We start from the raw sequence: 72089 nt of genomic DNA on the forward strand, positions 1-72089 counted from the left end.
GGTTACCCAGTGATTGCGGGAACCAGGTACTTGCTCTCGCGCCATTACTAGTGGCCTTCCCGGGCTCCTGATGTCAAGTCCTTTGTGTACGCATGTGAGACCTGTGCTAGGTCCAAGGTCCCTCGTAGGCCAGCTGAGGGTTGATTACATCCTCTACCAGTGCCTACAAGACCATGGACACACATCTCAATGGACTTTCGATTGACATATTCCTCTGTCTGTCTGGAACCTTGAGGATCAGAGCGCCGGTCCAATGGGGATCTGGACTGGGCTCTTGATCCTCATAAAAGAAAGCTGAGCCAGTCCTTCTCTGCTGGCTGTTAAGGTTCATACCCTGACCCCAGCTCCCCCTGTCTATTCCTGCGATTCCCGTTCCCAATTCCTCTGCTTGCTCGACCTTTTACCTGACCTCCCGCCTGACCTTTGACTATCCAATTGTTCCCTAATTTTAAACTGCGTTGCCCGTTTTGTTCTGACTTTGGCTTGTTGAAAATTTTACCGGTCCTTAAAGCCATTTTGGGCTCTGTCCTTAAGAGGTTAAGAGACAGCTGACGTCGTATCAGTGTGATAGTCTCCAATATAGCAACATCAAAGAGGCCCTTATCCCAAAAGGCTCCTATCTAGAGATAGATTGACTTGCTATTAGTGATGGATTTGGATACCAAGCTAAAAGACACTCTATTGTCTTGGAGGGTTGCTTTTCAAATGAGGTAAGAATGTTATCAACAGATCTTTATTCTCTACAAACAAGGATAGAGGCACCCTAAAAGTTTTATAGAAAAAGTCTGTGAATGAGACAGGGACTTCATCTTCACCCCCAGCTTATCTTAACCCCTTCGTGCTGCAGCTAGTTTGGGCCTTAATGACCAGGCTAATTTTTCAAAATCTGACCTGTCTCACTTTATGCTCTTATACCTCAGTGATGCTTTAACGTATGCTAGCGATTCTGAGATTGTTTTTTCGTGACATATGGCACTTTATGTTAGTGGCAAAATTTGGTCACTATTTTGTGTGTTTTTTGTGAAAATCATCAAAATATCATGAAAAATTTAAAAAATTAGCATTTTATGAACTTTGAAATTCTCTGCTTCTAAAAAAAGAAAGTCGTAGCACATAAATTAGTTACTAAGTCACATTACCAATATGTCTTCTTTATTCTGGCATAATTTGGTAAACATATTTTACTTTTTTAGGGTGTTATGGGGCTTAGAAATTTATCAGTAAATTATCACATTTTCGTGAAACTGATTTTTTTAGGGACCAGTTCTTTTTTTAAATGGATTTAGAAGTCTGGTATCCTGAAAACCCCCATAAGTGACCCCATTTTGGAAACTACACACCTTAAAGAATTAATCTAGGGGTATAATGAGCATTTTAACCCTACAGGGGCTAGAGGAAAGTATTCACAATTAGGCAGTAAAAAAATTGAAAATTTTAATTTTCCAATAATATATACGTTTAGATTAAAGTTTCTCATTTTCAAAAGGAATATGAGACAAAAAGCACCCCAAAATTTGTAATGCAGGTTCTCTTGAGTACAACGGTACCCCATATGTGGGCGTAAACCACTGTATGGGCACACAGCAGGGCTCAGAAGGAAGGGAGCGCCAATTAGCTTTTCCAATGCAAATTTTGCTGAAGAAGTTTCTGAGCGCCAGGTGCGTTTGCAGTGCCCCTGTAGTGTCAGCAGAGAGAAAACCCCCCATAAGTCACCCCATTTTGGAAAGTACACCCCTCAAAGAATTCATCTTGGTGTGTGGTGACCATTTTGACCCCACAGGTATTACAGGAAAGTATTTAAAAGAAGACAGTAAAAATGAAAAACTCGAATTCTTCCAATAATATGTTCGTTTAGTTTGAAATTTCTCAATTTCACAAAGAACAAGAGGAAAAAAGTACCCCAAAATTTGTAACGCAGGTTCTCCTGAGTACAATGGTACCCCATATGTGGGCATAAACCACTGTATGGGCACACAGGAGGGCTCAGAAGGGAAGGAGCGCCAATTAGCTTTTTCAATGCAGATTTTGCTGCAGAAGTTTCCGAGCGCCAGGTGCGTTTGCAGAGCCCCTGTAGTGCCAGCGGAGTAAAATCTCGCCATAAGTCACTCCATTTTGGAAAGTACACCCCTCAAAGTATTCATCTTTGTGTGTGGTGACCATTTTGACCCCACAGGTATTAAAGGAAAGTATTCAAAAGTAGACAGTAAAAATGAAAAACTCAAATTTTTCCAATATTATGTTCTTTTAGTTTGAAATTTCTCAATTTTATGAGGAACAAGAGGAAAAAAGTACCCCAAAATTTGTAACGCAGGTTCTCCTAAGTGAAAAGGTACCTCATATGTGGGCATAAACCACTGCATGGGCACACAGGAGGGCTCAGAAGGAAAGGAGCGCCAATTAGCTTTTTCAATGCAGATTTTGCTGAAGAAGTTTCCGAGCGCCAGGTGCGTTTGCAGAGCCCCTGTAGTGTCCGCAGAGTAAAATCTCCCAATAAGTCACCCCATTTTAAAAAGTGCACCCCTCAAAGAATTTATTTTGGGGTGTGGTGAGCATTTTGACCCCACAGGCATTTGAGGAAAGTATTCAAAAGTAGACAGTAAAAATGAAAAACTCAATTTTTTCCAATAATATGTTCCTTTAGTTTGAAATTTCTCAATTTCTCGAGGAACACGAGAGAAATGTCACCCCAATATATGTAAAGCAGGTTCTCCTGAGTAGAACGGTACCCCATATGTGGGCATAAACCACTGCATGGGCACACAGCCGGGCTCAGAAGGGAAGGAGCGCCAATTAGCATTTTCAGTGCAGATTTTTCTGAAGAAGTTTCTGAGCGCCAGGTGCGTTTGCAGAGCCCCTGTAGTGTCAGCAGAATAGATTCCCCCCAAAAGTCACCCCATTTTGGAAAGTGCACCCCTCAAAGAATTCATCTTGGGGTGTGGTGACCATTTTTACCCCACAGGTATTAGAGGAAAGTATTCAAAATTGGCCAGTAAAAATGAAAAACTCGAATTTTTCCATTAATATGTTGGTTTAGTTTGAAATTTCTCAATTTGACGAGGAACAGGAGAGAAAACGTACCCCAAAATCTGTAACGCAGGTTCTCCTGAGTACAACGGTACCCCATATGTGGGCATAAACCACTGTATGGGCACACAGCAGGGCTCAGAAGGGAAGGAGTGCCAATTTACAGGAGCAAAACCGCAGCTAGTAATGGTTATTAGAATAGCGCAGTTACTAAAATAAAATAAAAAAAATGAGATTACAGGTAATGTGGGGTGGTTACGGGCAACCAGGGGTGGTTATGGGCAACCTGAGGCGGTTACAGGTAATCTGGTGTGGTTACGGACAACATGGGGTGGTCACGGGCAACCTGCTGTGGTTACGGCAACCTGGGGTGGTTATAGGCAACGTGGGGTGGTTACGGGCAACGAGGGGTGGTTATGGGCAATGTGTGGTGGTCACGGGCAACCTGCTGTGGTTACGGCAACGTGGGGTGGTTACAGTCAACGTGGGCTGGTTACAGGCAACGTGGGCTGGTTACAGGCAACGTGGGCTGGTTACAGGCAACGTGGGCTGGTTACAGGCAATCTGCTGTGCTTACAATCTGGGATGGTTACAGGAAACGTGGGGTGGTTACGGGCAACCTGCAGTGCTTACAGACAATCTGGGGTGGATACGGGCAATGTGGGGTGGTTACGGGCAACCTGCAGTGCTTACAGACAATCTGGGGTGGTTACGGGCAACGTGGGGTGGTTACGGGCAACCTGCAGTGCTTACAGACAATCTGGGGTGGTTACGGGGAACGTGGGGTGGTTACGGGCAACCTGCAACCTGGATCCGGTGAGTATATGGGGAAGGGGGGGTGACTGGGGGACGGGGGTGACAGGGGGGGGTGGGGGGCGACTTGGGGGTTGGGGGGACATCACTTTTTATCCCCTGTCACCAATCATTCATGGTGACAGGGGATAAAAAGTGCCTGGAGCACATGGCACAAGCGATCAGCGGTATATAGTATATACCGCTGATCGCTTGTACCGGGACCCAACAGGGGGGTCCCCGATGACTGCCTCATGCTCTCCGCTACCTCCGGTGGCGGAGAGCATGGGGCTTTCATTCATTTTAACTTCTCCATCGCTGTGAACCGACATTAGTCGGTTCACAGCGATGGCGGCGGCCATCTTGGAAATGATGGCCGCCGGGGGAGGGGAGTTAGTGATCACCCTACTAGGGGGGGCTGATCTGAGGTCTGGGGGACACTTATTTCATCTCCCCCCGCCGTAGATTCACGGCGGGGGGAGATGAAAGGCGGCGGCAGCACCGGTAATCTCCTTTACCGACGGCCGCCGCTATAACGTTAATAGCGGCGATCGTCGGTAAGGGGGGGGCCGGGACGGACCCCACACACTGCCCCAACCCCTCAGCTACCTCCGGTAGCCGGGGGGATGGGGTGGGGGCCGTCCCAGCCCCGCAGCCTTATTCTCTGCCATCGCCGTAAAAAGCTGATGGCAGCAGAATAAGGACCATTAGTGACCGCCGTAAAAAGCCGTATCGGCGGTCACTAAGGGGTTAACCCACCCACTGTATCACACATAACATTCCTTCACACCAAGATATCATTATTTTTAAGTAATCCCTTTCGTCATGCAAAGAATTTCAGACTTCTTTGGAAGTACTATGAATTGTAAAAAAAAAATTTAGTTTCTAAGAAATTGCTGTTAAGAAAGCAACCTACGTTCCGGCATGAAAACATTTCAGATTACAGATGGATTGTATACTCTAAGTAATTGATTCAAATGTTTTCTGTGTAGAGTGTCTGAGGTATTGTTGATTCATCAGAGGAATTAAATTTAGGGGCCACATCCGCAAGAGCAATGCTAGGGTATATGATTGCACCCACAAATCTCCCAAAAAAGAAAATAATATGGTTATAATGCTATCAAATAATACCAGTAAACAAGGAAGAAATCATATTACCATGTATATTACCGTATATACCTTTATTGAACAAAACCCAGTATCATCAAAATGACTAATGATATAACTATAGGGCTATGCTCACACAGTCTTCTTCTGGGCCATTTGACGCCTGTCTTTCATGACATAAGGAAAAAATTCTTACAGCAGCACAAACCCAATGTGGTTGAGGTGGGTGCCCGTCTCTCCACCCTGGCCCAGGGTGGTAGAAGATCCAGCAATGAAGTAGGAGACAGCACGTCCAAGAGTAAAGTTGAAAAATGTGTTTTAATGACAGACCAGTGTGCGACGTTTCGGCTGAATAAGCCTTTCTCAAGCAGGGATGTCTTTCATGACAGCCATTGTTATGAAATGACAACCATTATTTGGACTCAAAATGACGGCCATAGAATGGAGTAAAAAAATTAAGGCCAAATAATTTCAGTGTGTGTTCACAGCCTAAAAAGGAATAATAAAACTGCCGGACCATGACCACATAGTGAAAAGACAATACAGTACACTGTCTTGAATGAAGTCAATGAAATGACGGACGTCCAATGCATATAGGGGGACATTTATCATCCCAAAAAGATGTATTTTTCGGCAGAAATGGCCCTTTTGCGAATAAATTTTTGCATCTGGCCTTTTTCCGCAATCTTCGCCAGGGGGGCGGGGAGGGGGTGTGGATGGCGCAGACTCTGGGTACACTTAATTTATCATTTTTCTCGCCGAAAAATGATAAGCTGAGATGGCGTAGGTTTCCTCAGCTCACACACTGGTGAGCACAGGATTTATGTAGAGGCAGTGCGCCTCTACATAAATCAGAGAACTGTCAGCACTGCAGGGACATTTTTAAGCCCGGCACAGAAAATGCCGGACTTAATAAATGTCCCCAATAGTGTATAAAATGATGGATGTTGTCTGTGCGGATGTCAAAATAATCACCATGACAGTTATTTTTGGAATGTCTTTTGCAAACACCAAACGTTATTTTTTAGTTGTTCATACACAGTCTTTCTTTTTTCACCGTCCTTTCACCGTTTTTACCATAAATTCAATGGACTTTCAAATAAAGACCCACCCAAAGGCTAATTAGTCCACCTAAACTAGAAAAATGTACCAACAGCTGTCATTGCACTGACGGGCGGCCAAACAGCAAAAAGACAGACGTAATTTTTTCTTTTCTAAAACGGAGAGTAAAAAATGTTGTATGAACATAGCCCATAAGTGATTACATTTTACTTACAACCAGTGGTTCACAGGTCATGTTCGATAGAAATTGTTCTCTTCTTTTTTTATTTTTCTGCACCCCCTTCACTATTCTTTCTCTTGTAGAGATTTAGTTACTGGCCCAATGGAGGACCAATGTGATCTTTGTTATGAATACAGCCACGGGTAAGGCATTTGACCCGCATCTCTGTACTTTCTTAATGGAGCTGCTCTTTCTATTGACTCCATTCATTCTCTCTGGAGTACAGCACTTGGCTCTTTCCAGCAGCTCTATAGAAAATAAATTGAGCGGTGAGTGACATGCCTTACCCGTGGCTCCGGGGGAAAAGAGAGGTTGGACCCCCTGCGATCTCTTACTTATCCCCTATCCCGTGGATAGGGGAATACCGCTTTAAGCTTGCCATGTCCCTTGGCTGTGTTTGCACTATAGTGTCAGTAACAGCAAGAATGCATATTTTGGGGTTCAATCTTATGCTAGGGTTGATAAAAGCCACAGTTTTCTCCACTGGCATGGTGTCTCAGTTCTCAATTATTGATTCCCTTCAAGAGGTTATGGTGGCATACTTAATTTTTTTTATTTTTTTTACTTTTTTTCATTTTTTCTACACACTTTTTTAGTTCCCCTAGGGAATTCTATGAGCAATACCTTGATTTCTCATAGAGATCAATACAGTACATATGTACCACAGCAGCAACTGAGTCCTAGCAAAAGCCTTGTGCTGTCATTACAACGGATTGGCTTTCTGTGATGGCATTGTGGGTAGCTAATCTAATCACTAGACCACCACTGGCATTTAGAATGTTTAAATGCTACTGTCAGAATTGACAGTGGCATTTAAACAGTTAAACAGTTTAACAGTCTGCAAAAGAGATTGCTCCATGCCAGGTATTAGCTAATAGCAGCTGGGAGCCGCTTCGCATAGAGAGGGCAGGAGTTGGGAGCCCTTTCTATACTCCGCTTCCGGCACCACAACCGTAACTTTACATCATGGTGTGGGTAAGGGTAATTCGGACAGTTTCAACAATAAGTTAGTGGTGGAAAATAAATGGATACATTTCAAGAAAATCTTATAAAAATACTTAGACCTCTAATTTATAGAATACAACTGAGTATTGAATACCATTTATATACATAGCCGCAGTTGTAAATGTTTGCTTAAAAGTGAGCTTTATTCTTTTTTCTATACCAATACAGACAAAACAAACAAAAAACAAACAAACAAAGTAAAAAAAAAACCAAATACAACAACTATTGTACAAATACAACCATTGTAGTCACTACATATAGTTGTATATTAAACAGCTGGAAAGTCTACAGATTAACTGTGCACACACAGTAATAATAATGTAATCTGGAAATCAGGTAAATAAAAAGACCCCGCCATATAACTAAACCAAGAATAATACAAGGGCAAGTTTCTCAGGAGAAAGAATTTTCTCAATGTTTACTTTGCACTGAGTTTAAATACGGCTCCTTACAGAGGTTCAACAATTGCAGAGAACATCTCACAATGGTAAGTACAACATTGTTATATGTCCTTCAGGTTACAAAAGGCAGTTTATGATGTTTTATTTTCAACAAAACTTCTTCATACCTAATTTTTACAATACGTTTTTAGTTTTTTCCTTTTTTTTCAAAATAGTGTGTAAAAGTAAGTTAATTTTTGTGGTGTTTTTTCAGCTCATTAGAAGTCATGTCAGCCTTTGATCATACCATTTAAAGTGACTCTGTACCCACAATCTGACCCCCCAAACTGCTTGTACCTTCGGATAGCTGCTTTTAATCCAAGATTAGTCCTGGGGTCCGTTCGGCAGATGATGCAGTTATTGTCCTAAAAAACAACTTTTAAACTAGCCACCCTGTGCCCAATGGCCGGGGCTTAGATTGTGTATGCATTAGGCTGGAACAACCTCTCTGTCCCTCCTCCCTGCCCTCCTCATCATTAGGAATGCTCCAGGCAGATTGTCTACTATTCCCCACCTGTGTGAATACTTAACATGGGCTGGATCGTTAAGGCACCTGTGCAATGTTCATAAAGGAGAAAATGTTCCAGTGGCATTCCTAATGATGAAGAGGGTGGGGAGGAGGGACAGAGAGGTGGTACCAGCCTAATGCATACACAATCTAAGCCCCGGCCATTGGGCACAGGGCGGCCAGTTTAAAAGTTGTTTTTTAGGACAACAACTGAATCACCTGCCAAACGGACCCCAGGATAGATGTTGGATTAAAAGCAGCTATCCAAAGTTACAAGTGGTTTGGGGGGGGGCAGATTGTAAGTACAGAGTCGCTTTAAGGATTTCTATTAAAGAATAAGAGGAAAAAATGACACAAAATTTACAAGATTCCGAGCATGCTATTTAACTGCCACTGGTCCAAAATAGGCCACTAAAGGGAAAAATAAATGCCATAAACAAAAAAAGGTTGCTATGGTATGGCATGTAATATTTCCTTCTGGAATCCCAGCTAACATCTGGCCATGGCATTTAAAAAAAAAAAAAATTAAAATCCTAAGGGTACATTTACACAGACAAAAGAAGCACTTTCGCAGAGGTGTTGTTATTTTGGGAAGGGAATTGACCACATGGAAAAGAAGCGACATGTTACTTTGTATGTTTTCCCAACTGCAACTGAAGGCAGTGGGAGCTCATTTTTGAACATTTTTTCTTTGGCTTGTGTGAACATATCTTAAAGCATAACTGTCATGGTTCAGCCTTCTAAACTTTCATGTGCAGATGCACATGCCAACGAACATTTGGGTTGCAACGGAAACATCCTAGGCGTCTGTGAATTCTGTGCACGAGCCCAATTAAAAGTAGGGCTTGTGCACAGAATACCCAAACTTCCGTCTGCTCATGGAACCATGACAGGTACACTTTAAAGTTTATGTTTATGTTTTAGTTTATGTTCCCAATCCCTTTTTAATCAACTCCTGCCACCCAGCTGCCACCAGTTTTCAATTTTTATGTCAGGAGCCAGCGGCAGCTGGAGCGCTGGTCCTGAGCCATTAATCACCTCTGTTTTTTTCTGCCAGTCAGATTTGGTTCTGGAGGAGGGTCTGGAGTCCCTGCTCCAATCTCTTTCTTGGTAAAGGACTTCAGCCCCTATGTAACTACTAACCCCACCATGTTCTAGTTGCCTGCTATAGCCTTTATTTGGAGGGACTAAGCTAGCTATCTCTTGCTATTTACTTTGTCTGATACCTTGTTACTAGACCTTGGCTCTCGTTCTCCTGACTGTCCCTCTGACCACTGACTTTGTACTTCATTGCCTGATAGTTATTGACCTGGCTTGCTGACCTCTCTGTGTATTTCATTTGTCTTGTCCATATCTTGTGTTTGCACTAATTTCAGAGCAGTTGCAGTTTTTAGGTTGGAACCGGCCTGTTAGGGAGTCGGGTTCACCAAAAGGCAGGGACAGTTGGTGGGAGCAGGGTCAGGGCTTTACCTAGTCTGTGTATTCTGTGTGTCCCTGACCTGTTCCTCACAGTTTATGAAAAAAAAAATTCTCTGTGTGACACCAGCTAAGGCTAAAAAAAAGGCCACAAAAAAGCCATTACTTTTCCCATCTCTTTTTTGTATTTTTTTGGTATTTTCTCATTTTATTTTTAATTACTATAGATTTATATGATTCCAGGTTTTCTATTGAAGAAATGGAGTTAAAACTCCCTTATAGAAAAACATCAAAGTTTCTGTGGAAAACTGCATTTCACAAACATAACTGCAAACATACTACAAATGTCAAACTGCCTGTGAGATGGGTGCAGGTGATCTTCTTCCCACTCTTCTGATTCCATGGGGGAAGAGAAAGGCTCCAATTGCAACACACCCAGCTGGGTGATTGCGGAAGCTCACCATCCACACAGCCCTTGCATAGGGGTGTTTTCCACCTTCTCACGGGTTGTAGCTTATGCATGAATTCCGGGAGGTAGTCTGTTTATACAGAACTTCTGCCAACAAATAGGGTATGGTCACAATGGAGATCCTTTAACCCCTTAAGGACAGAGCCAATTTCGATTTTTGCGTTTTCGTTTTTTCCTCCTTGTGCTTAAAAGGCCATAGCACTTGCATTTTTCCACCTAGAAACCCGCATGAGCCCTTATTTTTTGCGTCACTAATTGTACTTTGCAATGACAGGCTGAATTTTTGCATAAAGTACACTGCGAAACCAGAAAAAAATTCAAAGTGTGGTGAAATTGAAAAAAAAAAAGCATTTTGTTTATTTGGGGAAAATGTGTTTCTACGCCATTCTCCCTGGGGTAAAACTGACTTGTTATGCATGTTCCTCAAGTCGTTACGATTAAAACGATATGTAACATGTATAACTTATATTGTATCGGATGGCCTGTAAAAAAATTAAACCATTGTCAACAAATATACGTCACTTAAAATCGCTCCATTCCCAGGCTTATAGTGCTTTTATCCTTTGGTCTATGGGGCTGTGTCAGGTGTCATTTTTTGCGCCATGATGTGTTCTTTCTATCGGTACCTTGATTGCGCATATACGACTTTTTGATCGCTTTTTATTACAATTTTTCTGGATTTGATGCGACCAAAAATGCGCAATTTTGCACTTTGGGATTTTATTTGCGCTGACGCCGTTTACCGTGCGAGATCAGGAATGTGATTAATTAATAGTTCAGGCAATTACGCACGCGGCGATAGCAAACATGTTTATTTATTTATTTATTTGTTTACTTTTATTAATAACCTGGGAAAAGGGGGGTGATTCAGACTTTTATTAGGGGAGGGGGCTTTTTACTATTAACAACACTTTTTTTTTCTTTTACACTTATACTAGAAGCCCCCCTGGGGGACTTCTAGTATATACACTTTGATCTCTCATAGAGATCTCTGCAGCATAGATATGCTGCAGAGATCCATGAGATAGGCACTCGTTTACTTCCAGCTGCTGCAGCCGGAAGTAAACGAGTGCAGAGCCGGGGACGGCGCCATCTTGGAGCAGTCCCCGGCCGGCTTCAGTTACGGAGATCGCTCCTCCGGGATAACATCCCGGAGGAGCGATCTCCCCACTAGACACCAAGGATGACGCTGCGTCCGGTAATCGGATGCAGCTGTCAACTTTGACAGCTGCATCTGATTACTGTATTAGCGGGCAAGGCGATTGGACTGTGCCCGCTAACACCTGCGGTCCCAGGCTACAAGCGGCACCCGGGACCGCCGCGGTTGAGAGCGCGGCCGCCACGCGGCCCCGCTCTGAACGTCCCTAACGGCAACAGGGCGTAAATATACGCCCTATGTCGTTAAGGGGTTAAAGGAGAAGTCCGGCAAAAAATGTTATTAAAGTATTTTATTTCCCCCCAAAAGTTATAAAAATCACCAATATACAGTTATTATGGGAAATGTACATAAAGTGCTTTTTTCCCTGCACTTACTACTGCATCAAGGCTTCACTTCCTGAACAAAATGGTGATGTCACGATCCGACTCTCACAGCTGTGCGGGCTGTGGCTGCTGGAGAAGATGATGGCAGGAGGATACTAAGGGACACGGCACTGGAAGGACACTGAGCATCCCCCTGCCATCATCCTCTCCAGTAACCACGGCCCACACAGCTCTGGGAGTCGGGTAGTGACATCACCATATTATCCAGGAAGTGAAGCCTTGATGCAATAGTAAGTGCAGGGAAAAAAGCACTTTATGTGTATTTCTCGTAAAAAGTGTATATTGGTGATTTGTATAACTTTTGGGGGACAATACAGTACTTTAATAAAAAAAAATTGCCGGACTTCTAACATCCTATTCCTAATCCTGCTCCTTCTTCTCTTCAAACCATCTCCAAAAAGGTAGGGGTGGAGAAGGGGATGGTGCTGGTGTAGGAGGTGACCTCTGTCTTCCTAGTCCAACTGAGGATCTGCTTCTAAGGGATCTTAGAGGGGGCTTAGGAAAGCATGACAGCCTCAGTGGAACTGCTGCTTGCTCAGAGCATGACAGCCTGGAATGGCTTGACGCTAAGGCATCCCACCCTGACTGTGTTGCCTTCCAGTATGCTGATGGTGGTGGATCATATAGCACTGGCTTTTCACCCCAGCCAGACTCCATAGCTACCCTGTAGCTTGGCGGTGGTGATGAGTGTGCCGCTTGCCATGACTCTCTCATGGTTTAAAGAATGCACTGATGTAATAGTGCTGTCAGATTGCAGACAGACCTACGGGGGAATGCATCTTGCAGTATTCTCTAGTCCAGCCTGTCCGATGGCTGTTTTTTTTTCCCAAAAAAAAAAAAAAAGGATGAAAAGTCTGATGACAACTGATACCTTTTTTGGCATCAGTTGTGAATAGTTTCTGACAAAAAAAAAATGAAAAAGATGCAACTGATCAATGTAAACCCAGCCTTAGAAAGCACAGTTAGCCCCACAAAAAACAAGTCTCCATATAGTCATGTCTAGGCAAAATATAAAAGTTATAGCTGTTGGAAGGCAAGTATAGAAAACCCCCAAAAGACCACTATTAAAAATCATTGTGTCAGGAAAGTGTTAAAGTGACACAGTGCCGCCGTTCGCCCCGCCCCCTTGACGCCCATTGGTCGGCCAATCTAGAGGGGGTAGGGCCTAGACATTTAGGCCAGCCTGTTCCAATGGCCGGTGAGGGGGCGGTGAGGCCAACGTTGGCGCTGTGGGCAGGGCTAAGTGGCGCAAAAACCGCAAGGCCCCGCCCACTTAACACAATCTGCAGTTGATAAAAGATCACTTTTTACTTGAACAAGCACCATGACGTATGATATAAAATAAGGTATGAAAACCGCTAAATTTACCCTTTATACCTGTGTAGAGGAGTCAGAATGCACAAAGGGGGTGACAGTGTCACTTTAAGTCTTTCTATGTGATATTTTTACATCTGTCCACAGCCAAATACATAGAACTTGCTTTACACAGGATATAGCAAGAATATCCTTCTTTGTGTCTGGACCTGTAAGGATTATAAAGTTTTTCATGGTTTCCACAAGAAAATCTTTGAAACAATATGAGTTTTATAAACAGCTATTTTATGCCCTTTAGGGATGCGAAATTATCCACCACACTCACTGTTGTAAAACTTTTGCTTTTTATTTCAGAAATACCTTTTGGTGATTGCTTTGTTTGGCACTGCAGTTTTTGTGGGTGACTGTAATGCCGCCTGCTTTTACCAAAACGCCAAGGGATCTGTGAATGGAAATTCTAAAGGTAAGTTTGTGCAAAGTAAGGCAATGTTAGAAATATGTGGTCCTATACCTATAATCAATCATTGTTAAATTCTTCTTGAGGGTGTTTCATGAAAATACTGTCTAATATATTGGCATCATGTTATCGAGCAGTAACAGCTGAACTGCCTGATATATATTTTTGTGGGATAAGATTCAGCATAACTTGTCAATTAATCTATGCTAAGGAGTCCAGTGAGGGAATCTCTCTCTCTCTCTTTCTCTCTCTCTCTCTTCAGTCTATATTACTCTGTTGATTTTACTCTCTTTCTCTCTCTCTCTTCAGTCCATTTTACTCCGTGTGAACTGGCCCTAAGGCTATGTTCCCAGACAGTATTTTTGCTCAGTATTTTGCTACCAAAACCAGGAGTGGGTTGATAATACAGAAAGGCTATGTTCACACACTGTTGAAATTTAGTGGATGGTCGTCATTTAATGGCAAATAATTGCCCTTATTTAAAACAATGGCCGTTACTTTGAAATAACAGCTGTTATTTGCCATTAAATAGTGGCGATCCAATTTAAACTGTGTGTGAAACAGTCTGTGTTTTCAATCCACTCCTGGTTTTGGTTGCAAAACACTGAGCAAAATGCTGAGCAAAAATACTGTGTGGGAACATAGCCTAAGGCTAAGTTCACACCATGTAAAAACAATGGCTGTATTTCATAACAACGGCTGTTATTTCACAAATAACCGCAGTTATTTGCACAACAGCGGCTGTTCTTATGAAATACAGCCATTGTTTTTACATTGCGTGAACATAGCTTAAATTTATATTTCACACTCTGTCATGTAAAATAGTTACACATTTGCATTGTGCTTATGCAGAATTTAACCCCTTAACGACATCGGGCGTACCCATACGCCCCCGCAGGGTGGGCTTTAACGCAAACGGGCGTATAGGTACGCCCAATGTTTCCCCGATCGCTGCGTGTTCACACACAGCGGTCGGGGAAGATGGCCTGCTATAAATCATAGCAGGCCATCATAGCTCCTCGGCACGGGGGGTGGTTAACCCCCCCCGTGCTTACGATCGCCGCTATAGGCTGATCAATTCAGATCAGCCAATAGCGGCGATCGGAACCTTTCCGGGTCATCGGTGACCCGATGACCCGGAAAAAAATGGCGGTCGGTGCTGTCCGAGGACGGCACCGACCGCCATTACTGTAAAAAGTAATGGTGATCGCCGTGCCACCGGCCCGATCGCCGTGAACGGTCAGCCGGCCGTTCACGGCGATAGGGCCGGTGGCACGGCGATCAGAGTCCCCCAAAATAGTAAATACCTGCCCTGGACCCCTCAGCTAGGTAGCCGAGGGGTCCAGAGCAGGTATTTGTACATTACTCACCTGTCCCGGGCTCCTGATCGGCGTCTTCCGGGTTCAGTGTATGTAGGAAGGGACACCCGAATCCAGCCCCCAGATGCCCCCCCCCATCCTCGGAGTTAGTGGGAAGATCGTCCGGGAACTGATCTTCCCACTGCTGGATAAAGGTCACCACCTGTACGGGGATAACTTTTATACCAGCACCCCCTCTTCCGGTCCCTCGCTGCCCGAGCTACTGTAGCTTGCGGCACGATCCGAAAATATCAGAAGCAGTAATAGAGCCCTAATGTTTAGCAGCCATGGAGCGGACCCAGCGCTTCTGGATGTGAAGGACCCCGTATCGCACCAGGACAACATTTTCCAGGTGACATCCCGCACACAGGAGAACGGGAGACCCCAGAAGAAGTGTAGAGTGTGGGGTAACAGGGGGATCAGGAAGGACACCATTTTCCAGTGTGACGCCTGTCCTGATCACCCCGGCCTCTGCATACTGGATCGCTTCAAGGCGTACTACACGTCATTGGGGTTCTACATTATCTAAATTCTGTCCCTTATTCCTATTTCAGGGGTCACGTTGGTCCAGGGATTATTCTGATCGCCATTATGGAGTCGGGAAGGAATTTTCCGCTGTGATGAGGCTACTGTCGTCTGCCTCACGAGGGGTTTTTGCCTTCCTCTGGATCAACACAGGTTGAGTTTGATGGACACCTGTCATTTCCAACCTTATAAACTAATAATTGGCCTAATACCCCCAAATAAATTAGAATTGTCCCTTTTCCCCAGCTAAGTAGGTATGGCCGCCATTCCCATTAGAGGATGCCATGATGCAATTACAAAGCCTCTGTGCGGCCAGGACAGTAGAAACCCCCCACAAGTGACCCCATTCTGGAAACTACACCCCATAAGGAATCTAACAAGGGGGGCAGCGGGGATATGGCCCCCTGGTGACGGCCATATTTGGGACGTGAAAATGAAAAAAATGGTATTTTTTATTTTCTCGGCACATGTTCTACGTAAGTGACTGTCACCAGTGGGGTCCATATCCTCACTGCACCCCTTGTTAGATTCCTTATGGGGTGTAGTTTCCAGAATGGGGTCACTTGTCAGGGGTTTCTACTGTCCTGGCAGCACAGGAGCTTTGTAATTGCGACATGGCCTCCATCCTCCATTCCAGCCTCTAAATGGCGCTCTGTCCCTTTGGTGACTTGCCCTGTGCCCATATGGCACATTATGCCCACATGTGGGGTATTTTCGTACTCAGGGGAAACTACCCTACACGTTTTGTGTTCATTTTCTTTTTTAACCCCTTGTGGAAATGGAAAAAAATCAAGGCTAGACCAACATTTAGTGTAATTTTTGTAAAATTTTTACTCTAAATCATTAATCTTGTCATGATTTTTTCATTTTCACAAGGGGTTAAAAGATAAAAAAAAACATTTAATGTGTAGCGCAATTTCCCCTGAGTACGGAAATACCCCACATGTGTACATAAAGCGCCATTCGGGTGCAGGGTAAGCCTCCGAAGGGACGGAGCGCCATTTGGTTTTTGAAGGCTGGATTTGGATGGAATGGATTTCGAGGGGCCATGTTGCATTCAAAAGGCCCCTGTGTTGCCAAGACAGTTGAAACCCCCCACAAGTGACCCCATTATGGAAACTGCACCCCTCAGGGAATGTAACAAGGGGTGTAGTGAGCATATGGACCCCACTGGTGACGGGCACAAATGTGGAACAATGTGGCGTGAAAATGAAATATTACATTTTTTACACTATAATGTTGGTTTAGCCTTGAATTTATCATTTTCACAAGGGGTTAAAAGAGGAAAAAAAAACAAAATGTGTAGAGCAATTTCCCCCGAGTCCGTAAATACCCCACATGTGGACATAAAGCGCCATGTGGGCGCAGGGCAAGCCTCCCAAGGGAAGGAGCGCCATTTGGATTTTGGAGGTTGGATTTGGCTAGAATGGATGATGAAAGCCATGTCGCATTTACAGAGCCCTCGTGCTGCCAAAACACTGGAAACCCCCCACAAGTGACCCCATTCTGGAAACTGCACCCCTCAAGGAATCTAACAAGGGGTGCAGTGAGGATATGGTCCCCTTGATGAAGGGCACATTTGTGCCATGAAAGTGAAAAAATGAAATTTTTTACTTTTACGTCACATTGTTCCACATTTGTGCCCGTCACCAGTGGGGTCCATATGCTCACTGCACCCCTTGTTAGATTCCTTGAGGGGTGTAGTTTCCAGAATGGAATCACTTGTGGGGGGTTTCCAGTGTCTTGGCAGCACGAGGGCTCTGTAAATGCGATATGGCGCTTGAAATCCTTTTCAGTGAAATTCAGCTTCCAAAAGCCAATTGGCGCTCCTTCCCTTTGGAGGCTCGTCCTGCGCCCCCTTGGCACTTTATCGCCACATGTGGGGTATTTCCGTACTCGGGAGAAACTGCGCTACACATTTTGTGTCTTTTTTTGCCTCTTATCCCTTTAAGAAAATAAAAAATTGAAGACTAGAACAACGTTTTAGTGTAAAAAATAAATTTTTCTTTTTTCACGCCATATTGTTCGAAAAATCTGTGAAGCACCTATGGGGTCCAGATGCTCACCGCACCCCTTGTTACATTCCTTGAGGGGTGTAGTTTTCTAAATGGTGTCCCTTTAGGGGTGTTTTTTAGGTTTTGGCACCCCAGAGCCTCTGCCAACCTGAAGTGGTACAGTCAGAAATGACCAAATATAACGGAGCCATTGAAATTCACTAGGCGCTCCTTTGTATCTGAGGCTTGTGGTTGCGTCAAATAGCGCAATAGGGCCACATATGAGGTATTTCTATAAACTGCAGAAACAGGGCAATAATTATTGGGGTGCATTTCTCTGGTAATAGGTTTATAATTATGAAAAATATTGGATTAGAATAAAATCTCTGCACAGAAAATTAAAAATTTCAAATTCCTTACACACTTAGCTTTTATTTCTGTGACTCCCCTAAAGGGTTAAAACACTTTCTGGATATGCTTTTGCAGAGTTTGGGGGATGCAGTTTCTGAAATTGGGTGCTTTGTGGGGCTTTCTAACATACAGGCCCCTCAAATACACTTGGGAACCTGAACAGGTCCCTAAAGATATCTGATTTTGAAATTTTACTGAAAATTTGGAAATTTGCTGCTAATGTTTTAAGCTTCCTATCGTCTAAAAAAAAAATGAAAGATAGTTTAATAAATGCCGCCAACATAAAGTAGACATGTTGCTAATGCTATTTAATATATAATTTATGTGGTATAACCACTTTCTGTATACGCAAAAAAGTTTAAAAGTTGGAAAAATGCATTTTTTCACATTTTTTCACATTATTTGGGATTTTTTCATAAAGATTTGTTATGAGTATCGACTCCAATTTACCAGAAATGTAAAGTACAATATGTCACGAGAAAACAATCTCAGAATCAGCCGGATAGGTAAAAGCATCCCGAAGTTATTAATGACTAAAGTGACACAGGTCATATTCATAAAATTTGTCTCTGTCATTAAGGCCATTTCAGGCTCTGTCCTTAAGGGGTTAATGAGTAATTTATTTTTTCAGGCTGCTTTTTCAATGGAGTAATGCATGCATTTGGCTCATCTTGGAGAACGTGGAACTGTCTAAATTGTGACTGTTTACCCAATGGATTTATAGGATGCTGCACTATGTAAGATGTTTCATTTTGAATGGGGTCAATATATTAGGATTTGTTTATACTGGGGAAAGGGCACAAATGGCTGATATCTTGTGATATATTTAATGGTGTGTTTACACAGAGAGATTTATCTGGCAGATTTTTGAAGCCAAACCCAGGAATGGATGTGAAAAGAGGAGAAATCGCAATCTTTCCTTTATGACCTGTTCTATGTTTATAGTCTGTTCCTGGCTTTGGCTTCAAAACTTGTCAGATAAATCTCTCTGTGTAAACGCACCATTAGAATTCCCATGTGATCATAATTTGCAGACATTTTCGCTATGGATTCTTACTGCATGCTGACATCTCTAAATTACAGGTTATTGTATGTTTATTATAAATCAACAGGATGCAAACAAGCCATCATTTTAAATGGGTTTGGCATCATACTCGCAATAAAGGCAGGACATAAGATTATTCTATAATTAGCATCACATGGATAAGTTATTACTATAGTGCACATATAAATACAAAATTTATTTTAGTTTTAGAATATATTATTGTTTTTTTTATTTTTTTATTTAGTGGTGGAGACTACACTTACAATAAAGAGGAGTGCGTCGCCTTATATGACACATATAACTGTCTGCTAAAAGTGGTTAGAAGAGATAATCCGGATGTGATATGTAAACCAACACTGTTGGGCTAAATTAATTTCTCAATTTCTCCATACAAGCAATACAAATTTAAATAAACATGCCATTTGTATTCTCTTGCCTGCTATTTCTGAAAAGAAGACGGTCATGCTTTTCTAGTCCTGGATAACCCCTGTAACCATCTATGTAGCCACAAAATGGCAATCAAAATAAAATTATTATTGCCTATCGCAATCAGTTGGACTTTAGTTCAGAATGTGCCAAATGAACACCAAGGCCCGACCCTTACCTGCTAGTTTCTTGGTTGGAAATACATCAGGAGACAGAGAATAAATGACAGTAATACCCAGTTCTATGTTATTGTGTGATAAGGAAAACAGTTAATTTTACTGCTGTTGGTTCCTTTACCGCTGTCTGTGTTTGGTGTCTAAAAATTCCAAAATGTAACTATTAGTGTCCCTCAATCAAGATCAAAGCTGTCTTTTTTTTTTTTTAATCACCTACATTATAGAAATATGCTTAAAATAATAATAAACAAGGGCACCAAGGGAACAAGATGACTATGCCAATATAGTATAAAACAGTCTTACCATCTGGTGTTTATATATAAGCAGGGGCGTAGCTAATGTCTCCTGGGCCCTGGTGCGAGAGGCCAACTTGGGCCCCCCCCCCCCCTCCTTTCACGACCAAGTGATGCTATTGTTGTGTGTGTGTGTGTATATATATTATATATATACACAGTGGTGCCTTGGATTATGAGCATAATTCGTTCCAGGACAGTGCTTGTAATCCAAATCCACTCTTAAACCAAAGCAAATTTTCCTATAAGAAATCATGTAAATGCAGACAATTGGTTCCACACCCCAAATATATTTATTATTCTGTACTGTACAGTAATGAAGAGGATGGGAAACACAAGGGTGGACAGAGACTGCAGGGAGTATGAAGGAATGAGCAGGGCAGATGTGGGCACATACATGCAGCACTCTCTGTCCGGGGAGAGAGGGGTTACAGCTATGGAGAGATTACCCCCCCACACACAGTCCTGTCCCCTGATGTAAGCCCCAGCCTGAAGGGGATCTGCTATGATTTGGAAGGTGTTTAGAGTACAGTGCTGTAGACCCCGCTATGCAGGCCATGCCCCTTCTCCACTCGCGCTCCCACCCAATACAGGAAGTTCTTAAACCAAAGCAATGCTCTTAAACCAAGTCACAATTTTGAAAAACTGTGAGCTCTTCAACCAAAACGCTCTTAAACGAAGTTACTCTTAAACCAAGGTACCACTGTATATATATATATATATATATATATATATATATATATATATATATACACACATACACACACACACACACACACACCAAGACAGATATTACCTATTACTGCCATACTGTTACCGACCAAATCCTGTATACTGAGACCAATATTACCAGTAATACCAGTATATAGGGAGGAAACATTACCGCCACACCACAACCACTACCATCACCACCATATTGTTACTGACCAAATCCAGTACACTAAATCACCTCATCCAGTCATATAGAGGTGGCCCCAGCTCTACACAGGCTCTATACACCATATACATTACACTGCAGTTATATCAGGTGACTCACAGGAGACGTCTTTTCTGATCGGAGTTCTTTCCTTTTCATCATCTTCTCCATCCGTCCTGGGCCGTTATGAGAACTTCTCCGAGCCACGAATCCACAGAATCTGCCAGACAGACATATTAGTCTCCTCACTCTGACACCATCCTCATCTCTCTACACACTGCACATCTGTACTGTCCCCTTTACACCCTCATTTAGTGGGTAGCCCTGACTCTATGTGACCTCCTAATAATATATGCCCCCCTCTGTGTATTCCCTCTCCCCCTATGTTGCCCCCCCAAATAGATGGCCCCCTCTACCCCCTCCCTTATAGATGGCCCCCTCTACCCCCTCCCTTATAGATGGCCCCCTCTACCCCCTCCCTTATAGATGGCCCCCTCTCTCCTCACCCTCCCTTATGGATGGTCCCCTCTCCCCCCACCCTCCCTTATGAATGGCCCCCTCTCCCCCCACCCTCCCTTATAGATGGTCCCCTTCTCCCCCCCCTCCCTTATAGATGGTCCCCTTCACCCCCCCTCCCTTATCGATGGTCCCCTTCCCCCCCCCTCCCTTATAGATGGTCCCCTTTCCCCCCCTCCCTTATAGATGGTCCCCTTTCCCCCCCTTTATAGATGGTCCCCTTCCTCCCTCCCTTTATAGATGGTCCCCTTCCTCCCTCCCTTATAGATGGTCCCCTTCCTCCCTCCCTTATAGATGGTCCCCTTTCCCCCCCTTTATAGATGGTCCCCTTTCCCCCCCTTTATAGATGGTCCCCTTCCTCCCTCCCTTTATAGATGGTCCCCTTCCTCCCTCCCTTTATAGATGGTCCCCTTCCTCCCTTTATAGATGGTCCCCTTCCTCCCTCCCTTATAGATGGTCCCCTTTCCCCCCCCCACCCTCATAGATGGCCCCCTCCTTTCCCCCCACCCTCATAAATGCCCCCCTCCTTCCCCCCCACCCTCATAAATGCCCCCCTCCTTCCCCCCCACCCTCATAAATGCCCCCCTCCTTCCCCCCCACCCTCATAGATGCCCCCCTCCTTTCCCCCACCCTCATAGATGGCCCCCTCTTTTCCCCCCACCCTCATAGATGGCCCCCTCCTTTCCCCCCACCCTCATAGATGGCCCCCTCCTTTCCCCCCACCCTCATAGATGGCCCCCTCCTTTCCCCCCACCCTCATAGATGGCCCCCTCCTTTCCCCCCACCCTCATAGATGGCCCCCTCCTTTCCCCCCACCCTCATAGATGGCCCCCTCCTTTCCCCCCACCCTCATAGATGGCCCCCTCCTTTCCCCCCACCCTCATAGATGGCCCCCTCCTTTCCCCCCACCCTCATAGATGGCCCCCTCCTTTCCCCCCCCCCTCATAGATGGCCCCCTCCTTTCCCCCCACCCTCATAGATGGCCCCCTCCTTTCCCCCCACCCTCATAGATGGCCCCCTCCTTTCCCCCCACCCTCATAGATGCCCCCCTCCTTTCCCCCCACCCTCATAGATGTCCCCCTCTTTCCCCCCACCCTCATAGATGCCCCCCTCCTTTCCCCCCACCCTCATAGATGGCCCCCTCCTTTCCCCCCACCCTCATAGATGGCCCCCTCCTTTCCCCCCACCCTCATAGATGTCCCCCTCTTTCCCCCCACCCTCATAGATGTCCCCCTCTTTCCCCCCACCCTCATAGATGTCCCCCTCTTTCCCCCCACCCGTACAGGCTGATAAAAAAACAAAACTTAACTCACCTGACATCGCGCTCCCACGTTGATCCTCACTCCTTCGCCTTCGGTCTGTCCCCGACTGCTGCGCGGCTGCCGGGGGTGTCGCGTCTTATCCCCGGCAGCGCGCGCATCCCAGAACTCCCTGCGCGCCGGAAACCGGAAGTCAGGGCCCAAGGCGCGCAGGGAGTTCTGGGATGCGCGCGCTGCCGGGGGTAAGACGCGACACCCCCGGCAGCCGCGCAGAAGCCGGGGAAAGACGGAGCCAGTCTCTTGTGACCGCAAGCAAAACAATGCTTGCGGTCACAAGAGTGATTGATCGGGGGGCCCCGCGGGCCCCCCTTGTGGCGGGCCCGGTCGCGGCGGCGACCCCCGCGACCACGGTGGCTACGCCACTGTATATAAGGTCCTCCAGAGTAATGAGAGTGTCCTCCAGAGTAAAGAGAGTGTCACAGAGGTCTCAAATTGGGGGTAAGGCTATGTTCACACAACGTCTTTTCATCTCCGTTTAAAATGATGTCCGTTATTTTAGACTCAAAAAATATTTAGCAGCCTGACCTCCCCTTAGTGCACTGACGGGTGTTTGTACATTATTCTAGTTTGGGGTTACTAATTGACCTTTGGATGAGGCTTAATTGAAAAGTCCATTGAATTTAATAGTAAAAATGGAGACAGAACGGTGACAAAAGGAAAACTGTGTGTGAACTACAAACAAAAAAAAGTCAGCTGTTTGCAAAAGACGTCCGAAAATAATGATCATGTTCATTATTTTGACGCCCGCGGCAAAAACGTCCGTTATTCAATACGCTGTGTGCATTGGACGTCTGTCTTCCCATTTACTTCAATGTATTGCCACTGCAGTCAAGTTAAATCTCGGCAAAAACGGACGTTATTTTAAATATGTAAATTTAATATTTTTGACGTTATGTGAACATAGCCTAAGACTATCTTTATATACTGTATGCCTGCGGTGGGCGCACCAGTCTATCCCTACTCGCTTAGCAATAAGTTGGGGTACTCACCATAAAAAGGATGATGCTTGGTCCGTATTACCCTCTTACAAAGGCCCTAGTTGCACCACAAGCATTGATTTTATAGAGCTGCATCCCAGGGGGGAAGGGGGGTTCTCCCACTGGGAGCGGGCAAGCCCACCTGCAGTGCTTCAGCAACGGCCAGTGCTCGGTAATAAAGCAGTGCCCCCGCATCGGCGGCACTGTTTTATTCATGTGTAAAATTTAAAGCGATTGTACATTCACTTTAAACAGAAAGCACACACTTTTTTTCTTAGGGTGGGTTCACACTGTGTTTTTGCAGTCTGTTTAACTTATGCGTTTTTAAATGGTTACGTTTAATGTACCCAATAACATGGTCAACCACTTTTTTGTGATTGAACCGTTTTTATTTATAATGGAAGTCAATTGAAAAACAGATTCAAACGGATTGCACACAATCCATTTTTTCATGCTTTCCCCTCCCATAAAACGTATATGTTGAACAGACTAAAACCATGCAGTGTGATCCCAGCCTAAGGGTATGTGCACACTATGGAACTCATGTGGATAACTTGCCATGGATTCCGCTGCTCATCCAATGACCCCCCCCCCTCCCCCCCTCTGACTTTCTGCTGGTCCCATAGGCTCCATTCTATGGTTAGGTCGATTCTGCTGTCCACCCAAAGAATGGATAGGTTCATTCTTTGGGCGGACAGCGGAATCTGCCTGACCATGACCAAGTGGGAGCGAACAGGGACAAGCAGCGAAATCTGTGGGGAGCTCTCTGTGTGATTTCCGTAGTGTGGACATACCCTTAGTAAGAACATAGCCTTAAAATGAGCCACCAGTGCAGCCAGGCAGTAGGGAAAGCTAATTGTATGCTGGGCTGTACAGCTAGAGGTATAACCAGTAGGAAGAGGGAGATTGTGGTGCCGCCGTATAGAGCTCTAGTGAGAACACATCTGGAATACTGGGTCCAGTTCCGGAGACCTCACCTACAAACAAGATATTAATTTAAAAAAAAAACATTCCAAAGATGGGCTACCAAAATGGTGGAAAGACTGAACCATAAAACCAAACACTTAAAGGGGAACTTCACCAAAAAAATGTTTTTTTTCAAATCAAATAGTGATTTGAAGAGATTTTTAATTTATTTCTATGTAAAAATCTCCAGTCTTTAAGCAGTTATCAGCCGGTGTATGTCCTACAGGAAGTGGTGTATTCTTTCCAGTCTGGATAGCAGGAGAGGTTTTCTGGGGGATTTGCTACTGCTCTGGACAGTATCTGTCTGGGCAGTATGTATCTGGACAGTGTCAGTCTGGAATGAATACACTACTTCTTGCAGGACATACAGCAGCTGATAAGTACTGGAAGACTGGAGATTTTTTAATAGAAGTAAAATACAAATCTCTGGCACTTTCTAGCACCAGTTAATTTGAGAAAAAAAACATTTTATCTGGAGTAGCCATTTAAAGTAAATCTGTTAGATGTGATAAAGATGACTGTCTAACAAAAGGATCTTATTGGGGATGAAAGCAGATATAAGTTTATTTAGAAGTGAACGTTACAAGGTAAAAGTTTAAGAAGTGTAAGGAGATAAAAGATGTCATGATAGAGGCCCATCTATAGCAAGCAGGGAGAGTCTGACTACATACAAATGCTAAAGACATTTATGGCCAAATTCAGGCTACCTGCTGTCTGTGTGTGCGCTTACAGATTACTCCATAGACGCAAAGAAATTAGCACAAATGATTCACTTGGTTGTGTAATAAAAAATCATGGCATGTGATGCAGGGCCGTCTTATCTATTGGGCAGGGTAGGCGGCTGCCCGGGGGCCCTTGCGTCCTAGGGGGCCCCTGCCCTCTGTGACCTGTATTTTTAGCTTTATAAGACGCACTTATAAAACTAAGTGCGTCCTATAAAGCAAAGACGGCTCCCAAGCAGTGCTGAGCACCGCAAGGAAGCCGTCCCGCCCGCCCCCTGTATTGCCGCTCACTATGCTTATGCATAGTGAGCGGCCCTGAGCCACCCCCTCCGCCCGCCCCTTCTATCGCTTCTCAGCTGACAGCCTATCAGAAGCCCAGGAAAGTGCAATGAGTAGCACTTTCCTGGGCTTCTGATCGACTCAGCTAAGCGGCGATAGAAGGGGCGGGCAGTCCAGTTACTCACCCCTCCGGCGGCCCCAGCAGCTCCTCTCCCGGCAGCGCGCCACTCCCGTCATCCTCCGGGCACAGGCAGCGGGGTACAGAGACGCTGCCTGTGTCCTGGATGTGTCATGCAGCAGGTCACTTCGGCACAGGCAGTCTCTCTGTACCCCGCTGCCTGTGCCGGAGGATGTTGGGAGTGCGCGCTGACGGGAGACATCAGCTGCTGGGGCCCCCGGACGGGTGAGTAACTGGTTTGTTGTTTTGGGGGGCACTGGCTACTATGGGGGCACTGGCTACTATGGGGGCACTGGCTACTATGGGGGGGGACTGGCTACTATGGGGGAACTGGCTACTATGGGGGCACTGGCTACTATGGGGGGCACTGGCTACTATGGGGGAACTGGCTACTATGGGAGGCACTGGCTACTATGGGGGCACTGGCTACTATGGGGGGCACTGGCTACTATGGGGGGGGACTGGCTACTATGGGGGGCACTGGCTACTATGGGGGCACTGGCTACTATGGGGGGCACTGGCTACTATGGGGGCACTGGCTACTATGGGGGGCACTGGCTACTATGGGGGCACTGGCTACTATGGGGGGCACTGGCTACTATGGGGGCACTGGCTACTATGCGGGGCACTGGCTACTATGGAGGCACTGGCTACTATGGGGGGCACTGGCTATTATGAGGGGCACTGGCTACTATGGGGGGCACTGACTACTATGGGGGGCACTGGCTACTATGGGGGGCACTATATGGGGGGATTGGCTACTATGGGGGGCACTATATGGGGGGATTGGCTACTATGGGGGGATTGGCTACTATGGGGGGCACTATATGCAAAGATGTGGGGGATTTGATGGTGGCGGTTGGGGGGGGGGGGGGGCAATTCGCACCTCTGCCCAGGGGCCCATAATACTGTTAAGACGGCCCTGATGTGATGTCTATAGCTGCTCATGCCCCTCTCTCTGTCCTCATCAGGAACGCATCCCCTAGGCATAGGAAAAGAAAGAAATTCCTGTCTAGGAAAGAAGCACAGGGCAACATTTTCTCATACCAAGGACCCTATCACACAGAGTGATTATCTTATGGGTGATTATCTTATTATATGGGCAGATTTCACTCAGTGTAATGAAGACAATGATCAGCCGAGTTTAGAAAAAGTTTAAAAATTATAGGCCACCGACGGCGCATCATATTTAATTTCCCATAATCAAAACTCTGTCCTTCTTGTCCACAAAGAAAAATCCAGCCCCCATGAAAGACACATGTCAAATTGTTTAGGATCAGAAAGGTTGTATATTTTACCCTTAGAATACCCTTACACACACTTTTTGTCTGGCATTTTTCGGGCAGGCCCCCAAAAAACCTAATGCGGCGCATGGTGGTTTTTTCCATGCGGATGCGTTTTTTTTTTTTTTTCTGGCATATTTGATCTTATGTGTGAATAATGTTTTGTATGTTTGTGCTGTTTTTTTGGGTCTGCATTTTGACCTGAACATAGACCCTCTGTGAGCCAGACTGTGCTCAATTGGGGTGGGCAAGGGGTGACAGTCTGGTCCCCAGGAAATTAACTTGTACAGTGTCAGCTCAGCCAATAAGCATCTGCAGCGATGTCCCACCTCAGCTGCTGATTGACTGATGGCAAATTTGAAGAGCCACACTGAGTTAAAAGCTCTGGTGAAGTAGGAAGATGTAATTTGGAGTTAGAATACCCCCCTTCCCCCCACCCCCATGCACTGCACCCATCCCAGCAAGGAAGGGGGAGCACTTATCCCCATTCCTTGCTGACAAAGCTACAGTGTGAGATCAGTCTGACCCCTGGGGGTTCTTCACTTAACCCCCTGGGGGCCAAATCCTCATTTAACCCTTTGTGTGCCATACTGCAAGCAGCATCTGGAAATATGCTGCATACTGTATGGTGCAGAACACCTGTCAAAATGATGAGTGTTCTGCTTGTGCCTTTTTTGTGCCTTCCCCTTTGTCTTTTAGATATTTGTATCCAAAGGATTGCGTCAAATTCAGTGAACTGTGATAGACCCAGGACTTACGTGAATTTGGAAGCCTAAATCAATGAAAGCAGTTCTCACTTTACTGATGAAAAGGTAATGGTTACCGGAAACAATTTCAGGGAATACCTGCTGCCCACGCTCCAGGGCTGCTCCTGCGGTCCGCTTCTCCATGGGTCCCGCGCGCTCTAGCTTCAGAGCGGCCTGTCAGCTGACAGGCCGCCTGGCCAATCACAGGCCTGTGATTGGCTGAGCGGCCTGTCAGCTGAAAGGCCACTCTGAAGCTAGAGCGCGCAGGACCCGTGGAGAAGCGGACTGCAGGGGCAGCCCTGGAGCGTGGATAGGTAATGTATATAGTTTAAAGCGACTCTGTACCCACAATCTGACCCCCCAAACCACTTCCCCTCAGATAGCTGCTTTTAATCCAAGATCTGTCCTGGGGTCCGTTCGGCAGGTGATGCAGTTATTGTCATAAAAACAACTTTTAATCCTGAAGCGCTGTGTCTATCGGCCGGGGCTTACATTTGTATATGCATTAGGCGGGCACAACCTCTCTGTCCTTCCTCCCTACCCTCCTCATCATTAGGAATGATCCAGGCAGATTGCTTCCTATTCCCCACCTGTGTGCATAATGAACATGGGCTGGATCGTTAATACACCAGTGCAAAGCTCAAACAGCAGTAAATGTTCCTGGATCATTCCTAATGATGAGGAGGGTGGGGAGGAAGGACGGATAGGTGATGCAAGCCTAATGCATATACAAATGTAAGCCCCGGCCGTTAGACACAGCGCTGCCGGATTAAAAGTTGTTTTTATGACAATAACTGCATCCCCTGCCGAACTGACCCCAGAACAGATCTTAGATTAAAAGCAGCTATCTGAAGGTACAAGTGGTTTGGGGGGGACAGATTGTGGGTACAGAGTCGCTTTAAGCAAGGGCTGCAAGGACATCGGTAACGATGTCCCTGCAGCCCTTGTTTAATGATTATTGGGCCGTGTAATGGTGCGTTTACCCAGGCAGATTTATCTGACAGATCTTTGAAGCCAAAACCAGGAACAGACTATAAACAGGGAACAGGTCATAAAGGAAAGACTGAGATTTCTCCTGTTTTCAAATCCATTCCTGGCTTTGGCTTCCAAAATCTATCAGATAAATCTGCCTGTGTAAACACACCATAATAGGCCCAGTAAACGAGCGACGATTTAGCAGATCAGCGCTCGTTTACAGGTAGGGGTTATTGATGCCAGACACCACGATGGGTAAGCGTCTTATTTGATCATTCTAGGTATTTGTCGGATTGGGTTGATATTGTGTGTAGCAATCCTGCGAGGCACTGTGGATACACTGCATGGTCATATGTATTGACTTAGATGCTTACATGACATAGTGGTATATAATAATGTTTTGTAAGACCGAGGTGTCTTGGCTGTCATTTATTACTGGATTCCTTTTGCACTAAAAAGATTTTTTATGTGATTTTTAATCATGCTAATAAAAATTGTTAAAGCGTAACTATAATTTCAGTAGCCAAAAAATGAAATTCCTCAAATAAAAAGCCCTCGTGTTACCCTTTAAAAAGAGCCCTAAACTGTGTTGACAGTGTGTACGCTCGCTGAGATATCACCAGTTGTTTGGCTCAGAGGAATAAATGAATTTTTCTTCTGGCTGAGAGAATGTAGGCGTGGCCTATCCCTCATCTCCCTGGCTGCCTCCCTCCATTCACTGACCAGCACCTTAGCAGATGTATCACACAAAGTGGGATTAGATACAGCCCCAGCATACAGTATCACAATGTAAGATTAGATTCAGAGCCCCCATCGGCCCATGTAATACCACCCTAAACCGGAGTGTCTGTTCACACATGGTGAGTGCCGTCTGTATTCCTCCTTGTTATGCTGTGGCTTCAAAAGACTGAGCACCACTAGTGACTGGCTCGGCTCATGAAGCATGTCTGGTATCCAGAAGTGGAAAGCCAGGCTGTGCCATCTTCTGTTATGTGCATATCACATTGTTTCAAGATATAATATCATTGTGGCCCGACCTTTTCACAATGTTCATAAATTTCACCTGTAAGCTAAATATCACGAACTTTTTCTGAGTAGTGTATATTAATTAATATACACTAATATACTATATTAATGCATTTCAAGATACAGTACAATCCTATACAATCCGATACAATCCTATAAAGATACTCAGACCTCTATTTTAGTAAGCACAACTGAGGAATAAATACCATTTAAATACATATCCATAAATGTTTGCTTAAAGGTGTTTCATTCTTTATCTGTAAGTACATAACTCATGCATATAATTACCTATACAGACATGTAAAAAAAACTGCTAAAGTGGAAAAAACAAATACAATTGCACAAATACAACCACCATACTAGCTATTATATGCAATTCAATGTTGATCAACTAGAAATTCTTCAAATAACAGCACACACAAAAATCTTGTGGACTGGAAATCAGATAAAAAAAGATCTTGCGGGGGGCGTGGCCTGGCGATGGCGGCGTGAAGACGTGTTCCGGCAGAGCTCCCGCTGTAAGGAGGCCGCATTAGCTGTTCTCCTCGCTCTTCCCCCTCTCACCCCCGGCCATATGTTTGGGAAAAGGACCGGGAGGCAGCCCAGCACCCGCCGCACCCGCTCTCAGCAGGGACAACATAGCCTGGACGGCTTTCTCTGTCCGAACGCCGGACACTCCACAGCGCGCGCGGCAGCAGAGCCCCGGCACGTGGCTCCAGAGAGGCAGACGCCGGGAGATAAGCCGCAGGGCACCGGCATCCTCCGGTCAGCAGCGGGCACGATAGGTGCCGACCCGATTTCTCCTCCGGTCTGCTCTATGCCCACTGTCACCTCGGGCCCGGTCGGCGCCGCCGCCGCACCACGTGAGGAGAGCCTGCAGGCGCCATCTTCATCTCCCCCTCCTGTGCTGGCTGGCTCACCTCAGGCTGCAGGAATGGAGCAGATCCCACAGCCTCATGTTTCCCCCCCTACTCAATGGGATTGGCAGGAATATGTCAAACAGCTGCCCACCAGGGCAGAAATGGAGGGTTTTGTGCAGAGACTGGAAAGGTCCTACAGGCAGGAGCTGAGCTCCATTAAAGCTGCCATCCAGATGACTGAAGAAAGGGTTGAGGAGCTGGCAGCAGACCAAAAGCAGTTATCCACACAAGTGGCTGATATCTCTGACAAAGTAGAGACTCATGACTATCATATTGCTCAGCTCTATAAGTTACATGACGATAATGAAAACCGCAGCAGGCGGAACAATATTCGAATCAGGGGTCTGCCCGAGGCAACTAAAACACCTGACCTCATCCCTACCCTACAGGGGATTTTCAGCTCACTGCTCAACCGCCCAGTAACAGATGACTTTGAAATCGACAGGGCGCATAGGGCACTGGGGCCAATCAGCAAAGATCCTACCAGACCACGGGATGTCATATGCCGCCTGCATCACTATGCCATAAAGGAAGAGATAATGCGCAAAGCGCAGGATTTAGACACAGTGGACTTTGATGGTGCTTCTCTGATTCTGCTTCAAGACCTCTCCAGACACACGTTGTCCCAGAGGAGGGCATTAAGACCATTGTTGGAATTGCTGCGTGAAAAGGAAATACCATATGCATGGGGCTTCCCGTTCCAGCTTGTTGTTCGCCTCCATGGCCGCCGCTATGTCCTTAAAGATCCAGCTGATCTGCCTGATTTTCTCACTGCCCTTAATCTGCCTATGGTGCGGCTGCCGGATTGGTCCAGTGTGCCTCAGTTCCAGGAAAGGCGGGGTCCTCCTGCACGTTCCAGGGACTTAGAGGACGAGGGATGATGCCCAGCACGCGGGTTTCTGCTTTATAAGGATTGAGCAAGATTGTTAAGTTTTAGCCATGGACTTGCCGTTGGTTCTCCTTTTGCCTGCTGTCCGTTTTTCACTATGTAGCGGGGGGTGGTTAATGTGCCTTTCCTACCTTTCAGATTGAGAACTCAGTTATGTTGCCCTATGTGTTACTAAGGGGGGGGGGGCCTAGGGCTCCATTAGTCTCGTTCTCTCTGGTTGAAATTAGTTTGCCTGTGTTCTCGGTTACCATATGTGCCCATTTCAGATGTGTTGTGGTGGTATGCGCTCTTTTGTTGGGTTTGGTTCTGGCCGGGGGGTGGGGGTGGGGAACCCAGTTTACATTTAGTATAAGCTGTCCTCCTTCTGGGGAGTTTTGTGTCTGTTATTGTTAGTCAAGCTTCCATATAGTGTTGGCGCCTTTGACGCTGTGCCTTTTGGTCTACCTGTGGAGCCTAGGTCTCCATAGTGCAGGGGATCTCCTTTAGGTTCCTTGTTGTACGTGTTTTCTTTGTGTTCCTGTTATTTGGCTGCTTCAGTAAGTGGCCTTTGGTGTCGTAATTCTTCTGCTTTGTTTTCTGTCCCTCTTTACGTGTCTACCTTTCCTTTCCCTTCCCTCCCTCTCCTCCCTCATCCGGGTGCTCAGATGTCTACGCTTAAAGTCGCCTCTTATAATGCCAGGGGTCTCAATGAGCCAGCTAAGAGATCTCGTGTATTATACTCTGTGCATAAACAACGTGTACATATTTTATTCCTACAGGAGACTCACTTCCGCACGGGTCATGTGCCTCGGCTGCAGTCCCGCCATTTTCCCTACTTCCTCCACACCACCAATCCGGATTCGAAATCCAAGGGTGTCTCCATTGGTATCCACAAGTCTCTTCAGCACGTCCTTCTTGACACACTCATAGACCCGAGGGGTAGGTACGCTTTTCTCAAATTGACGATTGCTTCCACATTGTACACTGTGGGTACTGTGTACCTCTCCAATTCTGATCAGGGCAGGGCGCTTAGGGATATCCTCCTCGAGACAGACCATTTTATTGACGGTATATTCATTCTGGGGGGAGACTTTAACATGACAATGGAGCCTCCGCTAGATTCCTCCTCCGGGAAATCGGTGGTCCCTAAATCATCCTTGACCATGGCAAAGAGAGCTTTAGACACACAGAGATTGGTCGATGCATGGAGGGTTTTGCACCCTCAGGATAGGGACTACACATATTTCTCCCCAGCGCACCAATCATACAGCCGGTTGGACATGATCTTTCTTTCACAACATGCTCTCATGCACACCCCATACGCTTCAATCGGCACGGGCTTATGGTCTGACCATTCCCCTGTTTTCCTTTCCCTCGCTATGCCTGACGGCGCACCCAGAGAATGGTCTTGGCGCCTCAATGAAACCCTCCTCCAGGATGTGGTGTGCAGGACAGCAATAGAATCTGCCATTTCAGACTTTCTCCTAATACATGCCGGAGACCCCACGTCCCTCCCTATGCAGTGGGAAACCTTAAAATGTGTCCTCCATGGAGTTCTTATACAAAATGGGGCCCGATTGAAAAAAGAGAGAAGCGCTAAGCTCCGTAAACTTCTGGCTACCCTGTCTGACCTCACGGCCACACATAAACGCACCTTAGACATTGCCACTCTCCAGGCCATGACTGTGGTCAGGGAACAAATTAAGGACCTAGTTCTGAAAACTGAAGCAGCCAACAAATTGAGATTCAAAGGGTATCTGTATGCTCAAGCTAATAAATGCGGTCGAGCCCTGGCGAGGTACATCCATCCACGAAACGCTCCTACTTATGTTCCCCTCATTCAAGACACAAATGGTGTAGTTCATCATAATCCGAAGCTTATTGCCAACACATTTAAGGACTACTACAGTTCCTTGTACTCTATCTCTGGACATTATGATGATGCCTCGAAGGAGGTTCTTGACAATAAATTATCGGATTATATGAGAGAGACGGCCCTGCCCATGGTGGATGATGACACTAGAGAAAGCCTTGACGTGCCTTTTACGGAAGAGGAAGTGGGGACAGCTATTGCAGCCTCCAAGAACGGCAAAAGTCCTGGGCCTGATGGCTTTACGGCAACATTCTACAAAAAGTTTAAGGGCTGCCTACTTCCTTTCCTGACAAAGGTCTTTAATGCTGTTTCAGCGGGTGTGCAATTTCCGAAACAGGAGTTGGAAGCTCATGTGGTGGTCCTGCCCAAGCCAGGGAAAGATGAGGCCCAATGTAGCAGTTACCGCCCAATATCTCTCATCAACTGTGATATTAAATTGTACTCAAAGATGCTGGCAACTCGCCTAAACCCTGTAGTCTCGAAGGTGATACATTTAGACCAAGTGGGTTTTGTTCCGGGACGGGAGGCAAGGGACAATACCATACGCACCATTTCTCTTGTAGCTCATGCTCACGGCACTAAGACCCCGTTGTGTCTGATCTCAGTCGACGCGGAAAAGGCCTTCAACAGGGTCCATTGGAAATTCCTGGCGGCATCCCTGACGCAGATAGGCCTGAGTACTGCCTTTGTCAGCAAAGTCATGGCACTTTACACTCATCCTTCTGCCCGTGTCAGAGCCAATGGAGTCCTGTCGGAGGTCTTCCGCATCAAGAATGGTACACGTCAGGGGTGCCCCTTGTCTCATCTCCTGTATGTGCTGACCATGGAACACTTGGCGGTCTCCCTTCGCAGCGACCCGAATGTTAAGGGAATGGTGATTGGGCAGGATCACCATAAGTTAGCCTTATATGCGGACGACCTGCTCCTTTACACGACATCCCCACATACATCTTTGCCCTCAATTTTAAAGATATTTGAGACTTTCGGGAGGCTTAGCAACTTTAAGGTGAACCTGTCTAAGACGGAAGGCCTCAATATCTCTTTACCAGCATCTGATTTGGCCCGGTTGAAGTCTAACTTTAACTTTCGCTGGCAAACTGATAGCATCACCTACTTGGGCATACAGATACCGAATAGGCTGGATCTGCTGTTCTCCCTGAACTATGTTCCCTTGCAAAAAAAGACGTTAGACCGTTTACAATCCTATCACAGACATTTTCTATCGTGGTTTGGCAGGATGAGCGTCCTCAAGATGGACCTCCTTCCCCGCTTTCTCTATGTATTCCAAACAGTCCCTATCAGTGTCCCTGTGGCTTACTTCCGTACATTACAAAAAGCCTTCACCTTGTATGTCTGGGGGGGCAGCAGATCCCGCTTGAGCCGATTAGTCCTGACAAAACCCAAAATTGATGGAGGGGTGGGTCTTCTGGACCTACGCCTTTACCACGAGGCCGCGATGCTGACCAGGACATTGGACTGGGCTCACAAGGGGGCTGTCAAACGGTGGGTGGGTCTGGAACAGAAGATCGCTCCGAGCAATCTACTTGCATCTTTATGGATACTCCCACTAGACAGGGAAGCATTGGTGGGATGGCCATTCCTTGCTAAACATACCTTTCACATATGGGATAGGTGGGTGAGACAGTTCAGAATTTCGTTTTGGCCGAGCCCCATGACGCCCCTGTTTGGGAATCCGGCTTTCCCGGCGGGGCTGGGCGTGGGGATCTTCCTAATCTGGCACCAAGACACTGACCCCCGCCTCCACCAGATCGTACCTGACAAGAGTCTTCCTTCATTGCAGACTTTACGGGAGGCCAATCCGGCAAGAGCTTTGTCTTGGATGGTGCATAATCAATTACAATCCTTTCTCCAAACCCCTAGCATGCGTGAGGCATCGGACCTTTCCCTGACAGACTTTGACCACTGGGTGTTAGCCTCGGATGGAGGTACTCAGGTGCTATCTAAACTCTATAGTATGTTCATGTCTCTCAGCAACCTTGGCATAGCTTCTTACTTTTCCTTATGGGAAAGAGATCTAGCAGTTTCTTTCACTGCGGAGGAGATTACTAAGATGTGCACTTTTGCTCATGGCATGTCTATGGCATCCCATGCAAAAGAGAAAAATTTTAAAATCCTGTCACGTTGGTATCGTTGCCCGACTTTGCTACATCGCATGTACCCTGAGGTGTCTGATTTATGTTGGAGGTGCAACCAAGAGGAGGGGACCTTGCTGCACGTATGGTGGGGTTGTGCCCGTATTAAACCTTTCTGGGAGGGGGTCTTCAGAATTTATGAGACGTTCTCTGGGAAACGTGTTGTTAACTCCCCCCAAATCGCTCTATTGTCCCTGCTGCCCGGTACCCTGTCTGCTCTCAAGAAGGACGTGCTGAGACACTTTCTTACAGCTGCTAGAATTGTAATACCTCGCCACTGGAGAACGGGAGTCTCGCCTGCCCTATAAGAATGGTTTGCAGAGCTGTGTGCCATACAACGTGCGGAGGAGCTGGTAGCCGAGGCACAGGGCCGATCGGACGCTTTCAAGAAGGTCTGGACAGCGTGGACGTTCCACGTAGAGGCCCCAGGCTTTGCAGATACCCTAAGGTGAACTGATGGTGGATTTCTGGATTTCCCGGTTATGTCCCTCTTGTGCTTTCCCTTGTTTCTCTTTCTTTTCTTCTCTTTTGTGGTGTTTGTTCGTCCTTCTTTTGTGTCTTGTAGTTCATATATGGTGTATTTTTTGGCTTCAGATATAGCCAGATGAGGATCAGCGGAATGTGTAACGCTAGGGCTTATTATATATTGTGCTGACCATAATGTTATGGTTTTTTTTTTTTTTATTGTGCCTTACTGCTCATTTTGAGGTCACTATTCGTGGCGCAAGCTTTATTTTGTATTGGCCTTCTGTTTCCTTGAATGTAAATTTTGTTGTTGTAATTTCTCTGCTATTCTAAAACAAAATCTTAATAAAATCAGAGTAAACATAAAAAAAGATCTTGCCTAATAACTGTGAAAAATGTTGCAATGAAAACACACATTTCCCAGGAAAAAGACATTTCACAATATTTACTCAGTGGGGAGTTTAAATTACACTCCGAATTTTACCAACTGCAAAGAACGTCTCACAATGGTAAGTGCAACTTTGTTATGGGTCTATCAGTTAACAAAAGGTTGTTTTTTTTGTTTTTTTTCAATAGGGGACTTTAAGACTTTCTTCAAACTTAGGGGAACATTTACTATTGAGTCAAAAACATGCAATTTTTTGGGTATTTGTTTTTTACCCAGCCGAATAGGACTAATTTACTAAACATTCTTAAATTTGTGAATAAAAATAATCGGAGAATGGGGGAGGGGGGGTTTAGATTAGATTCTTTAGTACCACATTGGCAAAGGGATAGGGGGAGTCGGTACTGATCTGTTTCTTGTTTTATTTTTGTTTATTGAAGTTACGATATTAATGTGCATGGAATGGGGTCACTGGCACTAGTATGAATGTGGAATTAAGAAGGTGGAGCTGGTTGGTCTGAACGTTCTCAGGTTGGGAGAAGGAGGACCATGGACTTACACAGTTTGTAGGATGGAGGAGTTGGTTCAGTTTAGTTTTGATTTTGGATAAAAGATTCTTGAGCAACCAAAACAATGCTACTGAATGGAGAAAATAAGGCCAAAAAGCAATGTATGCGTGACATTTTATATTTGCCTATTGACTGCCAGCTAACATCTAACTGTGGCATTTTTGTCATGTCTCATGCATCATTGTTTCTGAGCTGCTGGCATTGTAGTGGTAGTGGGTGGGATGGTGGTCTGCCTTGAAGCTTCCATTGACTTTAATAGGAGTTTTAGTGCTGAACCATTGGGGAAAAAAAGTGACATGTCACTTCGAGCTCCCTTTAAAGCCAATGTGACTAGGTTTTTGGGCAGTGACATCTGCATCAGATACATTACTTCTTTTTCCTGTGTGAACATGGCTTAAGCCCTTCCTTTATGTTTTCTATTTCTTTTGAAACTACTCTTGGGTTTGGAACAAAAAATTAATAAAAAATTTCTGTAAAGCTTCCCTCACACAAACTTTTACTGATCTGAAAACGCCACCAAAAGACACCCAGAAACTGCCTACAGTTTTTCCAGTTTTTTTAACCCTTTTTGGGCATTTTTTTCTGGAATTTTCTTATTTCACTGTAAATTACTATTGGTGGTTTTATCTCCATTTTGATAAATCTCCCCCATAGTGTATCAAATAAACGAACGTTGTTTGCACGGATGTCAAATTATTGTTTATGACATTTATTTTCAAACCCTATTTTGCAAACAACGGAAGTTAGTCTTAGTTCACACACATTTTTTTTCACCATCCTTTCACCACCTTTACTACTAAATTCAATTGACCCTTAAAAATAAACCAAACCCAAAAGGGCCTGAATTAAAATAATGTACCAATGTCCGTCATTGTAATGATGGGTGCCAAAAACACAAAATGATGTACGTTATTTTAAGAAACTAAAAACTGACAAAAAGGTCATGTGAACATAGCCATAGGCTGTATTCATGTTTTCCTCACAGCCCTAGGGCGGCATCCCACTTCTCCAACTGCCAGGAGTCAAATAACAATCATTTGGGTTCTGAGAACATTGCCAAACCTATACAGTACAGCAAGTCTACACAACACTAGTCATAGTGAAGTCTGCTAACTTTTCACAAAACTGCAAATGTCCTGAAAAATGGCAAACTACCCTGAAAAACACATTTTTTTTGGAAGTCCAGTCTGAGGGAAGCAAAATTCTCCTCCTCACTTATTCACCTTCTGTAAAACTTTCTTATTTCAGAACTATCTTTTGGTGATTGCATTGTTTGGTGCTGGGATCCTTGTGGGTGTCAGTAATGCTGCCTGCATGCGCACCCTACCCACGCTGCATCTAGATGGAGATCCTGGAGGTATGTTTGGGGTCACATAGTGAGGCAATGACAGGAATATATGCCCTTATACTCATTGATTGCTATTTTTTTCATTCAGAAACATTCAGATGCATTCAGAAACTGGACAAACTAAGCCAGTATATACTTATTAAGGAAAAATCTAGCATTACATGCAGGGCCGGTTCCAGGATTTTGTGGGCCCTTGGTCGAGAGAGCCTTTGTGGGCCCCTTTGAATAGCAATTTACGTGGCATGGTTATTAGAAGGTCTCTAGCTCTCGATTCTGTGTAGGGGATCAGCTGTGTTATATACGTATTATCCCCTCCTGTATGAGTGTGTATATATCTATCTCTCGGGCACACATATATACACACTCATACAAGGGGAGGATAATAAGTATATAATACACTGCTGATCACTTTTTTTTACCTCGGGGCACACCTACCAAATAAAGTTTGACAAAATAACGAGAAAAAAAAAAATGTAATTCGGTAACTCACAGGTGACGTCTTCTTTAATCTGAGGCGATCACTCTTTGTTTCCTCTTCATCTTGCCTGGACCACCATGATGATTCCTTCAAGCTACAACTCTTCCCTTCAGAACCTGTCAGACAAACATCTTAGGCTCGGCACATTTCCAGCAATTTCCTTCCCTTTTCCCACCCATAGGCTTCCATACAGTGATAATTTTGCTACTTGGTGTCATGTGCAGTAAAGTAAGGAGGTATGTGGGCCCCGTATGTAAGATCCCGTGCTGTGCCCCCCATATAGTAATAATGTCCTCATGCTGTGCCCTCCATATAGTAAAAATGCCCTCTACCCCCATAGTAATAGCCCATATTAATGTCCCCTGCCCTGCCCCTATAGTAATACCCTCTGTCCCCATAGTAATGTCCCCTGCCCCTATAGTAATGCACCCTGCTCTGCCCCCATAGTAATGTCCCCTGCTTTTCCCCACAGTAATGCCCCCATAGTAGATGCCCCCTCCTCTGCCCCATAGTACTGTAGATGCCCCCTGCTCTGCCCGCATAGTAGATGCCCCCTGCTCTGCCCCCATAGCAGATGCCCCTTCCTATGCCCCATAGTAGATGCCCCCTGCTCTGTCCCATAGTACTGCCCTCTGCTCTTACTGTCCCCATAGTAATGCCCCCATAGTAGATGCCCCCTGCTCTGCCCCCATAGTAGATGCCCCCTGCTCTGCCCCCATAGTAGATTCCCCCTGCTGCCCCATAGTACATGCCCCCTGCTCTGCCCCCAAAGTACATGCCCCTTCCTCTGCCCCATAGTACATGCCCCCTGCTCTGCCCCCATAGTACATGCCCCTTCCTCTGCCCCAAAGTAGATGCCCCCTGCTCAGCCCCAACACAAAGCAAAACAAAAAAATCATAATCACCTAATCCAGGGGATGTGTCCTCTTCTCCCTGGCTTCTCCCTTCTGTGCGCCGCGGGGACGGATCCTCTAGCAGGCGCGATGATGCAATCGCTATGCGCCTGCTGGGGAGATCCCATCAATCCAGCGCTGCAGAGAGAGGCCGAGGCCAGGACGTCATGGAGGCGGAGAGTGACATCCCGTCCCGTCGCATCCGCCCAGCACTCGCGTCCCGCCCCCCTCACTGCCTCCCGGATGTCAGCGGTGTTGACAGTGAGTCCGGGGGATGCAGCGGGCGGCATTGCTGGTGGTGACCTGTGGCTATTGCTCGGGCAAGTGCCGGGGGGCCCCTTGAGCAGCTGTGGGCCCCGGCACTTGCCCGAGTACGTCGGGTGCTGACACCGGCCCTGATTACATGCAAAGCAGACTAACCAATTGGATTCCATTCTATCTAAGGGAAAGTTATATTACCAAAACTTGACACTACATTTTGCCCTACATTAATGAATCTATATAGGATACAAACATAATGTTTGGTATTGCATAACATTGAGGACCTTTGTAAGCAAATTTTGTTTTTTACACTCCATGTTGTAAAATGGTAACAAATTTATATTCGGCAAATACATTCTGTATCTAATGAGTACTTTAATTTCTAGGATGCGAATTCAAAGGAGAATTACATGCATATCGTACAACTTGGAGAACAGATGACTGTTTAAAGTGCACCTGTTATAGCAATGGATCTATGAGATGTTGCACCATGTAAGATGCTTCAGTTTTAATAGGTTCAATATATTGGATCTGTTCACACTGGGAAATAATGAACATGAACCCCCGGGGGCGGACACAGACTGCAGAGGGCCCTTGTGCAAAAAATGTGCATGGGCCCCCCATAAGCAAACCACACCACCACATACCTCAACATACTCACCTGGCCTAGCGCAGTCCCCCGGCATGTCACTCGTGCACCAGGGAGCTGGGAGAACGCACAAACGCTGCACTGGGCAAGGTGAGTATGTGTATGGAGAAGGCTCTTGTGGCTGGAAGAACAATAGTGCCTCTAGCTGCAAGAGAGCTATATGTATGCATATATGCATCTGATGTTACTCAGACAGTATCCCTTACATGCAACACTTCTGCCGTCCTTGTGGGGGTTGGCATTGCAGACCACTCTGATTTGCTGTCCTGGTGGTGCAGGTGTTTTTTTTGGTCCTCCTCTGATCCTCTGGGGGGGATGGGGCGATAGGGTGTTGTGTGGGCCGCTGTAATGCATCTTACAGGGGGAAGGGGGTTGATACGGAGGGGGGGTTGTAGTCCGCTCTGATCCACCGTCACCTATATCATACACTCCTTACCTTATCACACATAGCACGGCACACTTACCTCATCAGTCATCACACATCATACACTCCTTACATCATCACACATAGCAAAGCACACTCCTTACCACATCACACATAGCACAGCACACTCCTTACCTCATCACACATATCATACACTCCTTACATCATCACACATAGCACAGCACACTCCTTACCACATCACACATACAGTAGCACAGCACACTCCTTACATCCCACTTACCCCATTACACATAGCACAGCACACTTACCCCATTACACAGCACACTTTCCTCATCACACAGCACACTTACCTCATCACACATAGCACATCATACTTACCCCATTACACAGAACACTTACCCCATCACACAGCACACTTACCTCATCACACATAGCACAGCACACTTACCCCATTACACAGCACACTTACCCCATTACACAGCACACTTACCTCATCACACATAGCACAGCACACTTACACCATTACACAGCACACTTACCTCATCACACATAGCACAGCACACTTACCCTATTGCACATAGCACAGGACACTCCTTACCACATCACACATAGCACAGCACACTTACCCCACACTTACCTTATCACATGCGATGCCCTGGCCCCTGGGGGCCACTTCCGCAGTGCTGGTGTTATGAGCGGGCAATGACCGGGGCAGCTGCAGGGGTTATACTTGTCACGGTATAGGCCTGAGGGCGGCACAGCTGTAGGGCCAGTCTGTGGAATCTGCGGGTGATGATGGGCATGCGATTCTTCGCTGCACCTAGTCAGGGCAGCAGTTAGTAGACACCAATGCCAGGGTTCAGTAACAGCGGTTTTATTATAGATGAGGTAACTAGTAGTAACGAGTTCCTCCGGTTGCAACTGGGTATATAGCAGGCTTAGACAGTTAGTGCAGGAGTGATGCTGCATAGGCTGCGGAGATACGTGCCGGATGTTGGGAGTAGTAGTATGAGAAGAAACTAGCGTTGCTGGGTGGACGAACTTGGGAGTAATACTTGCTGTGGGTACTTGTAGAGATGAGAGAGATATCCGCACGACACCCAGATGAGAGAGAAGATGACACTTGTATAGGCAGGCAGCCGGTTACTGGAACGCAGCAGCAGAATCAGTCACTCTTCTTATGGTGAAAAGGCTGCAGAGACGCTTCTGTCCCCTTCTGAGGGAGAGGACAGAGCAACACAACCTCCTTGCTTGAAAGCAGGGGCTGAACTCACTTGTCAGCAGGAAGTGGGAAGTCACATGGTTGCTCCTGGCCAGAGCTAGTCGGCCATTGGAGGAACCATGGTTACAGGGCACTGGCACGTGATCCACAGCCTTGCATACCACTGTACAAGGTAATAATAATACACAGGAGTATATATATATATATACCAAGATATACCTGAGAATACACATTACCAGGGAATATCAGGGGGAAAACTAGCAGCAGTTGCAGTGTGCACAGTTACCAGAACCAGCATGGACTAAATGATAGAAATGAGCACGATAGGAGTAGTAGTCCTTGCGTTCTGGGACACTGCATACACATAGCACAGCACACTCCTTACCACATCACACATAGCACAGCCCACTTACCCCATTGCACATAGCACAGCACACTTACCCCATTACACATAGCACAGCACACTTACCTTATCACACATAACATAGCACACTTACCTTATCACACATAGCATAGCACACTACTTACCTCACACATACTCAAGAACACCCCCACTCTGATGCTCCATCCCAGGTGAGGGGTTTGGGGGGCTGCTCTACTGCGTGGTCAGACAGGAAGGGGGGTTTCTCTGATGAGTGGGGATGTGAAGACCTCTCTACTGCCGGAGGAGGGGAACAGAGCAGAGTGAGGCAGCTGTACACAGCACAGTTGCTGGGGAGGGAGGGGGGTATGGGCGGCCCCCTCTGAGATGCTATGCTCTGGGGGATGGGAGTGGCAGTACCACTTGTAGAGCGTGCGTGCCTATGTACAAGCCAGCCCCAGCCGTACTTGCTTCCCTTTACCTGATCTAGCTAACTGATCAGGGGACACAAGTTCGGCTGCAGGGATGTGTTACCTCTATGTGCAGCCCTGGGCCCCCTGCTTTTAAATCTTGTCTGGCAGGTGGCAGGGGACAGCAGCCCCAGCAGGCCCCCTCTCCCCCTCGGGGCCCCTGGGCAGCCGCACCCGCTGAACATGTGATAGGACCGCCACTATGAACCCCTATAGATCCAGAGTTTACCAAATGACCCATTTTTGAACAGGGCCTAACTATGCTAGTTTACTGCTGCAAAAACAGAAGAACTATAGCAGCTCCTTCTGCAGGCAGTAGCCTCACTGCCAGACATGGGATGGAAAAAAGGAAGAGGGTTAAAGTGACTGTACCACCAGGCCCAGGCTGAAGCACTGGAGGCGGGCCGACCCACCCTTAGTGGGAGGAAACCCCAGCCCCTCTATGATAGGGTTCCATTGATTCTAATGGAGTTACGTCATGGAGGGGCTGGGGTTTCTTCCCACTAAGGGTGGGTCGGCCCGCCTCCAGTGCTTCAGCCTGGGCCTGGTGGTACAGTCACTTTAAAATAGCTGATAACATGAAATGCATATAAGAATTCTTCATATTGTTCCTTGCAATTTTGTTTCCAATATAAACCAGGATATAATGGTCGTTTTTCTGTGTATATTTTAATTATTTTTGTTTTTTTGTGTGTGTGTGCTCTGCAGCCGGACAGATCATCCGGCCGGTACTTAAGTACCGGCCGCGATGATCCAATCACAGACCGGTTGTTCCGTGACCCAGCGGGTCTGATACGTTGTGTGAACATAGCCTTATACTGTAATACAATGTAATTTTATTATTTGGGGGATGGAGGATTTATTTTATTATGTTTTATTTTGCCCTTTTTTCACTAGTGTACACTATCCAGTCATCTGCTGATCACTGTTACAATACACTGCCAAATCCAAGGCTTTAGCTGTCAGGGCATGAATTGTGGTTTCGGAACAACTGCACCCATATCTAGGCTATGTTCACATACAGTAAAATAAAAGCAAAATACGGCAGTAAAATAGGTTTAAAATGCAGCCGTATTTTGAACCTAATAATGTGCTCCATTAAAGTATATGGAAAATGTCAGTCTGTGCATATATTGTAAAAAAGGCTATTAAGTTAGGATATAAAGGATATCAAGTGTTTGTATGGTGTTTGGTACTTTCTAATTGCATCCATTAAAGGCAGAATATACAATGATTCTGTTAACAGCATCACATGGATACATGCTTTACGTGTGACTATGTTATTTAATATATTACTATTTTTTTATTTTATTTAGTGGTGGCAGACCTGTCAGCTACGACAAAGAACAGTGCGTAGTCATCTTTGACAAGGAGACCTGCATGCACAACGTGGTTAGAAAAGATAATCCAAATGAGACATGTGAACACGCCGCGGTGGGCTAAACCCATATCTCAATACGTGCAAGACAAGTCGACATTAATACAACCTTAACATTCTTAACAGCAGCTTTTTTTGCCATATACTTTCCTTCCAGTGGTATCTGTATTGCTGCAAAATAAACTACACAGCTTATTGTTTATATTATAGTAGAAATGGGCAACAGAGGACATTGCAACTGTATGACTGCTTGATTATTCTCCCAGAGTGTCTATACACCACAGAAAACCTTATGTGGCCATAAAATTAAGATAAAAAAATAGAAATAAAACGTCTGCTTTGTCTGCAGCAATCTGTTTAACTTTCATTCTAGGTTTACTGTTACTGTTTCCATATATGTGTTTAAAATACAAAGCAGAACAGGGGACCCTGTGCATCCATACATTCACTAAAATGCTACATTGTTGCAGCTTCAGCGGAACTGTATAGCCAAAAGTGACTTACCTTTGACAAGGTCTTAACTAGGGATGAGCAAATTGACAGTACAAATGAAGCAAATTGCTCTGTTAGCTCGGCAACCTGCTTATCAGCCTGCTGCCTTTTAAGTCCATGCTGCTCTGTGCCCCTCTACCCTGGGTGGCTGTAAAAGCTTTATCCAGTTCAGGAAAACTTCTCCCAGGACTGGATCAAAAATGAATAAATCACGTAGAGGGACTGTGATAGGATTGCTATAATAAGTCTTATAGCATTTATTAATCGTAATAATAGAGAAATTACACAGAGAAAATATTAAATAAAACCCCCTAAAAAATTGTAAACAGGTTTTAGTGATATAGTAGTGTTCCCTGTCTGACCCTGCCTCATGCTAGGAGGAAACCCCCTGGTTTAGGTGTCACTATAGTGTGTGTAGGTCTGTCGGTCAATGGATTATCTGTGCCAACGCGTTTCCCTTGTACAGTAGCGACAAGTTCCTCAGGGAGTAGGAAGAAAGTTGAAGTAGAATCTTGGGGATAGACCTCATTTATTTGGAAATTCAGGCCATATCCAATAGAAAACAATGGTTGTCCCCATCACAAGTTCTGTCGAGGTGGCTCAGGTTTCAGATGTAAAGTTCCTTGCATTCTGAGAGGGAGTTTGATTTCATCTCTGATGCGCGTGCACCAGGCTTCCAACGGCGATATCCCGGTGGCAGGATCGGCTCCAGGAGCTGGACTTCGTGCATGTGGTAAGTATATGGGTCTCTACCGGTGGGGGGGCGGGCGGGGGTTGGGCCGCCGGGCTCTGCCCTGGCACGGGGGGGTGACAGGTTCCCTTTAATGGCACTGTATTAATGTTTAACCAATCACCACCAGCTCGCCCTGTTCATCAGGACACATTTCAAAATTGTTTTATTTTCAACTTCCTCTCAGGGGTGAATCATGCAAGTGCACACCTAAGCCAGTACTATCAATGGTAACACTCTATTAATAAGCTATATATCTTGGGTTGATTTCATCTCTTAACACAAATGCATGTTCATGTACGTCTGGGGTTGCTGAAAGTAAGTGCACCACTCTTGTCTCCAGCTTGGGCGGGGTTTTGCTGTTCAGTTCCATTGAAGTGAATGAAGCTTGATTGCAAACCGCACCTGAGCTGGAGACAAGAGTCGTGCGTGTTGTCTCTGAAAGAAAGTGGCCATTTTTTTGTAGCACTGGATAACCCCTTTAAGTTTCACAAAGTTATTAGCACATAAAAAAAGACCAGTCAGATTTCAAAATTTGGTCTTGGTCCTAAGGGTGCGTTCACACCTACAGGATCTGCAGCTTATTTTCTGCAGCAGATTTCAGTTAATTAACTGAACACAGCATCAAATCTGATGCTGTGTTCAGTTATTTAACAGAAATCTGCTGCAGAAAATCAGCTGCAGATCCTGTAGGTGTGAACGCACCATTAATGTCAAAAGTGGCTGCGGAAATAAGGGATTAAAGACAATTTTCTGATAATGGAATATTACTTTAGGTTATGTTCACACAACGTTTTTTCTTGTCTGTTTATAATTTTTAAAATGAAGTCCGTCATTTTGAGTCCAAAAGTGTGTCTTTAATTGAAAAGTCCATTGAATTTAATAGTAAAAACAGAGAAAGGACGGTGAAAAAAGAAAAACTATGTGTGAAACGTCCGAAAAGAATTGTGGCAATAATGGACGTCTTTTTAAATGGAAAAAGCGGACGCCTTTTCTCCTTTTTTGACTTTGTGTGAACATAGCCATAAGGTGCCTTCACACATCACGATACTCGGTACCATTATAGCCTATGGCCCTGCATTTTTGCAGCGGATTTTCATTCTACTGAGAGAATGTATTAACCATCTTGTTTGACTAATTAATAAACTATTAAACAGCAGAAAATTACTGGCCCACATGCTCTCATCGCACTCCTGCTTGAGTCTCCAGGTCCATGCTCACTAACAGCTCTCTTACGGATATAACTTAGAGACTTACAGAGTGAAATCCTCTGCAAATTTGCTTCGTGTGAAGGCATCCTTAAAGGGGGACTCCAGGTAGAGGTTAAAAAAATGAAACTTCTGCAGAAGCAAGTAGCATTACTTACCTATCTATCCCAGTTTTGAAACAACCAAAAATGTTTTGGGGGGTTTTGTTTTGTATTGTGTGGCTGTACTTCCTGTTTGAGCAGTTCCCAGAAGGCAGTACTGGTTCCAGAGTGTATTGTTTTTTCTCAGTTGTTCATCACAGCCCCCCACCCTGCCTATTCCCCGCCCAATTCTGTTGCAGAACATCTAGGCTGTGTTCACACATTGCAGTTTTATTGTGTTGCTGAATTATTTTCAGTACTTTTCATTGTGTTCCCATCTAGGGATGAGCGAACTGAACCGTAAAGAACCAGATTCGTTACGAACTTCGCAAAAAGTTCGGTTCATCACCGAACCGAACTTTGAGATATCTCCTGATATTCGAATATTCGATAAGCGTACGCATATCTCCTGATATTCGAATATTCGATCCCATTAAAGTCTATGGGAACAAGTATTTGATTATTGAAAAACATGTATTCGACCACTTGGAGGTCATCAAGTCCACAATGACACCTCAGGAAATGATGCCAACACCACTGGAATGCAACTGGGACAGCAGGGGAAGCATCTAGCACCCCAAAATCGCAGGTAATAAAGTCACAAGTCGATGTTATACAGGTAAATTACCTGGTTATTAAAGGGTGTATGAATATTTTATAGGTACAGCTGGTCGGCTGTATTATGTAGCAAATAGCACTTGGTAAACAGAGTGCCTTATTGTAGCACAGCAGCCTGCTTGTACCACCCTGTGTATTAATGTATGATGTAGCAGCACGTAGCACTGGATGAACACACATACTACTCTTTTTTAAATCGAGACGTCTAGCACGTATCAGCAGCACAAAGCACTTGGTCAGCAGAGTGCTTGCACTACCATTTGTAAATTTGCTACTACATATTTGAATGGAAACACCCAGTAGCCTTGTTTGCTGTCACTGAATGGAAACACCCAGTAACCTTGTTTGCTGTCAAAGAATGGGAACAGCCAGTACTCTGGTTTGCTGTCAATGAATGGAAACACCCAGTGTCCTTGTTTGCTGCAATGAATGGAAACACCCAGTACTCTTGTTTACTTTCAATGAATGGAAACACCCAGTAGCCTTGTTTGCTGTCAATAAATGGAAACACCCAGCGACCTTGTAGGCTGTCACTGAGCGGAAACACCCAGTGACCTTGTTTGCTGTCACTGATTGAAAACACCCAGTAGCCTTGTTTGCTGTCACTGAATGGAAACACCCAGTAACCTTGTTTGCTGTCAATGAATGAAAACACCCAGTAACCTAGTTTGCTGTTACTGAATGCAAACACCCTGTTTCCTGTCTTCTGCTGTGCACACTGCAATGGTCGCATGACTATCATGTATGCGTCGCACGAACTTCGTATGCATCGCTAGACGTACACATATCGTACGTATATACGCACGCGTAACTAACTGTTAGTAGCTGGTTTATACTGCGATTTTGGGGTGTCAGATGCTTCCTCTGCTTTCCTAGTTGCATTCCAGTGGTGTTGGCATCATCTCCTGAAGTGTCATTGTGGACTTGGTGACCTCCAAGTGGTCGAATAGATGTTTTTCAATAATCGAATACTTGTTCCCATAGACTTTAATGGGATCGAATATTCGAATATCAGGAGATATGCGTACGCTTATCGAATATTCGAATATCAGGAGATATGCGTATGCTTATCGAATATTCGAATATTTCACTTAGCAAGGTTCGTTTTAGGTTCGGTTCGTACAAATCCGAACTTCATGAAAGTTTGCCGAATCGAACCGAATCAAACTTTTCAAATGTTCGCTCATCCCTATTCCCATCCACACAGCACACTGCATTCTCTACCTGTAACACCACACAGCACACTATTCTCTACCTGTAACACCACACAGAACACTGCATTCTCTACCTGTAACACCACACAGCACGCTGTATTCTCTACCTGTAACTCCACACAGCACACTGTATTCTCTACTTGTAACACCACACAGCACACAGTTACTACCTGTAACACCACACAGCACGCTGTATTTCTCTACCTGTGACACCACACAGCACACTGTATTCTCTACCTTTAACACCACGCAGCACACTGTATTCTCTACCTGTAACACCACACAGCACTGTATTCTCTACCTGTAACACCACACAGCACACTGTATTCTCTACCTGTAACACCACACAGCACACTGTATTCTCTACCTGTAACACCACACAGCACGCTGTATTCTCTACCTGTAACACCACACAGCACACTGTATTCTCTACCTGTAACACCAGACAGCACACTGTATTCTCTACCTGTAACACCACACAGCACGCTGTATTCTCTACCTGTAACACCACACAGCGCACTGTATTCTCTACCTGTAACACCACACAGCACTGTATTCTCTACCTGTAACACCACACAGCGCTGTATTCTCTGCTTGTAACACTACACAGCACGCTGTATTCTCTACCTGTAACATCAAACAGCACTGTATTCTCTACCTGTAACACTACACAGCACGCTGTATTCTCTACCTGTAACACCACACACCACACTGTATTCTCTACCTGTAACACCACACAGCACTCTGTATTCTCTACCTGTAACACCACACAGCACACTGTATTCTCTACCTGTAACACCAGACAGCACACTGTATTCTCTACCTGTAACACCACACAGCACACTGTATTCTCTACCTGTAACACCACACAGCACTCTGTATTCTCTACCTGTAACACCACACAGCACACTGTATTCTCTACCTGTAACACCACACAGCGCTCTGCATTCTCTACCTGTAACACCACACAGCGCACTGCATTCTCTACCTGTAACATCACACAGCACCCTGTATTCTCTACCTGTAACACCACACTGCACGCTGTATTCTCTACCTGTAACACAATACAGTGCACTCTATTCTCTACCTGTAACACTACACAGCACGCTGTATTCTCTACCTGTAACACCACACAGCATGCTGTATTCTCTACCTGTAACACATATTGGAATAAAATAAAGAACCTTTTGAGTTTAATTTAAATGGCTCTTATCCTCTGTGCCATTTAGCATGATCTAATTGTGTTACTGCATCATTTTTGTCAATAGGGTGCAATACTGCAATGAATCTCCAGCATGTGTGAACATAGCCCTAATTTCACTGCAGGCTTTTGCACAATCAGCGAAGTTGCAGCAGCTGCTTCTGGCCGGTCAGATATGGTGAATCACTCACGGGATTGGGGGATCCAGCCAAGCCTCCTGTGACATCACGCCCTGCTCCCTGTCTGCATCAACATTCTGTGCTCAGCAAACACACACAATGTGAGACAGAGGCATGGAATATTTGTCTCCTAAGGTTGGAGAGCAGTGGGAGCAGGAGACAATGTGAATTGGCACAGAGACCATTTTTCTTCACTTTCTGGACTTCCTGAACCGTACAGATATGGTAATACATTATATGGTTATATAGACACATCTATATAACTTTTAATTTACTTTTAATAGAAAACAAGTTTTCCTTATCTGGAGTTCCCCTTTAAGTTGACTCTGGAATATGAGAGGTTATTAGCCGCTTGAAAAGTCTTTAAAAAGAACACTGAAGGGATAGTGCAAATTCATCCATGAATGATACAAATACCTGTGTCCTTAATTCTACATTATTATTACAATTATAATAATAATAATTATTATTATTATTATTATTATTATTATTATTATTATTTTATCTGGGTCATTGTGATTACATTATGTAAATGTATATACTGTAGCTTTTATATGTTTTCCTTCTATAAAAAAAAAAGCACATTAGATCCATTTAATGTAAAAATATGCCAAATTGCCATAGCCTGGGATGATAGGGTGTTATGCAGCTGTGGGTGTTTGGTGTTTTGTTGCTAGTTCATTTGTCACAGTGGCCAGGAATGGTATTACCCACCCCTGGACACAAAGGAATTGACACTTGTAAGGGTTGGCACAAGGTGTGGGTGCAGATGCGGCAGAAAAATCATCAATTAAGTCCAGCACTTAAACATAGGTGACTTTTACTTACGAGCATCAGTGAAATACAATCGATTGTAACACACAACTTAACAGGTGTCAGTAGTGCTGGAGGTAGTGACTTGTAGAGGAAGTGTAGCTTATCTTGAAGAAGGTATAGTTGAGCTTAGGAAAAGTGTAGCTTGATTGAGAAGAAATGCGTTTGTGGTCTTCCAAGAACCACTGGACCATAAGTCCCGGCTTAGTAGTGGGCGCAGGTGTTCTCTTATAAAGTAAACCACACCATATACATGGTTACTCCATAAAAGTGTAGATTTATTTATAAAACGACGCGTTTCGGCCACCGGGTAAAAGGAGGCCTTTCTCAAGTTAACTTGAGAAAGGCCTCCTTTTACCCGGTGGCCGAAACGCCCACTACTAAGCCGGGGCTTATGGTCCAGTGGTTCTTGGAAGACCACAAACGCATTTGTATCACGGACGTCTTCGGACGGTGTACCCTGGCAGGAGCTGCGGTGGTTCTCCCCCTCCTTCCTATAAGTGCTGCATAGAGTTGTGCCTATACCTTGCACAACTCTACTAGGTGAGTGCAATTCATTCTACACATTGTTTGTAGGAACTGATCCCTACATATTACACCAGGAGGCGCCCCCTCTTCCCTCTTCTTTCTGTCTTGATTGAGAAGAAGGTATAGGGACCATCTTGGGGACCTTGTTTAATGTAGAAAAGTACTCTGCCGGAATTGTATTGAGAGCAGTATGTAGTGTGCAAAAGAGAATATCTGTACTCACGGTTAAAAACACCATACTTAGAGGACCGCCTTTTGCCCAACCAGATCAGGGACTTCCAGGCTGGGTAGTACAAGCCCCAGGCCAACACAACTGGGTGTAGCAGACTCCTCGAGACCTCCCAAGGCAGTCGTGTGTAGATCAGTAGGATTACGTCAGCTTTGGCTCTTTGTCCTACTGGGGATCAATCTCTTGACTCTTGTAGACTGTTCTGACAATGAAGAGAAGGAATCCCTGGCATAGATAAGGTTATCCTAGAGCAGGGTAACCCAAGGGGTACGCAGCACAGGTTAAGGGTGTACGCAGGAGCAGGGCTGGGAGAAATGCCCCCCGGATATGTCCTGACAAGCTCCACCCCCTCATGACAAGCCCTGCCCCCGGCACCAACCGCGGGTGGTGTATTAACTCTAACTGCCGGTTAGAAGTCACCCAGCTTTCCAGCAGATTGTATACCTAAAGTCACCCACTATGTTGAATACCCTAGGTCACCCAGCATATTGTATACCTGAGGTCACCCAGGATATTGTATACCTGAGGTCCCCCAGCATAATATATACCTGAGGTCACCAGAGCATATTGTATACCTGAGATCACTCAGCTTTCCAGCATATTGTGTACCTGAGGTCACCCAGCTTTCCAGCATATTGTATACCTGGGGTCACCCAGCTTTCCAGTATATTGTATACCTGAGGTCACTCAGCATATTGTATACCTGAGGTCACTTCTGACCAATCTCTGTTTTTCTCTCTTATGCCCACACTCATCCCCACCATTCACAGGGAAGTTCACTTAAGCCCCTGTAGGAGGAGTTAGTTAGCTCCATGTCGGAGGAAGTGAGCGAGTTAGTCTAGTCTGAGATACAAAAGTGTACAGATGCAGCTAGAGACAACCAGTACTTTTACTACTACTTCTACTATATCTACTATGCCGTGCTAAGCACTTTCAGGGATTAGAGTCCAGGAACACCCTGGCCCACGCCAAGAACAAGTATCCTGAAACACAAGAGAAACTAGCCTGGATAGGACAAAGCTACCAAAAGAGATCTCGCAACGCAGGTAGATGGGAAGAAGCTTAGCTACACCCAGATAACCATGACTGGGGCTTGTAGCAACCTATTAGGACTGGTAACTCGACACTGTAGGGCAGCAGGTGGTCAGACCAGAGTCTCTACACAGGTACAAGTAAATTTTTAACTCTAAAGTATTTCAACAAAGTTCCGGCAGGGTACATTGCTACACTGAGTCAGGGCTCCTTCGACCAACTCTTCTCCTCTACGCTACTCAACTCTCCAAGCACCGCTACAACCACCTCACCTCCAAGCACAAAACACACCTTGGGTTATTTATCCCCTTTCTGTGGGTGGCGGTACCAATAGTCCGGGTTGGTCAGTTGCCAGTCAGGGCTACCGTGACAAGAAACCAAGGAAACCACTACAACCCGGCAGGTTACCGACCATCTAGGGAGCACTACCAGCCATATACAAAGCAGGTATCAACATCACACCTGTGTGCTGGACAAGCACTAACATCCCTAGCCATACACCACAGATCTTTCATCACGGTTAGTTCAACTGCTGGCCAAGGACCACAATTGTATACCTGAGGTCACCCAGCATATTGTATACCTGAGGTCACCCAGCATTTCAGCATATTGTATACCTGAGGTCACCCAGCATTATATATATGACTGAGTTCACCCAGCATATTGTATACCTGAGGTCACCCAGCTATCCAGTATATTGTATACCGGAGGTCATCCAGCTTTCCAGCATATTATACTCAGTATGATGGGGGTCACCCAGATTTCCAGCATGTTATGCTCAGTATGATGGGGGTCACTTAGCTTTCCCGTCATCTTGTACTCATTATGATAATTTCCTGGCCCGGTAATGTTAGCCGACGTGAAACACCTGGAGAGTCCCAAGATAGGGGACGCACTAACATACACTTGATTCTAATTGGGAGACATGAGAGTTCCTCAAGCAAGACAAAAAAACACAAAAAACACAACCTCTCTTACTTTATGTAGAAAAGCTGTGTTACCAGTAGTATCCACTTCTCGCCAGGCTTACCAAGGCTTCTGCATGGCTATCCTATTTCACAAGTACTGTACCCTGGACGCAGTGACAGGAGGGGTGACTGTACCCTGACGCAGTGACAGGAGGGGTGACTGTACCCTGGGTGTAGTGACAGGAGGGGTGACTGTATCCTAGTGTAGTTACAGGATGGGTGACTGTACCCTAGGCGCAGTTTAGTTTAGTCTGGTTTAGTCCGGGACACGTGTGTATGCAGATCTAGTTAGAGACAACCAGTTCTTTTAGTATTCCTACTATATCTACTATGCAGTGCTAAACACTACAAAGGGAAAAGAGTCTAGGAACATTCTAGCCCACGCCAAGAAAAACAGTTTAAAAAGTGCAGGGCAGTATCCTGAGACACAAGAGGAACTAGCCTGGATAGGACAAAGCTACGAAGGAGGTCTACGTATCCTATCTCGCAGTGCAGGTAACTGGGACACCCCCAGGAGCTTAGCTTCACCCAGATAACCACAACTGGGGCTTGTATCATCCTAGGAGAAAGAGTCACTTGACACTGTAGAGCACAAGGTGGTCAGACCAAAGCCTATACACGGCTACAAGTAACTTCTCACTCTACAAATATTCTCTCAAGTTCCTGCAGAGTACATTGCTACATTGGGTTAGGACTCCCTTGACCAACTCTTCTCCTCCGCTACAACTACCTCTCTGCTATTCTACTCCTTCAAGCATCTCCTCAGGCACAAACGAGTTCAAGCACTAATGTCCGTGTAAAGATGTATCTATTGATGAAAATGTGTGTACTGTACAGTTAAGCCGTTATATCTTTATATCACTGGGACTCAGTCATCCTTTCCTACGCACCACACCTATACACACTAACCGCATACCTTGGGTTATTTTTTCCCTTTCTATTAGTGGCGGTACCTATAGTCCGGGTGGGTCATTTGCCACTCAGGACTACCGTGACAAGAGCCCAAGGGAACCATCCCAACCCGGCAGGTCACCAACCATTTTGGGGAGTACAGCCAGCCACATCACAAAGCAGGTACTAACACCATACCTGTGTGCTGGACTAGCACTGGCGTCACAACTATACCATCTCTGGCTGAGCTGTACAGCAACACTTATAACATCCATCATTTAGTGCTATATATTCACCACAACTGTAGCCTGGACACAATGACAGGAGGGGTGACTTTACACTGGGTGTAGTGACAAGAGTAGTGACTGTATCCTGGACGCAGTGACAGGAGGTATGGCTGTACCCTGGGCGCAGTCACAGGAGGGGTGACTGTACCCTGGGCGCAAAAAAAAAAAAAGGAAAAATTGGCAGCACATCTATAACACTGTTCACACTGCAGGTTGCTCGCTGCTTGTGGCTTAAGTACAGGCAAAAAAACAGAAGGTGCAACAGCAACCCACAGGTGCAAGGGCCTACCGTATGTACTCCTCCCAGTGTACACACGATAAACCCCTGCCCTGTAGATATTAAAAAGGGAGGATCTTAGCAAACTATTTGATCAAACCGAGTATACCATGTCACCAACGTTAAAGGGGTAGTGCGGCGCTAAAAAATTACACACATTACAAAGTAATACAACTTTGTAATGTATGTTATGTCTGTGAATCGCCCCCTTCCCTGTGTCCCCCCACCCCCGCACGTGTACCCGGAAGTGTGGTGCATTATACATTACCTGATCCGTGTCGAGGGCTGTCCGCCATTTTGTGCCAAACGTCATCTTCGGACGGACGGCCAAATCCTTGCCGCCGTCCCCCCTCCGCCGCGTCACAACTGTGCTCAGCCGCGATTGGCTGAGCACAGTTATGCGAAGATGACGTTTGGCACAAGATGGCGGACGGCCCTCGACACGGATCAGGTAATGTATAATGCACCACACTTCCGGGTACACGTACGGGGGTGGGGGGACACAGGGAAGGGGGCGTTTCACAGACATAACATACATTACAAAGTTGAATAACTTTGTAATGTGTGTTATTCTGTGAATAATTTTTTAGCGCCGCACTACCCCTTTAAGGCGTCCTCAGAGACATGGTCCCTACTCTAGCATTTTCATACTAGCAATGGCCTCTCCTGGGCTGAATAAGCCTACAACTGGGCATATAGGAGCCAAATGATCTCTTTTATAGCACCCTTGGGACATGGGTGGACTGCAAGCCAACAGGAGGTAGCCACACCCCCCACATTCAACAGGAAAAATTGGCAGCACACCTATGACTCTGTTCACATTGCAGATTGCACGCTGCCTGTGGCTAAAGTTCAGGCAAAAAAAAAACAAAAGGTGCAACAGCAACCCACAGGTGCAAGGGCCTACCGTATATACTCCTCCCAGTGTACACATGATAAACCCCTGCCCTGTAGATATTAAAAAGTGAGGATATTAGCAAACTATTTGATAAAACAGAGTGTACCATGTCGCCAACGTTAAGGCGTCCTTAGAGACATGGTCCCTACTCTAGCATTTTCATACTAGCAATGGCCTCTCCTGGGCTGAATAAGCCTACAACTGGGCAGATAGGAGCCAAATGATCTCTTCTATAGCACCCTTGGGACATGGGTGGAGTGCAAGCCAACAGGAGGTAGCCACTAGAGATGAGCAGGACCAAAAGTCCGGCGGCATCGGCGCTCTCTCATTATGCCTTTGATCCCGGCCGCATAGTTGCGCTCCCGCGAATATGCGGACAGGATCTTCCAGGGAATTCTACAGGGATTCCCTGAAATATCCTGGCCGCATACTCCAGTAAGCGCAAGTATGCGGCCGGGATCAAAGACATGATCAGAGAGCGAACTGCTTTAGGACCAAAAGTCCGAGCAGTTCGCTCATCTCTAGTAGCCATACCCCCCACATTCAACAGGAACAAAAAAAAAAGAAAAAAGGAGAAATTGGCAGCACATCTATGACTCTGTTCACTCTGCAGGTTGCACGCTGCTTGTGGCTTAAGTACAGGCAAAAAAACAGAAGATGCAACAGCAACCCATAGGTGCAAGGGCCTACCGTATATACTCCTCCCAGTGCACACACGATAAACCCCTGCCCTGTAGATATTAAGCCACAAGCAGCGTGCAACCTGCAGTGTGAACAGTCATAGATGTGCTGCCAATTTTTCTTTTTTTTTTTCCTGTTGAATGTGGGGTGTGTGGCTACCTCCTGTTGGCTTGCAGTCCACCCATGTCCCAAGGGTGCTATAAAAGAGATCATTTGGCTCCTATATGCCCAGTTGTAGGCTTATTCAGCCCAGGAGAGGCCATTACTAGTATCAAAATGCTAGAGTAGGGACCATGTCTCTGAGGATGCCTTAACGTTGGTGACATGGTACACTCTGTTTTATCAAATAGTTTGCTAAGATCCTCACTTTTTAATATCTACAGGGCAGGGGTTTATCGTGTGTATACTGGGAGGAGTATATACGGTAGGCCCTTGCACCTGTGGGTTGCTGTTGCACCTTCTGTTTTTTTACCTGTACCCTGGGCGCAGTGACAGGAGGGGTTACTGTACCTTGGACGAGGTGACAGGAGGAGTGTCTGTACCCTGGATGCAGTGACAGGAGGGGTGACTGTATTCTGGACACAGTGACAGGAGGAGTCATCCCAGCTTTAGTGCAATTAACCGATTTCGGTGTAGCTTGCAAAAAGGATTGTGGTTTGTAAAAGGGCCGTGGTATATTAATCGTTCAATAATCATAATTGAGGTGAAATGTTCAATTAATCGTGATGTCAATTTAGGCCATAATTGCCCAGCCCTATGAGGAGGCATGCAAACTTTTGGTTTTGGTGCCAGGACATTGCCATCATTCAGTAATGCACCTTCCTTCTCACGAGTGAAATTCGGCGTTTCTTATGGGAGGGGAGCTTGGTAATGCTGCAGGGGGGCGTCACTGATTGGTCCTCAGTGACTTCTCGGAGCCCGCCCTCGCCCAGCCCCTCCCACCAGCCTTGTCCTGGCACAGTTCCCAGTGCACAGGACCTGAATCCAAAGGATGGAACTGGCTGCATGGGAGGACAACGCATGGGAGGAGGGATGTGGCTACATGGGGCGGAGCCAGTGGCGGTCTTTGGCACCAAGCACACCAAGCGATCGCTTGGGGCCCCCAACATCCAGGGGGGCCCCCACGCCCCGCTCTTGTGCTCAAGACCGCTGGACATGGCTGCTGCCCCGCTCGCTGCTGCCATCTGAACTGTAAATATAAGCACTCGTAATGAGCGATCATGGTTACATGCAGCAGCACTGACAGGGCGGGAGACATTGGCCCCCTTCCTGTCAGTCACTCTTGTGGCCGCAGGAAGGGTTTTCCCTGCGGTCACAAGTGGCAGCTTTGTCCTTGTGGTGCTGGCGCTCCAGTGACATCACTGGAGCATCGGCGCCAGGACAAGGAGAGTGCGGCCTCTTGTGATCGCGGGGAAAACCCTTCCTGATGCCACAAGAGTGAAGAGAAGAGGAGATGCCCGTACCCAGGTGAGTATAAGTGTTTGTTTTATTGTGTTATATACTATATGGGAGGGGGAGCACACAGGGGCCTGTGTAACTGGGGGAGCGCACATCTGGGGTCTATATAAATGGGGGAAGCACACAGGGGGGCTATATAACAGGGGGAGCACACAGGGGGGCTATAGACTACTGGGGCTTCACAGAGGGGTCTATATACTACTGGGGGCAGCACACAGGGGGTCTATATACTACTTGGGGCAGCAGAATGAGGTCTATATACAAATTGGAGAGCACACAGGAGGTCTAAATCCAAGTGGGGGAGCACACAGGGGGGCTATATACTACTGGGGGAGCACACAGGGGTCTATGTACTACTGGTGGGGCACACAGGGGGTCTATATACTACTGGGGGAACATACAGGGGGTCTATATACTACTTGTGAGGCACACAGGTGGTCTATATATAACTGGGGGAGCACACAGGGGTCTGTATACTACTGGGGCAGCACACAAGGGGTCTATATAATACTGGTGAGGCACACAGGGGGTCTATATACTACTGGGGGAACCACACAGGGGGTTTATATACTACTGGAGGAGCACACAGGGGTCTATATCCAAGTGGGGGAGCACACAGGAGGTCTATATCCAAGTGGGGGAGCACACAGGGGGGGCTAAATACCCCTGAGGGAGCACACAGGGGGCCGATATACTAGTGGGGGAGCACACAGGGGTATATACAACTGGGGGCAGCACACAGGGGGTCTATATACAACTGGGGCAGCACACAGGAGGTCTATATACTTCTGGGGGAGCACACGGGGGGCTATATATAACTGGGGGAACACACAGGGGTCTTTATACTACTGGGGGCAGGACACAAGGGGTATATACTATTGGGGGCAGCACACAAGGAGTATATATTACTGGCGGTAGCGCACAAGGGGTATATACTACTGGGAGCAACACACAGTGGTCTATTGTTTTGGAACGCGTGTCGAGGGGGGGCCCCAGACATAACTTCGCTTGGGGCCCCAGAAATGCCAAGACCGCCCCTGGGCGGAGCTATCTGGCTACATAGGGGCACCATACCTAGATATATGAGGGCATAGCTGGCTACATGGGGGAGGTATCTGGATACATGGGGGAGGTATCTGGCTACATAGGAGGACCGTGCCTGGCTACATGGGGGAGGTATCTGGCTACATGGGGGAGGTATCTGGCTACATGGGGGAGGTATCTGGCTACATGGGGAGGTATCTGGATACATGAGGAGGTATCTGGCTACATGGGGGAGGTATCTGACTACATGAAGGAGGTATCTGACTACATGGAGGAGGTATCTGGCTACATAAGGGAGGTATCTGGCTACATAGGGACATACCTCACTGCATAGTTGGGAAGTATCTGGCTACATGCGGACATATCCAACTGCAAGAGGCATACTTAAGAGAAAGGAGCATGTCTAGCTACAGGCGGCATATATGGGTAAAGTGGTCATACTAGGTTGTATAGGTCATACCTGACTGCAGGGGGCATATCTGGTTGCAAAGGGCATACCTAGCTACTGGCACATCCGGCTACAAGAAGCATTGCATCTAGCTACAGGGTGGACATTATTGGACATTACTTTATCACTGGGTCCCACAGATCAGGTGATGCTGAAGTTGGTTTCTTATTTAGTAGTTTCACAGGATTTTTCTTTTTTCATTTTTTAGCCATTTTTCTTACAGAAAATTTGTATTAATCATAAATTACCCTTAAGGGAAGTGCCCGTGAGAGTGCAGTTGAAAATGTCTCAAAGTGCGCAGTGTGTTATCAGTGTGACATCAGTTGCTCAAAGTTTTTATTAAATCAAAGTTTTGTGTTTTCACTTTGCTGCTCATTTTTATGCCACCACTGGGTAGTTTGGGCTGTTTTCAACTGCATTCCCTTCAGGACACCTTACTTATGGGTGAATTATGAGTAATACAATTTTTTTGCCTCTCATCACATGGGGGTACTTGACTTGAAGAGGTTGAAAAACATTGGTTTAGGGGAAGAGAAGACCGGCCCACCCAGTACAGCTGGCATTTGGCCGAATTGCTAAATACCCTGGCCAGCCCTGCCTGTCAAATATATTGAGCATGTCAGTTACACAGTATGTTGAATTTAGAATGCACTATTGTAGTGACCCGGTATGGGCCCCTAGGTCTTATTGCACCTGATTAGGGTAACTCCCTTGGGTTCACACAAGTGGAATGAGTTTTCCACTGCAGTTAGTGTTTTTTTCCCATTAGGTGTCACTACTCTGTCTGTTTAACCTATTTCTGTGCATGGCTAAAGCTCTCCAAGGGTAAACTATTGTCTATCACGTGTTGCCTTTTGTCCACTTACAGGTGCAGATGCTTTCTCTCCTTTCCTCAGCCTATGGTCTCTTTTCTTTCTCTCTGCACACACACAGCCCACCAGTTACAGTCAGGGTTAGACAAATCCCTGTAGTTAGGACTTAGTTCCCGGAGGGAGGAGTTCAGTGTGGTTAGAGTTAATTGTCGTCTGGAGTCAGTCTAACAGGGACAAAACTAGACAAGCCAGTTTCTTTTTGATAAGCACCAAAATTGCTATGCAGTGCTAGAACCTTACAGGGAGAGAAGCCAAACAGGGATCACCTTGTCCACGCCAGGAACCTCTCTACAAAGTGCAGGACAGTTACTTTAGGGGACATAATAACTGACATTAGGGGAACAAAGGTACAAAAAGTCTACGTATACAGCTCAGGACAACTGGGAAGTCTCGGGAATCTGCTTAGCTCAGATAACATGGCCTGAGGCTCGTATTACCCACCTAGTTTGGGTAGCCGGCAACTAGGGGGCATAAGACAATCAGACTAGAAGTCATCCGTGAGTACCAGTATTCTCTTCTTCTATACACCTCTACTATTCCGGCAGAGTACACTTCTACCTTGGACAAGGCCCTTCTGGCAATTGATCTCCACTACTCTCTTTACTGCAAAGCACCTTTCTCCTATGAGCACCTGGTCTCTACCTCAACTACTAGCACCTGACTTATTGCAAGATTGCATCTGTTGTATTGCACTGAATTGTATTACTATCACAAGTACTATTCCTGTATTGCACTACGTTTCTCCTTACTAAATTGTTCCACTTTGCTAAAGTACTTTACTCTTGCTTGCTCTTTGTGCCCACACACACACAACTGTAAACTTGTGTGGTGACTACCAGGTTAAAGCGACTCTGTACCCTCAATCTGACCTCCCAAACAACTTGTACCTTCGGATAGCTGCTTTTAATCCAAGATCTGTGCTGGGGTCCATTCGGCAGGTAATGCAGTTATTGTCCTAAAAAACTACTTTTAAACTTGCAACTCTGTGCCCAAAGGCCGGGGCTTAGATTGTGTATGCATTAGGCTGGCCCCACCTCTCCGTCCCTCCTCCCCGCCCTCCTCATCATTAGGAATGCCACTGCAACATTTTCTCCTGTCTGAACATTGCACAGGTGCCTTAACGATCCAGCCCATGTGCTGTGCTGACACAGCTGACGAATAGTAGGCAATCTGCCTGGAGCATTCCTAATTATGAAGAGGGCTGGGAGGAGGAACAGAGAGGTTGTGCCAGCCTAATGAATACACAATCTAAGCCCCGACCGTTGGGCACGGGGCTGCAAGTTTAAAAGTTGTTTTTAGGACAATAACTGCATCACTTGCCGAACGGACCCCAGGACAGATCTTGGATTAAAAGCTGCTATCTGAAAGTACAAGTGGTTTGGGGAGGGGTCAGATTGTGGTTACAGAGTTGCTTTAAAGATGGTGGTGGTTAGCCTGGTTGTAAGTTCAGCGAGTGATGTTAGTTGTCATGACGCCAGTGCAGGGGGACATACCTGGCTACAGGGGCATATGTCTGAAGGGGGGGGCATACCTGGCTACAAGGGCATATGTCTGCAGGAGGGGCATACCTGGCTACAAGGGCATATGTTTGCAGGAGGGCATACCTGGCTACAAGGGCATATGTCTGCAGGAGGGAATACCTGGCTGCAGGGGCATATGCCTAATGTAGCCATATGCAATGCTTCTTGCTCACAGTGTTGCACCCAAGGGGTTAAGTGAGGATGCATAGCATCCACACTTAACTCCTTGGGGGCAAGACTGAGCAGAACAGTTTGATCCTCAGGTGATTAAAGATGTCCGGCTACTAAAAAAAAACTCAGGGGACAGGGGGAACATAATAAACTATCCAGATTCACCTCTTCCTGTGCCTCTCCAGCGCTGGAACACTGCTCGAGGACCCCACCAAGCTTCAGTATTGCTGCAGAGTTAACGTCACAACCCAGTCCCCGGGACATACCCAGGACATCGTTTTGCCAACAAAATTGGCACCGTCCCGGCAAAACCGGGACTGTTGACAACTATTCCATTCATTTCAATGGGGCTCTTTACTCGAATTGAGCACTTAAGTAATGAAAAATAGAGTAGTTTGATACTTGCTCATCTCTACTGCTAACAGGTACTTTGTAGAGAGCCTATGGCGGCAGTGTGATCTCTGCCTTACTTAGTCTACATTTATAACTGATTACTTCCTTGGGGGTAAATACTTTTAACATCTAATCACATGGGGGTACTTGGCTTGAAAAGGTTGAGAAACATTGCCTAGAGGATGGTTACCCCTCCTGTGGGTTTAGCATAGTAACTAGAGTCTCTGTGAGGAAGTTCTTTCTCTCTCTCTCTGGCTGTGTCTTAAGACCCTATTACACGGAACGATTATCGGCCGTATTCGGGCAATATTGGTCGTTACAGCCGATAATCATCCTGTGTAATAGAACATGTCAGCTAATCATTGTAGTCGTTTTCTTTGAACATGTTGAAAGACAAACGACTCATATAGCAGCAGTCTGCTGCAGTCGCTCCGTGGAGTAGGAGCAGTGGCAGCAGGCCACTGCTATATGTTATGGGCTGCCCAGACGATCAGCGATCACCCGGACAGCCCCCCCCCCCAGCTCTCGCCCGCTCGCTGCCGCCGCTGACAGCGCTCGTTTGCTCCTCTCACTTGCCCCGTGTACTAATGGCTTAGCCAGGCCTGGCTGTAGACTGCGGCAGCAACTCCATCTGTTTGTGTTCTCCTCACTGCAGCTAACTAGAAAGACCCTTCCACCATTATTTAATAGCAATGTCTGAAAGATCATGCTTCTTGTTTATAAATTCCTATTATTTAACAGCCATGTCTGTAATGTGTAAGGGAAAAGCATTGGTGATTAAGTGGCAGGGGATTTAACAAGTATTGTCTGGTCTGTTATTTTATAACATTTCTTGGAGCTACTTTTATTACTTATACTCTCGGACAATCCCCTTAATGTTGACAATTCTAATGCAAACATTATAGCTAAAGATTAAGCTAAAGAATGTAAACATTTGATACCTGGGAGAAGCAAACTACCAATAAACTCAAAATTTTAAAAGCATTGTCTGATCTTAAAATGAACATACTAACCTAGGTTTGTCAATCTGAGAAAAAAAATAGAGACATGACAAACAGATAACACAGCAATCATGGCAACAAATGTCCGATTTTTGTGTCAGATTAATAAATCTGGGCCATTATGTACAGCACAAGTTTACATTTCAGGAGCCTTAAAAGACACAATAGCTTTTGGCTTAATCTTAAGCTTCACAAGGGCTTCCAGTCTACCTTAAGATAGAGACAATAGAGATATAATAGAGACAGAGGTAGAAGCTGTTTATAGCTGCCGTATTTACTATACATTAAAGGGAGCCTGTCACCGGGGACGCGGGCACAGAGCCCGCCCGACCCCCCGGTGCAGCTCCCGGATACTTACCCTTTGCGATGAGTCCCGTTCCTGGAGCCGGTCCCGGGACAAAGATATCAGCACCCGAAGCCGTGCGCGCGCTGTATGCAAATGAGCAGAGATGAGTCCGATGCCCATAGAGAATGACGGCTCCGTCATTCTCTATGAGCGTCTGACTCATCTCAGCGGCGCACACGCACGGCTTCGGGCGCTGATATCTTCGTCCCGGGACCGGCTCCAGGAACGGGACTCATCGCAAAGGGTAAGTATCCGGGAGCTGCATCGGGGATCGGGCGGGCTCTGTGCCCGCGTCCCCAGTGACAGGTTCTCTTTAAAGGAGTTATCCAGAGAGTATACATTGTTCTAAGAAGGTTACATTACTATGTAATATAGCTTCATTAACATAAATGTATAATTCTTTATTTATATAACATTTTACACCAAATGGCCGCAGTAAGGGGCGAAACACACCTCCACCAATGTTTTTGTCACAAACCACAGGACAGTCCAAGCTAGAAATCACTGTCTGTTCTGCAGAGACTGCCTAGCACACAGTGTTACTCACAGACAGACAGCCGGGAAAGGAAACTTGTGCTCTGTATTACCAGCACTATATGTGGGTAGCAGGAACCAGTAGTTCCCGACACCAACGTTGTGGCAGTAGTGAGGCCCATGTCCCCCCTTACTCCCGACACTTAATGTAAAATGGTATATAAATATAAATTATACTATATTTTTTTTATTTATATATCATATTTTATTTTAAAGAAAGTTATATTACAAAGTAATATTAGTGGAAACTTACTGGCAGATATTCCTATTCCACCTGCCTGACAACCTCATTTAGAGGAGTCTATTATACCTATACAACAGGATATCCACCTATTCTTCCTTTGCATACAAAATATGTTGACATTTCCTTCTTGGCGGTGGTGACTTGGCAGTGTTTTTTCCCTGCACTTACTACTACATCAAGGCTTCACTTCCTGGATAAAATGGTGATGTCACGACCCGACTCCCAGAGCTGTGCGGGCTGTGGCTCCTGGAGAGGATGATGGCAGAGGGATGCTCAGTGTCCCTCCAGTGCCCTGTGTCCCTCAGTGTCCCCCTGCCATCATCCTCTCCAGCAGCCACAGCCCGCACAGCTCTGGGAGTCGGGTCGTGACATCACCATGTTATCCAGGAAGTGAAGCCTTGATGCAGTAGTAAGTGCAGGGAAAAAAACACTTTATAAGCATTTCCCATAATAAGTGTATATTGATGATTTGTATAACTTTGGGGGGGGGGGCTATACAATACTTCAATAAAATATTTCACCGGACTTCTCCTTAAACTGATAAAAGTTTGCATTATCGCACAAGGTAATCCACCCCTTACAAACATTTTAAAATCTATTGCTCAATAGGCCTCTGAAGGTCTCACTTCGAGTATAAATCTCAGGTCAATGTTCAAAATTGTCAGCGCAACAAACACATTTCAGAATGGTAAGTGTATTCTATTCTAGGCAAGTTGCAGTGTACAGTAATTGTATTACTAGTAATTTATTAACTGATATAAATGAAAACAAGTATTCATGTAAAACATATCATTCCAATTGATGAGACAGAATATCTTTTTGATAACCCTTAAGAACAGGATTTATTTGGTTGTTTTGGGGGAAGCTGGCTTTATTATAAAATTCAGTTACCATATACAGTACAGTGATTGTTAGTTTAAATAGCATTAACTGCTAAAGGGATTATTATTTGTTAGTGATTTTTGTACATAGATGTTTCACACTGTGCACATGTATCATTTATCAAAGAGGATGAAACAGGTTGCAAATTTTCTTTACTGTTATTTCAGCACCTCTAACATCCTGTTCACAGCCCTTTTTTTGTTTGCATTTTTATTTATTTATTTTTTTTACAGGATGTAATTGGATGTCTACCCTGTTGCTGTTGACTTCTATTTTACAAAAAAACCCATCTGGATCTTAAAGGACAACTCCCGCGGGACCCCCCAAAAAAAAAAAACACAGACACACACAGACACCATACTCACCATCTCTCCGGTGACGATCGCCACTCGATTCGCCCGCCGTCCGCCTCTCCGTCGCCGCCGTCCGCCATCCAGCGATGTCTCCGACTTCCGGGTCCAGGGGATGGAAAAGGCTGCCAGTGCGCTTGCGCACCGGCAGCCTTTTCATTGGCTGGAGCGCATCACATGGCTTCCAGCAAGCTCAGCCAATCAGGGCTGAGCAAGCTGGAAGCCATGTGATGCGCTCCAGCCAATGAAAAGGCTGCTGGTGCGCATGTGCACCAGCAGCCTTTTCATCCCCATTCACTTTGCATGAAGACGCCGAGGAGGAAGAAGACCCGGACCGCCCCTCGGCTCTGACGTCGTCGTCACCAGATGCCGCCCCGGAGAAGAGGACCGTGACGATCGTAATAGGTAATGTATACATTCTTTAACTTCCGGGGTGGGGGGTCAGGGGTCCGAAAGTGGGGGAAGGGGGCCAGGCCGGGTATTTAACCACATTACAAAGTTATATAACTTTGTAATGTGTGTTAAATGAGCAAAAAAAAATTTTTGTGGGAGTTGTCCTTTAACCCCTTCCCTCCGGGGCTAATTTTCAATTTTGCAGTTTCGTTGTTTAAAACACCATAGCGCTTCCCTTTTTTCACCTTTAGGCTCTTGTGTTTACGCCATTTGCCCTATGGTAAAAATGACTTGTTATCTATGTTCATCAAGTTGATGTGATTAAAATGACATGCAACTTGTCTAGCAAAACTTTTAATTTATTTGACAGCTTTTAAAAAATTAAAACCTTTTAAAAAACAACTAAATTTAACTTAAAATTGCTTTATTACCATCTTTATAACGCTTTTATTTTTTGGTGTATGGGGCTCTGTGAGGTGTCATTGTTGTGCCATGATCTGTACTCTCTATCAATACCTTACTTGCATACAAGCAACTTTTTGATCACTTTTTATCACAATTTTTCTGGATTTGATGTGACCATGTTTGACAGCCACATTTAACTGCAATCAGCCACACCTGCTAATAGCCACGGTGGTGGTGAGCCCTTTCTCTGAACCTCCCCACCCACAGCAGGACGTGCTGGTGCGTCCTTCTGCGGGAAGTGGTAAAAGATGTTGTCCACTCAAACTGAACTTGTCCCGTATCCACAGGATATGGCAAAGTAAGAGATTGCAGGAGTCTCCATATTGGGGCCTTAGGCTATGTTTCCATACAGTATTTTTTTTCAGTATTTTGGTCAGTATTTTGCAACCAAAACCAGGAGTGGATTGAAAACACAGAAAGGCTATGTTTACTCACTGTTGAAATTGAGTGGATGGCCGTCATTTAATGGCAAATAATTGTTTTAAAATAATTTCTGGTATTTGCCATTAAATGACAGCCAGCCACTCAATTTCAACAGTGTGTGTGAACATAGCCTTTCTGTGTTTTCAATCCACTGTGTTTTGATTGCAAAATACTGAACAAAATACTAAGCATGTGTGGGAACATAGCCTTAGAGTGGGTAACCTTTCTTACCCACAGTACAGCCTCTCATAAATCAAAGGTTTACAGGGTCTCTGTAGTCTGATGCTATAGTCATACTTATTTCTATCTGTCTACCCCCAGGTTCACACTGCATTTTTTGTAGTTTATTTAACAGATCCATTAAGTGGATCCATTAAACGGTCTGAAAGGAAATTATTTAATAATTATTATTATTATTATTTATTATCTGCAAAAAGTTACTAATAGTTTTCGTTTATTTGACACTTTTCAGAAATTCCTTGTGGCAGTTGCATTTGGTGCTTTAACCCTTGTGGTTATTTGCAATGCAGGCTGTTTAAGAGGTAAAGGCAAAATCAAAATGGGTGAAGAACCTAAAGGTAAGTTTAAGTAAATTTACACCAAAAATAGCAATTTTGTATTATTGTTCTTATCATTATTAGTTACTTTTTAGGTTCCACGAGTGTTTGTACAGTAAATTACTAGTTCTGAAGTTCTGGGGGTAGTTTCTTTAAAGTCTAACTTTCAAAATCTAAATCAGCAGTAGATATGATATAAAGGAATTTTGCAATATACATTCAATTTTTTTTTATCATCACAGAACTTCCTGTGTTCTGACTTTTTTTTTTTTTTTAGAGTCTAAAAACAGGAAGTCCAGCGTTTCACAGGCCATCTCTGCGCTCACAGAGAAGGCAGTCATGTGATTGATGGACACATGAGCCGTGACTCTCTGTCCTGTCCAGAATTCTGTGTTTAGTCTCTTTTATTCAAGAAAAGTCAGAAAATCTGCCTTCAGGAGACTGGACCTGGATTTCTAGTAAGTTGAGCTTTGTTTTACAGCATGATAACAACAACAAAAATAATGAATGAATATTGAAAACTTACTTTATTGTACAGATACTGTTGATTTAGTTTGACCCTAAGGGGTTTAGTTTAACTTAACCCTTCAGAGGACGGGGCCAATTTCAATTTTTGCGTTTTAGTTTTTTCCTCCTTGTGCTTAAAAGGCCATAGCAGTTGCATTTTTCCACCTAAAGACCCACATGAGCCCTTATTTTTTGCATCACTAATTTTACTTTGCAATGACAGGCTTAATTTGTTCATAAAGTACACTGCAAAAGCAGGAAAAAATAAAATGTGTGGTAATATTGAAAAAAATTACGCATTTTTTTTATTTGGAGGCTTTTTGTTTTACGCCATTCGCCCTGGGGTAAAACTGACTTTTTATATATGTTCCTCAAGTCGTTACAATTACAACAATATGTAACATTTATCATTTTTATTTTATCTGATAGCTTGTAAGAAATTCAAACCATTGTTAACAAATATATGTTCCTTAAAATCGCTCTATTCCCAGGCTTATAGCGTTTTTATCCTTTGGTCTATGGGGCTGTCTAAGGTGTCATTTTTTGCGCCATGATGTGTTCTTTCTATCAGTACCTTGATGGGGGTGATTCAAACTTTTATTAACTAATAAAAACTTTTATTTACTAATAAAAACACTTTTTTTTTAATACTTATACTAGAAGCCCACCTGGGGGACTTCTAGTATAAGTACACGGATCTCTCATTGAAATCTATGCAGTATAGTTATACTGCATAGATCAATGAGATCGGCACTCAATTGACCGCCGAGCCAGTATAAGCGCCATTACGCCGCAGACCCCGGCAGGTACCGGACCGCGTCTTGCGCGGGGGGGGGGGCCATCCACCCCACTAGACACCAGGGATAAGGCTGCATATAGTAATCAGATGCAGCTGTCAACTTTGACAGCTGCATCTGATTACTTAATTGGTGGGCACGGCGATCAGACCGTGCCCGCTAATAGGCGGGCCCAGGCTACAAGGGGCACCCGGGACCGCGGGGGTTCAGAGCGGGGCCGGCGCGTGGCCCTGCTCTGAACACCCCTAGGCGGCCAAGGACGTACAAGTACGCCCAGGGTTGTCTAGGGGTTAAGGACCCATGCTGTACCTGTACGTCATGGAGTCCAGCAGCGCTCACTTCAAAACATGTAGGGACCGGCAGCTATATGCAGCCAGGTCCTCACGGTTAATATCAGGCTGCCGCGAAAGTGCTGCGGCCCGCCATTAACCCCTGCAGTCACTAAACCCCCGCAGCGTATCTGACTGCTGGAGGCTCCTTACCTTCCTTCCAGCAGTCAGATTGTCGATCTATGTATAAAGTCTGCACAGGCAGGCTCTATGCAATGATTGCATATTACACTGATCAATGCTATGCTAAGGCACAGCAATGATCAGTGTATGTAATGAAATGTAAAATGTTAAAGTCCCCTAAGGGGACATAAAAAGTGTAAAAAAAAAAAAAAATTAAAAAGTCTTAAAAAACATGACATAGTCCACCCCCCAATAAAAGTTTAAATCACCCCCCCTTTCCATTTTATAAATAAAACACATAAAAATAAATAAATAAACATATTATATTCCATAGCGTGCGTAATCGTCCGATCTATTAAAATAAATGAATATTGTTCCCGCATGGCGAACGTAAACAAAAAGTGGTAAAAAAGGCCAGGATTATTTTCATTACATTTTATTTAAAATAAAATGAATAAAAATTGATCAGTTATGTCTCATCTTTACAAATATGGTATTAAGAAAAACTAGAGATCATGGCACAAAAAACTACATGCCATACAGCCCCGTATGTAAAAAACAAAAGCGCTATAAGAGTAACAATAGGGCCATTATAATCACATTTGAAAAAAAAAGGTTTACTGTTAATAAAAATAGAAAAACAATAGAAAAGCTATATAACTGATTTATAGAATAAAGACAAAATGTCAGTTTTATTGTAAAGTGCATTACATAAACACGGAACCCCCACAATTTGCAGAATTGAGTTTTCCCCCAATTTCACCCCATTAATGGTATTTTGGGGGTTCCATCATACATGGTATGGTAGATCAAAAGGCGCCTTAACAGAGTACACCTGTTCCTGAAAAAAACAAGCCCTTACATGGCCCAGTAGCTGGAAAAATAAAAGAGTTATAGCTCTTAAAATGCGAGGAGGAAAAAATGAAACCGCTAAATTGAAAATTGTCCTGGTCCTTAACCCCTTCAAGACAGAGCTCTTTGATGCCCGGATGTCCAGGTCCAATTAATGCAATGTTCCTCCCCGCCTTCTAAGAGCCATAATGCTTTTTTTCCCCACGATCTATGCATAGAGCCTGCCTGAGAGCAGATTCTATGCACAGATCGCTGAACCGACGGGACGGAGGTAAGTGGCTTACCCCCGCCCATCGGTACATACGATACCCCCGCCCATCTGTCATCACTCAGTGACAGATGCTTGTTCTGTCACTGATAACCTTAAATGCCGCAATGGCGTTTAAGGGGTTAATGAGACGCAGCTGTGGGATCCCATATATATATATATATATACACATATACAGTCCTACTACACAGGGTATGTGCAGTAGGAACGTATATATATGTATTACTAACGGGATAGGTTAAGGCCATTTTGGACTCTGTCCTTCAAGGGTTAACCCGTTAAGAACAAAGCCAATTTAAGTTTTTTGCACTTTTGCTTTTCCTTTTTTATGTTTATAAGGCCATGGCGCTTGCTTTTTTTCATCTACAGACCCACATGAGCCCTTATTTTTTGTAACACCAATTGTACTTTGCAATGATGGACTTGATTTTCCCATAAAATATGCTGCGAAACCGGCAAAGTAATAATTTGCACTGTAAAATTGAAAAAGAGTAAGGAATTTCAGGGTGCCCTATGGTAAAACTGACATGTTCTCTATGTTCATCGCATCAGTTCCATTACAACCGTATGCAACCTGTATAACTTTTATTTTATTTGCATGGCTTTTAAAAAATTTAAACTTTTTTTTTTTTTTTTAATAAATAAATGTCCTTAAAATTGCTCTATTACTATCCTTATAATGCTTTTATTTGTTGGTCTATGGGGCTGTGTGAGGTGTAATTTTTTGTGCCATGATCTGTACTTTCTATTGGTACATGGTAATTGCATATATGCAACTTTTTGATGCGATTTTTATGGATTTGATGCAACCAAAAATGCACAAATTTTGGAATTTTTTTTTTTCTTATTTAGCAGTCTAACAGTGTCAGCAGTTTGGAATGTGTATTACAGCTGACAGATTCACTGGTTGGCTTTAATCACTGGATTTTCCATTAAAATGCCAGAATAAACATATCCTATTGTCTTGAAAGTAAAACACTTAAAGTGATTATGTTGAAATTTTTTTTCTAGGTTGTTACTTTAGAAAAAAGATGCATCTACTCAATAGTCAGTGGCGGACAAAAGATTGTATGGACTGTAAATGTGATTCGTATGGAAGCTACGAATGCTGCACAGTGTAAGACAACTCCTTCACTAGTTCAGTATAAGGAAAACAATACCAGCTAAGGGTGGGTTCACACTACGGAATTAACGCAGATAAGATCCGGTGGATTCTGTCACTCGTACCTGCTCACAGCCGCGCCCTTCTCCGCCCCTGCCATAGATTCCGCCGAAAGAACTAATATTTCAATTCTTTTGGCGGACAACGGAATCGGCCCGGTCAGGTTTTGCTCAACTAGGGTCTGGGTGTTCAGACCCCCACTGATTGCTACAATGAGCTGGGAGATGTGTGACCTATCTATGTTTTCTCCCACCTTTGATCACAAAGGACTTTCATAGTAAATCCATGGGACAATTTTCTGACGTATGCGAAGGATAGGGAGAAACAGCACTCAGCTGCACACTTCTCCCTGCCCATTCTAGTCATTGGAGGGGGTCTGAACACCCAGACGCCACTGAT

The 72089-nt window shown here is 45.2% G+C and overlaps 3 protein-coding genes across 4 annotated transcripts in view; all 3 read left to right on the forward strand.

Moving 5' to 3' along the window:
* Window positions 1–7150: 7150 nt before the first annotated feature.
* On the forward strand, window positions 7151–19427 carry LOC138798608 (beta-microseminoprotein-like). Its single transcript, XM_069979136.1, has 4 exons — window positions 7151–7180; window positions 13254–13362; window positions 18276–18381; window positions 18934–19427. The coding sequence occupies exons 1-4, from the start codon at window positions 7172–7174 to the stop codon at window positions 19055–19057; spliced, it is 348 nt and encodes a 115-aa protein (XP_069835237.1). The 5' UTR covers window positions 7151–7171; the 3' UTR covers window positions 19058–19427.
* An 18509-nt stretch (window positions 19428–37936) lies between these two features.
* On the forward strand, window positions 37937–44532 carry LOC138799396 (beta-microseminoprotein-like). Its single transcript, XM_069980504.1, has 3 exons — window positions 37937–38077; window positions 40087–40192; window positions 44104–44532. Exons 1-3 carry the CDS (start codon window positions 38035–38037, stop codon window positions 44228–44230), a joined length of 276 nt encoding a protein of 91 aa, XP_069836605.1. The 5' UTR covers window positions 37937–38034; the 3' UTR covers window positions 44231–44532.
* Window positions 44533–49830: 5298 nt separating this feature from the next.
* LOC138798609 (beta-microseminoprotein-like) overlaps window positions 49831–72089 on the forward strand; it is a 22667-nt gene continuing 408 nt past the window's right edge. The window contains exons 1-3 of one of the 2 annotated variants that reach the window (XM_069979138.1): window positions 49831–50172; window positions 67568–67673; window positions 71540–71645. In XM_069979138.1, the coding sequence (XP_069835239.1) occupies window positions 50170–50172; window positions 67568–67673; window positions 71540–71645 (215 nt within the window). In that variant the 5' untranslated portion in view covers window positions 49831–50169. Of the gene's footprint in view, window positions 50173–65199; window positions 65271–67567; window positions 67674–71539; window positions 71646–72089 lie in introns of those variants that run through there. The other variant, XM_069979137.1, reaches the window with a different exon arrangement.

This window comes from Dendropsophus ebraccatus, chromosome 8 (genome assembly GCF_027789765.1).
Source record: "Dendropsophus ebraccatus isolate aDenEbr1 chromosome 8, aDenEbr1.pat, whole genome shotgun sequence".
Taxonomy (NCBI): Eukaryota; Metazoa; Chordata; class Amphibia; order Anura; family Hylidae; genus Dendropsophus; species Dendropsophus ebraccatus.

Excerpts from the sequence above, each read along its gene's own strand:
- LOC138798608 (XM_069979136.1), top strand. Across the intron at positions 13,363-18,275 it reads TGTGAATGGAAATTCTAAAG|GCTGCTTTTTCAATGGAGTA; the intron begins GTAAGTTTGTGC and ends TTATTTTTTCAG. Across the intron at positions 18,382-18,933 it reads TTTATAGGATGCTGCACTAT|TGGTGGAGACTACACTTACA; the intron begins GTAAGATGTTTC and ends TTTTTTATTTAG.
- LOC138799396 (XM_069980504.1), top strand. The coding sequence starts at position 38,035 with ATGCGCACCCTACCCACGCTGCATCTAGATGGAGATCCTGGAG. Across the intron at positions 38,078-40,086 it reads TCTAGATGGAGATCCTGGAG|GATGCGAATTCAAAGGAGAA; the intron begins GTATGTTTGGGG and ends TTTAATTTCTAG. Across the intron at positions 40,193-44,103 it reads TCTATGAGATGTTGCACCAT|TGGTGGCAGACCTGTCAGCT; the intron begins GTAAGATGCTTC and ends TATTTTATTTAG.